This window comes from Sarcophilus harrisii, chromosome 1 (genome assembly GCF_902635505.1).
Source record: "Sarcophilus harrisii chromosome 1, mSarHar1.11, whole genome shotgun sequence".
NCBI classification, from domain to species: Eukaryota; Metazoa; Chordata; class Mammalia; order Dasyuromorphia; family Dasyuridae; genus Sarcophilus; species Sarcophilus harrisii.
The window spans coordinates 185,325,523-185,397,611 of NC_045426.1; the positions used below are offsets into that span (position 1 = coordinate 185,325,523).

Genomic DNA, 72,089 nt, shown 5'->3' on the forward strand with positions numbered 1-72,089 from the left:
CCACTTTTCATACCCAAAGAAATGTTTCGACACCTGCTCCCCAGAACCGTGTTACTGGAGAATTTAACTGCTTTTTGATAATTCTAAATTGATCGAAAGGGTTTGGTTCATTCGGAATAACCCTGTCAACAAATTTAATCAGACGGTTACCATTGGAACCAGAACAAGAAGCAACTTCGAGATCCCTATGCCCATCTCTCCTCCCATTAAAACTGAGGCCGAGAACCAGCAAATGACTTTCCCGAGATCACAAAGTTATTTAAATAGTCTAAATTCACTCAGCCTCTGGATCAACGCTCAGGGGCCTACTCGGTGACAAACAGCATGAAGAGACACTTACTCAGCGGGTGACATTGCAGCTCGTCCTTCCAAAAGCGTTTCTGACTTTTACTGTAAGTCACTCGTGCCAGTGCACGATGCCAAGTGCAAACCTCATTTGCGTCACTACAATCATCATTATATGCCAGGGTTCGTTATCAAACTCATTGCAGACAACCTCCTAAAATGCAGGACTAAAACAAGATGAGGGTTTTTAGTGCGGCAGGAAACCAAGTGTGCACTGGGGTTATGAACAAGTCCTTGTAAAAGAAGTCCGTGATTTATTAAAGCAGGCTTGTGATGAAGGAATTTTGATTAATGGGCTCATTTAGCTCCCTCGCTAAAGCAAGACTTTGCAAAGAAAAAAGCGCAGAGTCAATCCACTGCTTGTTTGGGGTGGAATGGCCGTGAAATCCACGAGCTGCTCTGTTGCTAAGGCAGAGATGACCAAGGGACAAGCCACCGAGCTCTGAGCTACAAAGCAACCGAGAAGTCTTTGTCTTTTTCCAGGATAGGCTGAGAGGGAGCAGCTGACTGCCGGGGGAAATCCATTGGCAGGGAATTCAGTGAGTCAGCGCTGAGTCACGGTCTTTGCTACGTGACCGGGGGAAGGCGCAGCAGCCGGTTCGCTGAACAAGACTAGCATCCAAACGCCCGAGATCGCGCACGTGCAACCAGCGAGACCCTCCCCGGGTCAGAAGCGCTACTTTGTCTTCTGTAGCCTTGCGCTCCCCAGCCCTGGAGCGAGTCTGCCCCATGCACGCGCGTGTGCTCCGGGGCGCCGGGAGAGCCGGAGCCGGGCCGCCAGGGGAAACCAGCTCAGCTATTTGCGGATTGCTGTCGTTCGAGTCCCCAGGGCTTGCTCTATACGGGCCTTAACGTGTGTGTGCGTGCGTGTGTGTGGATGTGTTTCTCCCCTCTTTTTGGCTTCTATGCAGGCAACGTGCTGATCTTTTGATATGCTCTCTCCTTTAAAAGGCAGCTCAGGAAGAATGAATTTATGAATGCGGGTGGGGAAAAGGATGCGTGGGGGAGAGTCGCGGCGTGCAAGCGCTTTACTGATTCTCAGGCTCTTGCACTGGCAGTGCTAGCTGCCAAAAAACTGCAAGATGCGTACATTTCCCTGGGGCTGCCGGGTAAGGAAGGATGTGCTACCGGAAAATAGGTTTTGCCTTGGACTAGGAAAACCAACCAGAAAGCAAAAATCAATTCCGTTCAATTCGACAAATGATTTATTGGCTAGGTAGCACCGTGGATGGAGTTCTGGATCTATCATCAGAAAGACCAGGGTTTAAATCCAGCCTCAGACGTTAGCTGTGTGATCCTGGGCAAGTCATAGTATAGCAATTACTATATATATATATAATTTCAATTTAGGTCTTCTCAGTTCCAACCTTAATATATATATGTGTGTGTGTGTGTGTGTGTGTGTAATATAACATCTTATGATAATAACACCTACTTGACACAGTTTGTAAAATTAGTTATTTGTTATTAGTTATTTGTAAAAGGCTCTGTAAAGCTTTGACTATTAATAAGTATAATAATAAGATTGTTGTTAAGCATCCACAATGTTCAAGGGAGGGGAGGAGGAGAGTTAAAATAAGCATTTACACAGGGCCTGCTATGCCAACAAGAGCTTGATTCTCATAACTCTAGGGAAAAGATGTGTATTATTCCCATTTTGCCGGTAGAGAAATTGAAACACATTAATAAAGCTAGGCAGAATTTCAATTTAGGTCTTCTCAGTTCCAACCTAAAATTCTTTACTACTGTGCCACTGAACTGACTCTATTGTTCAAGGCATTATATTAAATTTTTAAAAAAATGTCCTATCTTTGAGGGGCTTACATTTTATTTTGTGGGGATTTGTTAGGTTAAATATGGGCAATTTTTTAAAATTATAGTTTTTTATTTACAAGTTATATGCATGGATAATTTTACAGCATTGACAATTGCCAAACCTTTTGTTCCAATTTTTCCCCTCCTTCCCCCCATTCCCTTCCCCAGATGGCAGGTTGACCAATACATGTTAAATATGTTAAAGTATAAATTAAATACAATATAAGTATACATGTCTAAACAGTTATTTTGCTGTACAAAAAGAATCAGACTTTGAAATAATGTACTATTAGCCTGTGAAGGAAATCAAAAATGCAGGTGGGCAAAAATATAGGGATTAGAAATTCTATGTAATGGTTTATAGTCATCTCCCAGAGTTCTTTTCACTGGGTGAAGCTGGTTCAATGTATTACTGCTCTATTAGAGCTGATTTGGTTCATCTCATTGCTGGAGATGGCCATGTCCATCAGAATTGATCATCATATAGTATTGTTGTTAAAGTATATAATGATCTCCTGGTCTTGCTCATTTCACTCAGCATCAGTTCATGTAAGTCTCTTCAGGCCTTTCTGAAATCATCTTGCTGGTCATTTCTTACCGAACAATAATATTCCATAATATTCATATACCACAATTTATTCAGCCATTCTCCAATTGATGGGCATCCACTCAGTTTCCAATTTCTGGCCAAAGAGGGCTGACACAAGCATTCTTGCACATACAGGTCCCTTTCCCTTCTTTAAGATTTCTTTGGGATATAAGCTAAACATGGGCAATTTAAAAAATATTTCTATAGTCATCATGCAGTGTAAAGAAAAATTAGATTAAAAGGGGAAAAAACACTAGAAAGAAAAAACAACAACAAAAAAGGTGAAAATATTAACAACAACAAAATGATGAAAATACTATGCAATAATCCACCTTCAATCTCCTTAGTTCTCTCTGGATGCTGATGGCACTTTCTATCACAAGCCTATTGAAATTGTCTTGAATCACTTTGCTGAAAAGAGTCAAGTCCATCACAGTTGATCATCACATAATCTTGTTACTATATACAATATTTTCTTGTTTTTGCTCACTTCACTCAACATCAGTTCATGTAAGTCCAGTTTTTTCTGAAATTAGTCTGCTCATCATTTCTTATGGAACAACAATATTTCATTATATTCATATACTGTAACTTACTCAGTCATTCTCCAACTGATGACCATCCACTCAGTTTCCAGTTTCTTAGCACTACAAAAAGGGCTGCTACAAACCTTTTTGCACATGTGTATCCTTTTCTGTCTTTTATGATCTCTTTGCGATATAGACCCAGTAGAGACTCTACTGGATCAAAGGATATAGGACTTACATTTTAATAGGAAGAGCATAGGGACAGACTTGTTTCGTAGGAATGGGGAGGATTCCTAAGTCAGAAAACCCTCTCTATTAATAGATGTCAGGGCTTTCTCTTTCACTTGGAGCTCCCTTCCTTTCAATTTCGACAGTCAGGTAAAGATTATGGACTTTCTCTCAGAACATTGGACCTGTTGTCATCTCCCATTAGAGTCTGAGAATAACACTGTCCCTTATTCTTGTGTCTGTCAGACTCCAAAATATGATTAGGGAACAGGTATTATATTGATCCTTATATAGGGATTAGGTAAGATGATTGAAATGAATAGACATTGAAGTGATTCACTAGGATCATGAAAACAGTATTATTTAGTTCTTCAGTGATTTGATTTCGTTGATATGGATGCTCTCCCCTTCCTACTTTCCAATAAGGATGACAACCTACTATTTTTTTTTCCTCCTGTGTTACTCTTGTCCATATTCTCCCCTTCATTCTCTAGAGGGGGTCTACCCCCATGTAGCAGGGGGACTTCCCCTAGATTTTCTGCTACTGAATGAATGCCAGTGAAGCCCTTGGGAGGTCCATCAATTATCCACCCACCTCAATATATGACTAATCTACCTCCTTTCTTGTTATACAACTCTGTGATGACATCCTTAGTTCAGCTCTTCCCCTGTCTACTCATTCCCATTATTCAACTTTCCATTGCCTTTTTGGTGACTCAACTTTCATTCTTGGGAAACTATTATTCTGTGATTCGTAGCCACATAACCTCCCTCCCCCCACCCCCTCCCAGAAGATTGCTGTTACTAAAATGTGAACCTTTGTTTCAAGGAGAAGTTTGGTATCTTTCAGGCCATTTCCCAGTTTTCCCCCAACACCTACATGTGGGGGAAGGGCAACCTATAATACAAAAATAACAATGATGAACTAAAGACAACACCAACAATGTATACTCATACTGCAGTGATCTTCGAAGATCTTATACTCCTCAAACACATTTCTTGACCACTTTCAAGACTTCAGTTAACAGGTTTCTTGACTCACTATAGCCAGATCTGTATCAGTCACATCTTGCTAACAGTCTGTGGCTGGTCCTGAAATCAAAGCCTCATCAGTAAATTCTGCTTGGGCATCACTTCCAGGCTACAATGACCCATGATACATCAGAAAAGGACTTTGGTGGAGGAGTGTACAGAGACAAAAGCAACACTAAGTCTTGTTGACCAATAACTTCACCATTATAATACTAAATGGAGACCCAAAGAAGTTTTTGAGTACATAAGGACTTAAAATAATCATATAACTTGAAACTAGATTTTAAAAAAATCTAGCATCTATCAATTAAGAATGTATACACAATGTCTTTTATTGATTAAGAAAATTAAATTGTACATGTTGTTCAGTCATTTCAATTATATCTGACTTTTTGTGACCCCATTGAGGTTTTCTTGGCAAAGATATTAGAATTATTTGCCATTTCCTTTTCCAGCTTTACAAATATGGAAACTGAGGCACATAAATAGGGTTCAGTAATTTACCCAGGTATTAAGTGCCTGAGGCCAGATTAGTACTCGGGAACAGGAGTTTTCTTGACCCCAGGCCTGATACTCTATCTATTGTATCCCCTAGTTGCCTCTAGCTTGGTGTATAGCAGAGATTAAAACATATCTGCATATTGATCTGTGCAACTTCTTTCTGTGCCTCCCCTCCCCTCTTAAAAAAGTATCCTGTGACAAAGCTTCTTAAATTGTGGCTTGCAGTCACACGTGTGGAGGGAGGGGTTATGAAAAATTGGGCAAAGCTAAAAGGTATCAAGTATAAACAAGCACATATATCTTGTTAGTATGCAAATTTGCTTTCATCTTTAATAAATAGTAAAATGATATGTATACCAGAGAATTGTTTTAAAAGAAATGTCTTTGTGATTTATTATCAGTAAATGTTTGATATGTATACCTGTTTTATATACCTACATATATAGGTATGTCACATACCTATATCTAAGGTCACATAAAATTTCTTGGCAAAAAGGGGCCACAAGTGGAAAAAGTTTAAGAAGCTCTGGTCTATAAAACTGGAACCCGTTATCTTCTTCTATGATTGGAAAGATGAGGGAGAAGAGAAACTCCTAGGAACAATGGATATGTACACAACACTAGTCCATTGAACAGAAAAAAACATTTACCACATGTGATTAAAGACTTCCAGGCAAAACTACCCTCTCTTTAGAAAGGAAAGCATTGTCTGACTCTTCACATAATAGTCTTAGTCACATATACACACATGCATCCCATAAAGTCTTGAGAAATCCAGATTTACTACTGAGAGAGTGGTTTTGTCTACTTCTGCTTATCCCCTGTGTATAAAATGTTTTTCCCTACTCTCTCCTCTCTTCTTAGCTCACATACATTTAAACCCCAGCTCAAGCCCAGCTCCCTTCATGAGATGTTTCCTTGCCGTTCTAGGCCATGCTGTTCTCTTCCTCCTTAGGAATCTTCCAACACTTAACTTCCCGTAATCACTCAACTTGGTATTTAATCACATACTGTTATTTAAATGTTTCATGTGTTTATGTGTTTTCTCTCCAAGTAGATTGTAAACTGCCGGAAACTAGCTAATCCAATCTCAGGCTGTAGTAAAAGACACACAGTGTACAAAACTAGGGAGGTGATCATCCCTCTGTTCTGTCCTGGTCAGGCCACATCTGGAGAACTGTTTAGTTTCGGGAGCCACATTTTCAGAAGGCTATCTACAAGCCCTAAATCTTTCTGAGTACAGACAGAAATCCAAATGGTGAAGAGCCTTGAGATCATGCCATATGAAGTTCACTTGAAGGAACTAGGAATTTTTACCTGAACGAGATGACTCAGAGGAGACATAGTAGGTTTCTTTAAAGTATTTGAAGAGTATTCCTGGTAAAGAGAGATTACATCTGTTTGATGGTTAGATAGGAGAGAGCTAGAAATCATAGGAAGAAATCTGTGATAAACCAGATTCAGTTTGGTTCAAGGAAAACTCCTAGCAATAAGAGCTATTTAAAAGGCAGAAAAGCTTGCTTAAGAAAAATCACTTCAGCAGCTGAGAGACAGATAGACAGACAGAGACTGGGACAGAGAGAAAGAGAGAGAGATTTTCCTCTCTAAGGAGTTTCCTCTCTGAGTTTTGAGTAGCAACCTTGGGAAGTAGTGCTTTCCCCCTTGCTAAAGATCTTCCAGCAAAAATGGGAGAACCAAACACATTTCAAGTAGATACTGGCATAGCTTCTACTTGATACTCTTACAATACTAAAGTTTTGAGATCAATGATTTTGTCATTCAATGGCACAAGAAAACTTATATTTTTCTTGTTTTCTTCATAATATCAGGTACAATGAAGGGAACTCAAGAAATACGAATATAAGCAAAGAATATGGGAGCAAGAAAGGATCTGAGAGACAAGAGATAAGGAAACTATGGTTCATAGTATTGAAATGACTTGTTCAAAGTAAGAGATACTTAATTTGGGAGTGAATAAAAAATTCCATAAATGTGAGCATGAAATCTATAAAGCAAATTTTAGGTCTATCAAGGTACATCAAAATTATAGCCATAGAATCAGAGTAACAAGATTTTGAATTGGAAAAGTCCTTCTAAGTCATCTAATCCAATTCCAGCTACTTGATTTTATAGGCCCAAGGAAATTTGGGCCTCTCAGAAGTCACACCAAGTAAAAGGAGGCAGAGCTGGATTTTGAACCTATATCCTCTAGCAGAATTTTTTTTCCTAAAACAATATATTTCCCAGGCATTCAATAAATATTAATGGAATTAGATTGAATTATCTAGCTCAGAAAGTCTGCTTTTATAACAGACTTCTATGCCTCACCAATTCAGAGATGTCAATGAAAAGAATTGGATGGAATTTCACCTACATTAATATAGAAAAGTTACAACGACTTGGAGAAGAATTTGGTTTGCTCTATGATTAATTAGAGTGAAGCATCCTTATAGACTTTTTGCTAAAAGTGAAAGAAAATTAGTAAATTGTCTTCCCTCTTAATCAGATCCAAAAAAGGGATAATAAACACAGGATACATTATTGTCTAAATCTAAGTTATAATAAGCATAGCTTCCTTCCTTCAGATAAAGTCAAAGCTTCATCTGAAATAGCTGAAAGAAAATAGGAGGAAAACTCAATTTCACTATTCCCTGGGGGAAAGAGCTTTTTTAAAAGGGTATCTGTTGAAATAATTCCAAGACATGAGAGGGAAGTCAGCCAGCCCAGGCAGCCAATAGCTGAGCCCAGCTGTGGGGTGTGCAACACTGCGTTAAATCCCTATGGAACAAATAAAGAAATAGACATGACCCAGCCCACAGGAGCTAATAAAAATGAAGTTCCAAAAAGTAGTTAGGATAGGGAGGTAGTAAAATGGATAAAGGGCTGGGCCCAGAGTCAGCAAGACTTGAGTTAAAATCTGACCTTAGATATATATTAACTCGCTAGTGTAATCCTGGGAAAATGACTACTCTCTGCCTCAGTTTCCTCAACTGTCAAATGGAGATAATTCCAATTTGCAGGGTTATTGTAAAGATCAAATGAGATAATACTTGTGAAATGTTTAGTAACAGTGCTTGGCATATAAATATCAATCCTTTATACTTGCATAACTAAATAAATCCCTTATTTGGATTAATTCCAGATACTTGACCATTGTTTTATAAATTTGACCAGTGAATGAGTCAATAGTAATATGTAAATTCCCAGTTGACTTCTGGAGGGTATAGGGAAAATTTTTGGCCATAAGACTATAGCAACTCATCCATTAAGCCACTTGTCAAAGAATAGTCCACAGTATCTAATGAATGTTTGATTGTTGTTGTTTGCCTTCTCTAGGATCTGCAGTATCCCTCACACTAAAAAAAAAAAAAAAAAAAAAAAAAAAAAAAAACTATCTGTGATTTGATTAGTATAGAGAATTCTCAGTGAAGAAACTCTAATCTCCCTGCAAAAATTTTTCCAGCTTCAATACATTTTCCACTCAATTGCTAAGGTGATTTTCTTTTTTCTCTTTTTTTAAAATTAAAGCTTTTTAATTGATTCTAACATTATGCAAATTATTTGAAAAAAATAGGTAAAGAAGAAGTCCTACAAATTCCTTGATAAAAATATGGTCTTGCTACCTAAACCAGGTAGAGCCAAAATAGAGGGGAAAAAAAAAAAAAAAACTATAGTCAATTCTACTGAATGCTGATTCAAAAATTTTAAATAAAATATTAGCAAGGAGAATACAACAACATATGATGAAAATTATATTCTATTAATAGAATATTAATTAACCTATTAATAGGTTAGTTTTATATCAGAAATGTAGTACTGGCTCAATATTAGGAAAACTATAAGTACAATTGACCTCATAAATATAACAATAAGAACAACCAAAACCCATACTATATCAGGAGATGAAGAAAAAACTTTCAACAACATATAATTCCATTCCTATTAAAAACACTAGAAACCAAAAGATTAAATAAACATTTCTTTAATTTGATAAATAGTATTTATCTCAAACCAAGAGCCAGCAATAATCTGTAGTGGGGATAAGCTAGATACCATTCGAATAAGATCTGGGACAGAGTAAAGATGTCTATCATTACCACCATTATTTGGCATATTGCTAGAAATGTTAACTACATCAATAAGATAAGAAAGAAATTGAAGCAATAAATAAGGCACAAAAGAAACAATTATTTTTTTCTAGATGAGATGATTCACTTAAAGAAAATTATAGAGTTAAATAAAAAAAATTTGAAACAATGACTTTAACAAAGTTTCAGGGTATAAAATAAATAAATATAAATTATCAACGTTTCTGTGTATTACCAAAAACATCTAGCAGAAACAAGTATAAAGGCAAATTATATTTAAAACAACTTCAGAAAACTTAAAATACTTGGGAATCTACCTGCCAAGACATACACTGGAACAATATGAATACAAACTACATAACACTCTTTAACCAATTAAATACAAGTCTAAATAATGAGAAAATTATTAATTGTTCATGGATAGGCCAATTCAATATAATAAAAGTTGTAATACTGACATTTAATTTATTCAGTGATATAGTAATAAAAGACTAAAAGATTATTCTATTGAGCTAGAAAACTTATTAGAATTTGTCTGTAGGAATAAAACCTCAAGAATTTTGAGGAAATTAAGAGGTGGGGAAGTAGGAAAGAAGGGGACCAGATCTCAAAATATGCCACAAAGTAGTAATAATCAATGCTCATCAGTGGAAAAAATTAGTTCACAAAAAGCAGATACAAAAGCAGAGCCAAATGTTTGAAAAATCCAAAGATCCCAGCTATTGGGCCAAGAACAACAAAACTTTTGGGAAAATCCCAAAGCAGTCTGGCAAAAACTAGTTGTAGAATAACATCTTATACCAAACAAGTTAAGTTCCCAAAGGGTAAATTCTTAGACATCATAGAGGAATCAGAGGCTCAAGGAAGAAATTATCTCTCAGATGTGTAGATACAGGAAGAGTTCATTACCAAACAAGAAATAGCAAGTGTGGCAATAAAATGAACTATTTAAATTACACACAATTAAAAATTTTTGTACAAACAAAACCAGTGTAGCTAAAATTAGAAGACAAGCAGATCAGTGGTGGTGGTGAGCATAAATATAATGCAGCAAATTTCACTAATAAAAGTTTCATTTCTAAAACATTTATTTATGAACTAATTCAAAGTATAAGGATCATTCTCCAATTGATAAATAAAGGATATTATTAAGCAGTTTTCAGAGTAAGAAATCTAAGTGATTAAAATGTAAATTAAAATAATTCTGAGATTTTATCTTTTACTTATAAGACTAGGAAAAATTGGCCAAAAAATAAAGTACAAATGTTGGAGAGACTGTTTGAAAACAGGTACATTAATGCACTATTGGTGGAGATGTGAATTGGTCCAGCCATTTTGGCGAACAATTTGGAACTACTCCACAAAAATTAATAATTAATGCATACCCTTTGACCTAACAATACCACTACTAGAACAATACTAACAGAAATAAAGTAGAAAAGTATCCAAAAACCAAAAAAATTATAACAGCTCTATTTGTAGTGACAAAGAATTGGCAATTAAATGAGTTTTCATCAACTGGGAACAAGTATGTGATGAATACCATTATGCTGTTAAAAAAAAAAGATGAAGGGAATAGTTTCTGAAAAAAAAATTGGGTTGATTTATGTGAACTGAGCAGAACTAGAACAATTTATACAACAGTATTTTAGATAATCATCTTTGAAAAATTTAGAGCATCTCATTATTACAATGTCTAACCATCCATCCAGAGAAGTCGTGATGAAACAGGTTGTCCACTCCTAAATGAGAGATAATTAACCTAAAGTGTTAATTGAGACATTTTCTGGACATGGTTAATTCAGGAATTTGTTTTGCTTATTATATGTTTATAACAGAGGATTTTGTTTTTCCTATAGTTTCATTTTCTTAGTAGGATCAGAGAAGAGAGGTGATACTGAGAAAGTAGATCTTTGAAAAATATTCAAGAGAAAGAAAGAAGAAAATAAAGGGAGAAGGGGAGGAAGGAAGGAAGGAAGGAAGGAAGTTATTTACTTAGCACAGTGCCTGGCATAGTGTTGTCATTTAATAAATTCTTATTGACTGACAGGTCAAGGATTATTAAATTAGAGGCCAGGTTCAAACAGAAATCTAAATTGAAAACTGATTCCCACAGTTTTTTTTTTTTTTTTTAAAGGATTAATTCCTATTCTATTATTATTTTATAATACTTAGGGAAAAATCTATTTTCAAACAAATAACACTATTTTCATGAATGAGAAAAGCAAGACTAACAACAATTGCATGATTAGTTTTACACATTTTCCTAATGTAGTCTTTAGATTTTATACAATAACTTGGTGAGGTAAGTCTGCCCAGAATTATTTTCCCTTTTTATAGGTGAGGTAACTGAGTCAAGAAGGAATTAGGTGACTGGTTGAGACCACACAGCAATTATAACCTAGACTTTCTGGCTCCTAGGCTAAGCATGATGCACAGACCACTAAAGGACACTGCTGAGGACAAGTGTTCCTGCAGGGTCTTTATTTTAGTGGCAGTGTGTGTGTATGTGTGTACATAGAAGAGTTAGAATTGCCCTACAAATAATAGTTAGGCTGCAAGTACACATCATTGAGTTTCCCAAGCCTTGATGGAGGCCTAGGGCTATATTGTATATCATCTCTAGGTCACTTTCCTAATTTAGAAGTGTTAAAATTCACTAAATTGTTTTTTTTTTCTTTTGTCCTAAATTTGAGAAGTTTGAATGTATTACCATCTATTCTGCATTGCTCCTGCTATGCACATTAACTTTGATATCTTCCCATTCACCTTCTAAATGCATGTGGTTTAGCTAGGAACAGGATGGGGACAGCAAGGTGCTTTCAGGTCCTCTAAATCAAAGTTTCTTAAATTGTGGGTTGGTGACCCTATGTGGGGTTGCAAAACTGAATGTGGGAGTTTTGAAATTATGATTTATTATTATCTATAAATGTATGATTTTTATACCTATTTTATTAAAATAGAACCATTTCCCTCTTAGTTCAATAAAACAGCTTTTCTCAGATTTCCAGAGATCTATTGCTATGTTTCACATCTTTCAGACATCTTCACATTATTATCTGCTAACTTTCACTTGTGCTTCCCATAACAGGGAGGCCTTTCTCCTAAGCCAACACCTCTGCATTTACCCTTGATACCATCCTCTCCTAATTTCTCCAGCAAATGCTGTCATTATACTCACACACTCCAGTTTTCAGAGTTTTTTTTTCTTTTGATTTCTTCCCTATAATCTATAAACTTGCTCATTCTCTCTCATCCTTAAAAATCCCTCACTTGATCTTATCATTCCCATATAATATGAAGTTATATGATTTATGGTTACCTATGCTATAGGAATGCTATAGGAAATACTAATTAGATTTACATTACTTTCTAATCAAAGTGTGCAAGCAATAGCTTTTAAAAAGTGATCCCCACCAATCTGATGCTACAGAGTTTCTGATAATCTTTTTTTTTTTTTTTTTTTTTAACCTGGCTTGACAAGGTTCCCTCACTACCCAGACCAAGACCATATGTCACCTTTGGGGGTGGTAGTGTAGTGAATTGCTAACATTTCCTTCAACCAATTAGCACTAACCTTCAATTATACAGATTTGCTCAAGTCTCAAATGTGGAAACAGGAATGAGCTCTACTTTTGATTTATGAACAAACTGATGATTGGGATCTCAGGTAGACTTTTTTATACTTTTAGCTAAAGTTTACCATATAATTTGATACTTCAAAATAATTATAAAGTTGTTTAAAATATTTTTTCATGGGTGGTCTATTTTATTACAGGGTTTACATATGTTTATCAGTTGTTTTTAAAAATACACACAAACTGATTATAACATCATACATATAAATGCCTATCTTGTTGAAAAGGAATTTATACAAAAATAGCTTATTTAAGATAGATCAAAACAAAATGGAGATTTAAAACAAAATGGAATCAGTTATTCTAAATTGGCAAATAGTCTCATCAAGGTAATAGAATTTATATTTATCCCATTGTCAGTATTCTAAATTGATAAGCTTATTCTGATTATTTTACTGAGGCAATGAAACTTATTCTCATTATACCCCCTTAACTATTATCCCTTTTCTCTCCCTGTGTGGCCAAATTCCTTGAGAAAGTCTTTTGTATTAGATTCTCTACTTCCCTTTTCATTTTCTAAAGCCTCTGAAGATCTGTTTCCAACTGAACCCCAAAGTTATCAATGATCTCTTAATTGACAAATTTAATGGCTTTTTCTCAGGCCTCATCCTTTTAGAAGTGGTTATAGTTTTTGATACCATTGAGCAATTTCTCCTACTGGATACTCTCTTTTCTCTAGGTTTTAATACAAGATTCTATTTTATCTATATGACTGTTGCTTTTCAGTCTCTTCCACAAATTTTTCATCCATGTCATACACCCAAATGAAGGGAATTCCCCCATGGCTTTGTCCTGGACCTTCTTCTTTGTTCTCTATATACTTGCTTATTTGATGATCTCATCAACTCCCATGGGTTCCGTTATCTCTGTAAAGATGATTCATAGAACTGTACAAATATCCACTGATATGTTAGAACCAGCTCCTGAGCTGATTATCAATTGATATGCTAGACTTTGCTCCTGAAAGTCAATTGTTAAATTTTTAGAGTGACTTCTCACATTGACTAAGATGACAGGAAATAATGAATGTTAGAGGGGATGTGGGGAAACTAGGACACTAATATGTTGTTGCTAGAGTTGTGAATGACTCCAACCATTCTGAAGAACAATAGGGAACTATGTTCAAAGGGCTATCAAACTGTGCATATCTTTTTATCCAGTAATGTCTCTACTGGGCCTATATTCCAAAGGGATCATAAAAAAGGGGAAAGGATCCACATGTGCAAAAATGTTTATAGCAGCCTTTTTTGTAGTGGCAAGAAACTAGAAACTGAGTGGTTTCTCATTTGGAGAATGGCTGAATAAGTTATGATATATGATTGTTATGAAATAGTATTGTTCTATAAGAAATGATCAGTGGGATGGTTTCAGAGAGGTCTGGAGAGACTTATATGAACTGATGCTGAGTGAAATGAGTAGAATCAAGAGAACATTGTACATAGTAGCAACAAGATTATGAGATGATCAATTCTGTCAGATGTAACTCTTTTCAACAATAAGGTGATTCAGGCCAATTCCATTAGACTCTCCAATAGATGGAGAGATCCATCTGCATCCAGAAAAAGGATTATAGGCACTGAATGTGGATCACAACATAGTATTTTCACTTTTTTTGTTGTAGTTTGCTTGCTTTTTGTTTTCTTTCTCATTTTTTTTTCCTTTTTGATCTGATTTTTCTTGTGCAGCATGATAATTGTAGAAGTAGGTATAGAAGAATTGCACATGTTTAACATATATTGGATTACTTGCTGTCTAAGAGGGGATAAGGGGAAGGGAAGGAGAAAAAATTTGGAACACAAGGTTTTACAAGGGTGAATGTTGAAAACTATGCAAATATTTTGAGAAGCTAAAAGAATATAAAAAAGAAAAAGAAAATACTTTTGAAAAAAAAAGAATGACTGAGTGAATAAGCTATTTTTATTATTATAAATGCCCAAATTAACTATAAGGACATGTGAAGGTAGATGCTATTTGCATCCAGAGAAAAAACTGATAAATAGAAGTATGTATGGAATAATTTCACATATGTGTCTATGTACACATTTGTTATATATTTAAAAGGAATAGTATGTTATACCTAGTAGATTTGCCATTTATATGCAATCATCTTTTTATTATGCTATATTATAGCATAATATAGTATATTATACTAAATATTGTTTTATTCTATAAATTAAAAATAAAAATAAAAAAACAGCAAGGGAGGAGGACAATGTCATTGGCTGATAGTATGTATACGAAGATATATGAGATGTAAGGAGGCTGAAAGTGGCAAAGAGAAGTTTTAAAGGGCTATAAATTTCAAACAGTGGGGTTTATATTTGAAGATGTGCTGGAAAGGGAAGGGTGTTTTAAAGTCAGACCAAAGCTTTAAGAAGATCACTTTGACAGCTGAGTGCAAGATGGACTGAAATGGGAAGAGACTTATGGTAGGGATATCAACCAGCAGGCTATTGCAATAATGCAGGTATAAGATGAATAGGGCCTGCACCTAGGTGGTGGCAATGTCAAAGCAGAGAAAGGGATCTGTTGAAAGAAGTTAAGATTGTAAGAATGATAGAGTGGCCCCCACATGTGTAGTAGGGATTGTTGTTGCATGATTCTAAGGGAGAAAGAACCAGACATTTCTAACTTCTATTTTTCTCCAAGGCAGACTAATTTCTGCCAATAGGTATAGTGCCTGGCATTTAACAGGTACTCATTAAATGTTTATTGACTGACTGAATGAATCTAAGAGGAGGCTATTTGATCAGAATAAATGTATCAAAAAATCAATTTCCTAAGTGAAATATGAGAGGAGAGCTTATCTAGGTAACAGTTCATTGAAAAACTCTAGGTGTTTTAATGTATTGAAAGCTCAGTGCAAATCAACATAGTACCTACAAAATAGTGCAGTCTTAGGCTACACCAAGAAGAAAAAAAGGAAAGTAACTGAGGCCTTTGTTTCTTTATCTTTTGTGTTCAAACTAGTCTTAGGAAAAGAGTAATTAGAATATGTGGCAAATACATATTCGTGTGCAAGCTCTCTGGTTGGACCTTAAGGATAAGAGCGTAAAACTACCTTCAAATGTAAGTTATGAAGGTCAGACCTAAGTATACACGTTCAAGTCTCAGCATGCTATAACATTCAACACAAATCAAGCTACTCTTCTTTTTTCCACATATAGATTTTAACTGCTCTTATGCAAAAAGTGTGAGTGTAAACTATGAAGATCTGAGCTTTGGTTTTCACTATATTTAATTAGTTTAAAATTTTCCGAAGCTAAGTTTAGCTGTCTCCTCATATTACAAATTAGTATGTAAACATCTCTTTGATTGGTCAAAATAAATCTAATCTTTTCATGTATTTAGTGAGACCTGAGCATATATATCTGGGCCTATGCCAAATGACTCAGTTAGAAAAATTATATGTTCTGCATAAAAGTAGCCAGGTTTATGGTTCACGGTCCAAGTCCAAGATGATTAACAAGAGAGCTTGTTCCTTGCGTGAGGGCCAAAATCAGTTCATCTAGTGGCAACTTTAAGTACCATATACATCTCTCTCTCTCTCTCTCTCTCTCTCTCTCTCTGTCTCTCTCCACATACATACACATATATATATATATGTATATGCACATGAGTATATATATATACATATATATATATATATACCCATCTATATTTATTTATATATACATATACACACATACTCTGTGTGTGTGTGTGTGTGTGTGTGTGCAGACCTAGCTATCTTTAGGAGGAGGAACCAAGGCCTTGGTGACTTAGGAGGAACTTTCCTCCTAAGTGACTTAGGAGGAAAAGGGAGGACAGATAGATTTCCCTCTCCAAAATCTTAATACAGGAAAAATCCTATTTAAAAGGAACATTTACCTTGGTAACTAAATGGGAGGGGTGGTGGTGGTATATAACATACAATGGTAGATTGCTTTTGTTGTTTTTTAATCATTTTTCAGTCATGTCCAGCTCTTTGTGACCCCATTTGGAGTTTTCTTGGCAAAGTCATAGGGTTTGCCATTTACTTCCTCAGTCCATTTTACAAATGAGGGAATTGAGGCAAGGAGAATTAAATGCCTCACTCAGGGTCACATAGCCAATAAAAGTCCAAGGCCATATTTGAACTTTGTGAAATGTCTTATTAAATCCAAGTTCCAGGTCTTATCCACTGTAAGGCCTAACTACCCAGTTGATCATTAACATTATAATAAGTTACATGCAATGAAGGCAAAAGAGTATTAAATCTGGAGTCAGTGAGTTGAGATTCAAATCCCAGCTTTGTTCCTACCTACCTAGGTGACCCTGGGAAGTCCCTTCAGTTTTCTGTGATTTAGCACCTTCCTGGAAGTGGAAGTTGATGAGTTGATGATGAGTGGGTTGGTCTGTTCCCTTTCAGCTCTAAATTTACAAAAGAAAAGATATATCAAAGGAAATACTGAAAGTGAGCTTTGGCAGAAACAAAAAGAGCATCAGAAAAAGCCAAGTTCTAGAGAAAAAAATGAAAGAAAGGTGAATAAAAACAAAACAATTCTTACTGCCTAAATGTTGGATTCAGGGCACTTAGAAATAGTACAGGGTAGAGTTCTGTGACCTACCTAGTCTGAACCTCACCCAAGCATTGCTTCTAGAAGCTCAAAGGATACATTCAGTTTGGTGTGGTTACCTCCTTGTGTTCCTGTCCACTCCTTTAAAATGAACTCAGAGATGAAGGCAATAGCCAACTCTGTTTCAGAACTAGGATGCTGTTATTTGGATGCCTTGGTGTTGATGAGTGCCAATCCTGGAATGCTGGGCTGCCCCACCCTCTACCACATTTCTGGCTGAATTAGGGACATCTCGGTTCCAATGTGCAGAGAGGACATAGCCCAGGTTTTACTTTTGGTTCAGGGGTAAAAGCCAAAAAAGCAACCTATCCCTAGGCAACAGCCAGAATTCAGATACAGCCGGCAAATTCCTGGCTCACTGGGCCATTCATCCAATCTACTGAATCCAGATGGCTCTGGAGGAGAAAGTGAGATTGGTGACTTTAAACAGCCTTCCTTCAGTTAAATCTAACTCACTTGCATGTCATGGCATCTCCTCTCTGGTCCTCTAAGAAAAAAAAGACAAATAACAACAACCTTCTAATCCAGGAAACAATCAAGAAAAATGACTTGCCTGCAGGCAAGTGAACCAGATTTCTTATTTTGCCAAAGGTCATTATTACTTGCTTGTAGCCACTTTGAAAAGTATAGTATCAGTTTTAGGTTATCAGGGAACAAATTGACCAAATTCAGCATAGAACATTCACTTAATATATGCTGAAGTAGGGCCTAGCAAAGATATGGGGTAGTGTGGGATAGTGGTAGTTACATTTTATATTTAGTTTAATATGTTAACATGTCATCTGTTCTAACAGGCACACAACGAAACATATTATGTATTTAGTAGAAGTAATATTTATTTAAATTACAGGGAAAATATTAACACATTGTTCATGATCAATTAAAGATGTATTTCATTTCTACAGTCCATATATAAGTGAGCTTTTTCTCTCACTTTTAGACCAACACTGAGTCTTTCTTATCCTCTTTCCCTTCCCCTTCTGTCCCTTCTTCTTTTTGAACTGAGGTAAATTATTTGCATGATCCTTCAAAGAGTTACAGACAGGAAGCAAATGAAGAGTCAGATATTCACATCCTAAAAATCTAGAATGAGACCATAAATGTATGAACCATTTCTAATGCATTTACAAAAACCTGGGAGTCAGATATGTCATACATATTCAATGATAACTATTAATAAGATGTGGGACAAAAAGCTCAAAAATTAGAAACATTAATTTGAGAGCAATTTAAAGTTGCAGATACCACCCTTGTAAAAGCCAGCAATGGAAGGATTGGAATTGGGATTTGATGGTGGTGAGGATGATTTAAGAAAGCAATGCATATCTTTGCATTTGATTTGTATATAATTTTATATGTCATCTTTCATTTAAATTAAACATTTTAACTTTTCAAAGTAAATTCATATATATTATCTTCTCTTACAGATATGGAAATTTAGGCATAGAAATATTAAATAATTTATCAAAGTTCCATAGCAAATTAGGAATGACTAGAACATGTTATCTTGTCACCGTTGATTCTTGTAATTGAACCATACTACCTCCTTGGTCCATTTTGACTGATAGCTTTTTTTTGCTCAAGATCTGTAAATTTCTTAGGTATAAGGAACTCTTAGTCAGAAAAACTTGCCAAACAAATTACAATATATGATTGTGATCGAATATTATGGCACTATTAGAAACAATGAGAATAACTTATACGATGAAAACAATGTTACAAAAATAAAATAAAAGACTTAGAATCTCTGAGCAACACAATAACTACCCACCACATACTATCAACCTCCAGATAGAGAACTGATGCACTGAGGGTAGATTGAAACATTTCCTTCCCGCTCTCCCTTTTTCCTTCCCGCTCTCCCTTTTTCTTTCCCTACCTTCTTTCCTTCCTTTCTTCCCTACTCCCTACCTCTTTCCCTCACTTCCTTCCTTCCTTCCATCCTTCCTTTCTTCCTTCTTCTTTCATTCCTTCCTTCCTTCCATCCTTCCTTTCTTCCTTCTTCTTTCATTCCTTCCTTCTTCCCTTCCTTCCTTCCTTCCCTCCCTCCTTTCTTCCTTTTTTCCTTCCTCCCTTCTTTCTTTCTTTTTTCCTTTCATCCTTCTTTCCTTCTTCCCTTATTTCTTTCCTTTTGCCTCCTCCTTTTCCCCTCTTCTCCCTCTTCCTCTTCCTTCTCCCCTTCCTCTTCCTTTTTTTCCCCCTGAATATTACTAATATGAAAATCTATTTTGCTCAACTATACTTGTCTGTGATGGTTTTATTTATTTATTTTTTGCCTTATCATTGGGTGAGGAAGGGGAAAGCAGAAGGGAGAAAATTAAGAACTGAATAAAAATCAAGTTGATTTTTTAAAAGGAGGTTAAGAATACCAGAAATTCTTCATGGCTATAGCAGAGAGCATGTGAAGGAATAAAATGAGGTTTTTTTTGTTGAGTGTATCAGTAATAGAATTGAATTTGGAGTCAAAAAATCTTAGTTCAAATTCTGGTTCTGCTATTTACTACTTGTATAAATGACAAGTCACTCCCTGCAAGTCAGTTTATCTTCATGAAAATCAGTTTACTTATTTGTTCAAATTAAGAAGTAGACTAGGTGAGCTTAAAGGTTTCTTCCAATCCCATTTCTGCAAACATTAAGTTTATATTCATAAAAGATCAAAATAATGAATTTAGAAGGCAGAGACACAAATAGGTCAATATCTACATTTTTAGGTCATACTACTCTTATTGATTTATCTTTTAGAAAGATAACTTTTCCTTGGAAAGATTTACATGAACTAATGTGAATGAAGTGAGAAGATCCAAGAAAACATTGTACACAGCAACATAAGGAATGTACAATGATCAACTATGATGGATGTGATTAATCTTAGAGATTCAGTGATCCAAGGCAATCCCAACAAATTACAGATTTAAAACACCATCTGCATCCAGAGAAAGAACTATGGAGACTGAATATAATTCAACATATACCATTTTCACCTTTTTTTCTTCATGGTTTTGTACTGATTTTTCTCTTCCAACATGGTTCATATGGAAATGTTTTAAAAAAGTTGTGCATAAAAAAATATACATGTAACTGGGGAAAATACAATTTTAAAAAATTAAAATAAAAAAGATAGGTTTTGCATAGTTCATTTATTTTTGGAAGTTCATTTTCTTCATAAGAAAACAGTGCCCAGAAATAAATTTAGTGCATTATGAGGCACTGACTTTCATGTAACTATTTGGAAACACAGGAAATGTTCTTATTGTTTATTGTTTATATGTTAAGATAAAACAAGCTAGAAAGCCTATCAAAGAAAAATTTACAACTGTAAGAAGGCAAAAGAGAACTAATGACAGCAAAACAGTAAATCTCTTCATCCTATCAGAGACTACATAAACATAAATATTTAAAATGTTTAAGGTTTGTTCCTAGTATTCTGTTCATATGCATATTAACACGCAAGCTCCTTAAAAAAAAAAAATCCTAACATTGAAAAACAAATTGTGAAATCATATTTCACCCCAAAGAAAGATTGCTTCATTCTATTTTTTCCTTTCTATCTTGAGAGATTTCCTAATATCTAAAGACATTGCCAGTGTGAGTAAGCTGACATTCAAAAAGAGTCTAAGAACTTTAAAAATTGAAAACATTTAAGCTTTCAACAAAATGTGTTAAATTACTTTATCTGGGATGCTTGCAGGAAATGTGCTTCTAACACTAGTTTCCATCTACATTAATCCAGAGTAAAACACTATCTCATGATAAGATGACATTCCCTTTGATTTTATACCCTTGTACAAATTTTTGTGAAAACTGCAAGGAAAAGAATAAAACCCAAAGTTGTTGGCTCAAGAGACATTAAAACTATATGGGTTAAAAAAAAAAAAAAAAAAAAAGCATTCAGCTTTTTATAGTTTTAGAATCACATTGGAAAAAAAAAAGTTGGTCCTAACTTATCAGAAAAACCAAGAACCAGCCAGGAATGAAAGGTGGTTTCAACACTCTTTAAGTTTACAGTTTAATTAAATGATGGGAGACCAAATGAGGCATTGGAAAGACATCAACAAAAAGGAAGTTACTTTGGTCTGACACAGTGAAGATATGCAACAAGGATTCAATGGCCTGGTTTCCTTGTCTTCATTTGGAAACATATATGATCATCGGAGCAGGATATGGTGAAGGACATGGTGACCCTTTGGAAATCCATCAAGTCAGAGCCCCCACTGCATATGGGTAAGATTTTTTGCACTCTTAGGTGATCAGGAAATCTAGAAATCAATCAGATCCCAGTAGACTTTGTCTCTCTTGAAGGGAAGCTAATTTCTGTAGCAGGAGAAGAAGAGGAGTGAGTCAATCTTGTTGTGGAGAAAAGATGGTAAATAATGGCAGATATTGATCCTATCACACCAGGCAAATGCAAATAGCAGTTTTTTCTATAGTACAGTCAATGATGGCCTGAGATTGTTCACAGGATCAATTAATGTAGCAAATTACATTTGCTGTAGTTTTTAAGGTATCAGCCCAAAGATTCAGTTTTTATATTTGTTTATGTTTAGTTTAGACGAACTAGGTGTCCTATGAATGAGTAAATTTTAAATCCAGATATTTTATTCAAGGGCCATATTATGCATATATGAGCACATATAATGTATGCACTCATATATGTATGCATATATATGTACATGTATATACATTACATATATATTAGCATATATACACACATATATATCTATATAACTGAATTCATTTATATGAACACACCCATATGTGTATATATTATTTAAGTTCTTATTGAGCCAAGGAGAGGAATAATATAAGCAATACATAACATATATGTGTGTATAAATATATATTTGTGTATGTGTTATTTTTGTGTGTATACACACACATATATACATATGGGACCAAGGAGAAGGAACAGTATAACCAGTGTCATTACCAAAGTGATGTGCTACAATGGTGATGCTGGGAACAGTGGCCAAAAAAGCATAAAGTTTAATAGTACTAATATCCAGAATGTAGAGTGTAATATATTTCAGTATTTTGTAAAATTAAATGGGTGCAAACCTAGATGAGATCTTAGCGGTCATTTATCCTCAAGACCCTAAGAGTTTAAATCATTTGTTGAAGGGAATATAGATTGTGATAAAGGCAGGATTCAAACTCAAAACTTGTGACATTCACCAAACCCAACCCAACACACATACACACACACACACACACACACACACACACCTACACACACATTTCAGCATTCTTTCTGCTACAAAACAAGATGAAGGCTTGCCCTTAATTTCTTAACATATTATCTTTAAATAGTTTTCTATTTTGGAAATGGCTGTCAATTTTGGGAAAGGAAATGAATACTGCCCAAAAAGTAAAGACTACTTTTGAAAAGAAGTGCAGTCTTTATGAGTATTTTGTACCTCTGAGAAGGGATTTCCTGCTCCTGGTTCTTCCAGTTAAGACTGGTTTCTTTCTTCCCGAAAGCTATCAGAAGCTGGCAACTTCCCTGTGTTATTTTAAAAGCTGTTACTGTAATTTGTTCAGTGTGGACAACACCTGGCTTCTACCAAATCATACCCCAATCCCATTAAGACTAAAGGAGAACTGTGCTTCAGGACATTAGAGCAATGGTTTTCCTGAGGGTCATACAGCCCATGTCAGAGATGGAATCTGAACTCAAATCTATCTAAATCCAAATATATCAATTTATTTGCTCTCAACCAAGTAAGCACAGAACAAATATTAAAGTGCCTTGTTGTTCTGTCCTTTCAGTCATGTCTGATCATTTGGGGTTGTCTTGGCAAAAATACTGGATTGGTTTGCTATTTCCTTCTCCATCTCATTTTAGAGATGAGGAAATTGAGGCAAATAGTTTAAGTGACTTTTTTGCTTGGTTCCAAAACATTGTTGAAAATGTCTTTCAAGTATGACTGACACTTCAAAGGAAGGAAGTGAGGGAAAGAGGTAGGGAGTAGGGAAGAAATCTTAACATGTAAAGGACATGATATCCATCTAACCAAAGCTTCTTGTTTGCTAATTGAACTCTGGATCTTTTGACTTATGCAGGAGACCAGAAGACTCATTCTGTTGTGACTCCATTAATTGACCAAAAAGTATGATTAAGAGCAAGGCATTTGTCCTCTCTTTGCCTCCCCTTCACTGTTACCCAAATCCAGAAATGAATAATAACAATATTCACCTGTCCAGTATGAAATGTTTGCCAAGAACTTTGTAATCCTCAGTGGGAAGATAGCATTTGGTTATTCTGTAGCAATATATTCTTTCTTTCAATTAATTTTATTTTGCTTGCTTCAGAGACAGGCTCCAAAGTTTTGTTGCTATTTTTTTTTTTAAATAAGACAATGAAAACACAAGATTAATAATAAATAACACAGAATTTGTTGTCATAATGACATTTTTTTGATATTTAGTTTTAGATTTGATTCTGACTCAAGCTGTTCATTTATCTAAATTAGTGTGTGTGTGTCTTTGTGTCTGTGTGTTTAAGAAGCTATCCAAAAAACAAAACAATACAAAACTTCTAATACTACATCTTACTGTGGCAGGCCCTAAGAGTTCAGGAAAATTCCTTTTAGTGCTATGAAGTTTTCTTTGCATTAACTTTATCCCTTTGAATTTTAATTAGTTACTTTTGTTTTCCATTTTACATAAAGAAATTTCCCCTTTGGTAAGTGGTTAAGCAGCACCTCATTTAAGTTATTACCTTTTTGGCCATTTTTCTTTTTTTTTCCTTTTTTTAAAAAGTGTTTTTAAATTTTAAAAACTTTATTAAAACTTTTTATTTTTAAGACATATGCATGGATAATTTTTCAACATTGATCCTTGCAAAACCTTGTGTTCCAAATTTCCGCCCCTTCCTCCCACCCCCTTCCATAGATGTTTGTCATTTTTCTGACTGGTGAGCTGTTAGGCCAGGATCAAATGATGCTTTCTCCATGAAGCTAGAGGAATGGAATTTATTATCATGCTTATTTTAACTTGTTTTATTTATATGCTTCTTTCATTTGAATTCAAGGTCTTTTATACTAATTACCAAGTTGGATTGTATACTTCACAACTTCAGATATTATGTATTCTCCCTCTCCAGTCCTGATATATATATCTTACTACTGGATCTAGATGGCTCTGAAGGGGAAAGTGAGGCAGGTGACCTTGCATAGCCCTGTCTCATTTAAATCCAATTTACTTGCATGTCAGGCATCACCTCCCTGATGTCATGATCTTTTAGAGAAGGAAGGACAAACAACAACCTAAATGTCACCTCTGGCACTTCAAATAGTATATTGTATTTAGAATATAATAAATAGTTCTTGACTGTATAAATGAATGAACAAATAAATAAATGAATGATTAAATAATGGACACATAAATAAGTATAAGTTGCAAGAACAAAAGGAGCTATCCTTTATTGTTGAAACCTTATGCTAATTTAAAAATGTACATGGACCCAGAAACTATCAGGAAGCGTTTGAAGCAATTTATGAAGTTAAATGTAAGTTTCTAATCTAAAAATTTGGAATCACAGTATTTTAGTACTAAAAAGTACTTGGGAGTAATTTAGATTTAAAGCTAGAAGGATCTGGGGAGGTGGGGGTCTTCTACTCCAATATCCTCTTACTCCAATTTTCCCCATATTTCCCCAATTTCCCCCTAAAAATCTAGGGCTGGAACCTATGTCTTTTTTAGTAAATAAGTGTTCAGTATTACAGAAGGTACACATCCAGACATAGAAGAGATGATAAATGAATGCTTATTGGCTTAATTTTTTAAAAAACAAAATCAAACTCATTTTTCAATGGCCTTGAATTGGTGTGTGTGATCAATGTATCCTATAATATCTCAAGATGAAGATTATTCTTTTTCTGAATGGAATCATCAAACAGGAAAGATAATTCATCATTTTACTCTGAATAGGAAATTTTCTTTGTTAACAGATCAGTCAAAATTAGTCTTGACCAGGAAGTGCAACACTAATAATGTACAAAATTAAGTCATCCATAGTAAAACAGGCAACTAGAGGAAATGCCACTAATTCTGACCTTGGACCTAAAAGAGCACAAATAGCCAGTTTGTGGGCTATTCAATAACTCATTGAATAATGAGAAACCTCTGAAGGGCATATAGTGTTGTTGCAGGATTTTTGCTTTACTTCATGACACTGAATGACACTATCCACTTGAGCCTGGCTTAAAGTCTGGCTTGAAGAAAGGTGATGGATTGAATTGTAAGCATTTAGGGAAAAAGGTGAGATAGGGTAATCAAAATGGGATCATTGAGTCTAGAGCTGGAGTTTTCAGAAGTTTTCTACTCCAAACTCTCAGTTACAGATTAAAAAAAACAAAAACAAAAACAAAGAAAAAAAAAAACCTAAAGCTTATGGAGGTCAAAAGATTAGGCTGAGATCATGCAAATCTAGAGAGAATGCTATGGGTATAATACAATATAATACCATAAACATTTATTGAGCATCTATTATGTGTCAAGTGCTGTGCTAAGAGCTGAGGACACTTACAATTAAGGGAAAAAAATTATATACCTTAACCTCAGGGAGTTTAGAGTCTAATGGGGAAAGATAGCTTAGAAAAAGAAAGTGAAAGGGGGACTGAGAAAGAGGGGCCTAGTATAAGTACATGATGATAATGGAGTCCAATCAGGCTTTTTCTTCATCTTTAATATTGAGATGATAATAATGGCTACCTCATAGGGTTATTGTCAAGATGGCTAGATTGCTAGATAATTAGATACATAGACACACACAGAGCTAGACATAGAGATGTATGTATATGTATACATATATGCATATACATACATACATTTCTATATATAGCTTTCAAATATTGAAGTATTTTATAAATGTCAGTTATTATTATTATTACACTTTTGCCCTTTACCTCAGGTAAGTCTGGCCACCATTTCTATAGTCCATACAGAATTACATGATCTCTACTACATGGCTTCATGTGGTAGAGAATGACTTTCTCTTTCTTCCTAAAGGGAAACATAAGGTTTTGAATGAGAGGAAGGGAATAAACATTTATATAGTACCTATTATATACCAGCTACACAGATAGATGACAATGGATAGAGTGCACTTTCTGAGTTTAGATGTGATCCTGGGCAAGTCATTTAACCCTATTTGCCTCACTTTCTCATATGTAAAAAAAAAGAAAACTGAGCTTGAGAAGAAATTGGCCAGTGACTCTAGTATCTTTGCCCAGAAAACTCCAAATGGGATCACAGAGAGTATACCCAACTGAAAATGACTGAACAACAACAACAACACGGGTTAAGTGTTTTACAAAAAGTATCTCATCTTATTCTCATTACAATCCTAGGAGAAAAGTGCTATTATTAGTTCATTTTACATTTATTATTATCTTCATTATAGGGAATTGTATAATAAGGGGAAACTGAGGCAAACAGAGGTCACACAGCCAGTATCTGGGATTAGATCCAAAATTTAGACTCCAAGATTAGCACTCTATTCACTGTACCACCTGTGGCAACATTATAGACCTACACCTAAATCCTGATGTCACATGCAGTTTGGATTGGACCATTTAGCAGAAAATCATAGTGTTCAGAGTCAGCAAAGTGGGACTGGTCCTGGAATCAGGAAATCCCCAATTCAAATCTGCCCTCAGATACTCACTAGCTGTGTGACCCTAGGTAAGTCACTTAGCCTTAAGTCTAAAATGAGAATAATAACATCTCTCTCCCAAGGTGGTGGTAAAGATCAAATGAGATATTTGATAGACACATAGTAAGCTCTTAATAAATACTATTTTCCTTTCTTAGCATATTACCTAGCATATAATAAGTATTTAATAAATATTTGTTGACTGACCAATTCACATAAATATGTGAAATACTTTGGAGAATCCTGTTGCCTTTGGTAGAATTTGCTCTGAAACAGCCCAAATTCTGTCACATATCTTGTGAGTAGAAATTATTCCACTGTTGTACTTGTGTCCCAAGTACCTAGGACAGTGCCTGACACATAATACTTAATGTTTATTTTTTGGATTGCCTGAGAGAATCAAATCTCATCATTATTGAGGACAGAAAAAGCTAAGATTGTTATGAGTTCAAATCTGGCTATATATATATATAAATAATATATATATACACACATATACATACACACACACACACACACATACACACACACACACACACACACACACATATACATATATATATATATATATATATATATATATATATATATATATATAAAATATAAACTGTATGTCCCAGGGCATGTCACTTAACACTATTTGCCTCAGTTGCTCATATGAAAAAAATATAAAAAATAAGATACAGCCTTAATTGTAGGTTGTGCAATACAGCCTACAATATTTTAAAAAATATTTTTAAAATGATTAAACCCACATACATTGCATTGTTACCAATTACACTTATCTGTTGCTTTTTTTCCCCTTCTGAATTCCTTACTTAACGCTAAGAAAACAAAATCCTCTTTCTGCATTAGTTACTATATATTCATAGTTATCTACCCCTTGTCTAGCCCTAAAAAAAAAAAAAAAAAAAAAAAAAAAAAAAGCCAATTGGAATTTTAAAAGGAGAACTAGGAGATATTGTATTGCTTTTAGGTTACTCCTTGATCCCATTAGGCTCAACATGATATCTTTTGCACCCTAGGTCCAAGGTCCATTGTTTATTTTCATTTCAACCCAATAGTTTGCTTTAAAAAATATGAAGAGATAGCAGGAATTGAAATTTAAAGGGAAAAAAGTACAATTTTGGATACAAAATAAAATTTTTAAGTTCCTAAAATTGCTGCTTACTGTGTGTGTGTGTGTGTGTGTGTGTGTGTGTGTGTGTGTGAGAGAGAGAGAGAGAGAGAGAGACAGACAGACAGACAGACAGAGACAGATACAGAGACAGAGACACACAGAGTAACAGAGACACACAAAAAGATATGGAGGGAGGAAAGGAAAAGGAAGTGAGGAGAGAGGAAAGGAAAAGGAAGTAAGGAGAGAAGAAAAAGGAAAATCAAGAAAGACAAAAGATAATATGTGCGCTCGCACACACACACACACACACACACAAAATATGTTTTCTTGTGTCATTGCCTCACTCTTGGCATGGAATCAGTACTCAGAAAAAGCAGATTTTAAAATTTGGAGCCTTAACTTTAGTGGGTTGAAGCTGACCTCCAGTCACCAAGGAAAATCAAAACAAAACACACAAGAATTTAGAGAAGACATTTTTCTGCCAAAGAAATAAATTTTCCTTGTTGCTATTTCGACTTTAGCCAATATTCCAATGGGGGGAAAAACCAGACAGATTGGTCAAGAGTTCAATGCAATTTTCTGTGACATTTGACTTGAAGTGATATTGCAAAAAGTTAAAATGAGTTTAAATGTTACCCTTTCCAATATGTTGGCACACATCGCTAAAGAAATAGAGGGGGTAGATAGGAAAGTGGTTGCTCTACATGGTAGTTAAGTCTAAATTCTAGTTCTCCTTAACTAATTTGTCGAAACAGTTAAGAAAAGTGTGTCCAGGGATGTGATTTTTGTAGCTATTGCTGGGCTTCTGAAACAAGGATTTTGTTTCAAAGAAGTCATTTGCTTTCATTACTGCTAATAACCCCCCAGTTGTAGCTATTTACAATGTAGTTAAAGTTGTTTGCTTTTGTTAAGAAAACAGCAACAATCACAGTGTGGCATACTGAAGAGAGCACCCTGAATTTAGAATCAGAAGATGTGGCATTGAAGGCCAACTCTGTTGTTTATGACCTGTGTAATCTTGGGCAATGCATAATTTTTTCTGCCTCAGTTCCCTCCTCTGTAAAATGGAGTAGACTTTGATGATCTGCAGTATCTTAATTTTAAATCTGAATATTTAGATTTTTATCTTGACCTTTGATTTAATTAGTATTGTCAGAGATAGGATTTATACATCTCTGAATCATTATATCAATCTACCTCTCCCCAAGTTCCCCCAGTTTTCATCCCCTACAAACAAAACAAAAACAAAACCAAAGTCCTCAGGTCAAATGTTTTATTTTTGACTCAAAGAGAAGTACCATAATATAGCAGAATGATTTTTGTACCTGGAGTTAGGTGACCTGGATTTAAATCTTGCTTCAAAAGCCTACTAGCTATGTGATCATTTAAACCATTACTGTAAAATAAGAAAAAATATACTTACAGCTCTCATAAGCAATTGTAAGGGAAGTGCTTTGGAAACCTCAAAAATATAGAAATGTGACTTATTAATTATCCTTGTTAGCAAAGAATGGTGGTCTTTTCGATTTTTGATGAATCTGTACTCTTTTTTATTTTGATAATAGCTTTTTATTTTCAAAATACGTGCAAAATAGTTTTCAATATTCACCCTTGCAAAACCTTGTAAAAAATTGTGTTCCAAATTTTTCTCCCTTCCTTCCCTGCTCCCCTAGACAGTAAATAATCCAAAATAGGTTAAAATGTGCAATTCTTCTAAACATATTTCCACATTTATCATGCTGCATAAGAAAAATCAGATCCAAAAGGAAAAGAGAAAGAAATAAAGCGAGTAAACAACAAAAAAAGGTAAAAATACTATGTTGTAATCCACTTTCAGTCCCCACAGCCCTCTTTCTGGATGCAGAGGATTCTCTCCATCACAAGTCTATTGGAAATAGTCTGAATCACCGCATTGTTGAAAAGAGCCAAGTGCATCACAATTGATCATCACATAATCTTGTTGATGGGTGTACAATAATCTTTTGGTTCTGCTCATTTCACTCAGCATCAGTTCATGTAAGTCTCTCCAGACCGTTCTGAAATCATCCTGCTGGTCATTTCTTATAGAACAATACTATTCCATTACATTCATATACCATAATTTATTCAACCATTCCCCAACTGATGGGCATCCACTCAGTTTCCAGTTCCTTGCCACTACAAAGAAAAAAAAAAAAGCGGCTACAAACATTTTTGCACATGTGGGTCCTTTTCCCTTTTTTTTTTTTTTTTTATGATTTCTTTGATTTATTATACAGAATCAGCAGAGACATTACTGATCAAAGGGTATGCAAAATGATGAATCTGTGATCCTATAATTGTGGTTACTGTCTCCAACAATGCCCATTACAACCTATCTTTGTTTGCCCATCCTGATGCTCTTGTCCATCTTCTCCCACAAATGCACTAGAAGGAGTCTGTCCAACATGTTAAGGATTTTCCCTCTAGATTTCTTGACTTTAGCCATGGAGATCATGCATGGAGATCAATGAAGAATATGGGCTGTTCATCAGTTATCTCTTGCTCTCCTTTTGTTACCATTTTTTCCCCTTGATTGCACATAGACTTATTTGAAGATAGTCTTCCCAATATTTTTGTGCAATTCCTTGCTAAGTCTGTGTCATAGTATCTCTAGGCCTCTTTGGGTGACTTACAACTTCAATCCTTTACAAAAGGTAATATTCCATGCCTCATTAGAATTCCTAGGAGATAAAAATTAGATGGAAAATATTCTAGGTATGAGAGAGTTCATACAAAGTCATGAAAGATAGAAAGTCATGTTATGAGTTCTAAGACCTGTAAAGCATCTAGCCTATTTTCAAGAGATCTCAGAAATCCCAAATGAATCTTCAAATTTGCCAACCCATAGTTACAATTTCTAATATTCCTTTTAGCTCTAAAATTTGTCATTTTTTACATCTCTGATTCTTTGAATTTAAATTCCTCTGAACATCTAGTGTTCCCAAAGCAGACTTCCTAAGCAGCTTTATAGAACCCTTAAATACTTTCTTAACCAGATTGACACCCTCAAAGACTCCAGGACCAAGACAAAATTGGGATATATAGGTTCTAGTGCCCCAGAAGCCTAGATGGGCTCGTTAGAAGTGATTTTATGGAGGGCACATTATGATTTTATATAGCATGGCATCAGTGGAGACAGTGCTTCATTTGGAGTGAATAAAACCTATACACCTCCTCACACTATTGTCTTATATTATTCCTATTTTTTTTTCTCAACCAAACTCCTATAAGGTGTTATCTAATTTACCTTCCCTCGCTTTTTAGCCCTTTGCAATTTGATTCCAACCTCATTACTCAATGGTTTTTTCCAAACTTACCAATGATCTTTTCATTGCTAAATCTAATAACCTCTTCTCAATAGGCAGCCAGACAGTACAGTGGATAGTGTGCAAGGGCTAGAGTCAAGAAGAGTCATCTCCCTGAGTTCACATCTGTCCTCAGACACTTCCTAGTCATGTGATCTTGCCAAATCACTTAATACTGTTTGCCTCAGTTTTCTCATCTGTAAAATGAACTAGAGAAAGAAATGGCAAACCACTTTGCCAAGAACACCCCATATAGGATCAACAAGAGAAATGAAATCAACAACTAAAATGACTAAAATGGAGTGGATAGAGCCAAATAGAGGTCAACTTTCTGGAATTAGAAAGACTTCAATTCAAATCTGGTCTCTAATACTTCATGGTTGTGTGACCCTGAGCAAGTCTCTTAATCTCTCCTCCATTTTCTAGTCTGTAAAGTAGGGATAATAAATTGATTTTCCCAGGATTTTCATAATGATATAATGAGCTATAAGTAAAATGTTTTGAAAACCTTTAAGTACTATATAAATGCTACCTATAATTCTTATCTTTCTTTGGTCTTGGCAGCATTTGTCTCCCCTGAGGACCCTTTCCTCCTGGATACTCTTTCTGCATAAGAGTTTCATAAAACTGCTGCTTTATCTTAGTTCTCCCCCATCTCTCTATTTACTTTTTTTCAGTCTCATTTACTAAAACATCTTCCATTTCATACTCCCTAATTGTGAATGTACTCATACCTCTGCTCTGGGCTATCTTCTATTTTCTTTCTAGGTTCTTTCTGTTTTAGTAATCCCATCTGCTCACATGGGATAAATTATCATGTCTGTGATTACCAGATGTATATTTACAGTCTAGTTCTTTGTCCTGAGTTCCAGTCTAGGTGCTGGAGAATTCTTTTGGCATCCTGAATATGTTACAAACTCAATCTATCCTAAACAGAACTCACTCTTTTCTCTCTCCAATCCAACTCTCTTTCAAACTTCCCTATTTTTGTTGAGGTGACCACTCTAGGTTTGTAACCTTGTCATCCCTCACTCCTCACTCTCATCTCATATTTAATCAATTGCGGAATCCTATCAATTCTATCTCCATCCAGTTTTTTGGATCCAATTTTCCCTTTTCTTTACTCCCATAGCCTAATAGGTCCCCTTTCTTCAAGTTCCTCTCCACTTCAACTCATTCTCTACACAGTTAACAAAATGATTCCTCTACATCTCCCAAACTCTGAAAGATCAGTCCCAACTATAACACTTCTCTTCTCAATAAACTCCAGTGACTCCCTAGTACCTTTAGGATCAAATGTAGATTCCTTGGTATGACTTTTAAAACTTTTTACAACTTAACACTAATCTACCTTTTTGTTTCTGTTTTTTTTTTTTTTTTTTTTTAATAGAAGTCTAGCTGGTTCTGATTCAACTAACTAGACTTCTTACTATTTTTCATACTTGGCACTTACATACATCTACTATCTCCATACCTTTACAATGGCTGTCCCATATGCTTAGAATGTACAATTCTCTCACTATATCTTAGAATCCATAATTTTCTTCAAGGATAGGTCCCAATACTACCAGTTCTATGAAACCTTTCCTGGTCCTCTCAAATGCTAGAACCTCCCGCTCTTGCCCTCAAATTATCTTGGGTTTAGATTTTGTATTAACCTATATAAAAATGTATTGTCTCTCTTGGTCAAAATCCCTCCAAGAAAAGACCTACTTCACACCAGGAGGCACAATGGATGGATCACTGGTTCTGGATTAAGGAAGACCTGAGTTCAAAGGTAAGATTACTTGTGATATGATGTGTATTAGCTATATGACTCTGAGCAGGTCATTTAACCTCTGGCTGCCTCAGTGTCCTCAACTGTAAAGAGATAATAGTAGGACCTGCCTCCCAAAATCAGAGTAAGGATTAAATGAGTTAATACTTGCAAAAATACTTAACATAGGCTGGCATATATTTGTTTATCTTCCTTTATTTCTTTGCATTCTCAGAGTATAGAACAGTATCTGGAACATTGTTGTTCAGTCATTCAGTCACATCCAACTCTTTGGGTCTTCATATGGGGTTTTCTTAGCAATGATGCTAGAATTTTTTTTTCTCCAGTGGGTTTAGACAATGGTTAAATAAATTGCCCAAAGTCACAAAGCTATTGAATATCTGAGTTCATATTTGAACCCAATTCTTCCTGATTCCAGACCCAGTGCTCTGTACACAGAATCATCTAGCTGCTTCACCTGGGAATATACTGGTACTTAGGTTTAAATCCCACCTCTGACTCTTACTAGTAGCATAAAGGCACATAGCAAGTATTATATAAATAGTAGCTATTATTATTATTGTTAAGTTATCAGTTAACTTCATCTTTCTGGGTCTCAGTTTCAACATCTATAAAATGGGGGGGGGGAATAACACACATAATAGAAGTTGTCATAAGCACCAATGAGAAAATGCACCCAAAGGGCTTTGTGAAATCCAAATTGATATATGATTGTCAGTTATTATTATTCCTTTATCTTTATAAAATATATCTCTGGAGGGAAAAAAAGCAACCCATTTGCAGTCAATCCTTGAAAAGAGCCAAAAGAAATAGATCTTACCTATCATTAGAAAAATTAATAGTGTCCAGGTTGAGGAATGAACCTGTCTTGTTTTCAAACACATGTTCATTTCCATGTTGCTTGACCCCTTGCTAAGAAACTAAATACTTACGACTGAATATATTCTCTTCTTGGGAAATCTGTGGCCAAACCACCTTAGGCTGGGATCTTTTTTGGCTCCAACAAACCCACCAGGGTCAGGGCAGGCCAGCCCTTGGCCTGATGCCCTCCCAGAATAAACTAAACAGCCACAGGAAGTGGTTTTGGTGATTCAGTCAGTGGCACACTTCCTTTTGAGTCAGAATTGAATCATAGACATTAGGGATGAAAAAAGGCCATGCCTTTTCCCAGCTTCCAAAAGAATATTCATCACTGCCAACCATACAAAACAAAACTTGCTGTTTAGTGGGACTCTCAGAATGCACTGCAACAATTAAGAATCTGACTAGAAACCTTGTGATCACTATTTAGCTTGGATGGGTGGGAGAACCAAGTGTTCCAAAGGCACCCCCTCCCTTTTTTTGATTGTAGACTGCAGATTTTTTGAAGGGAAGCTGAGGTCATATGTCACCGTGGCCATTAAGTTTCCTGTGCTTCTTCTCTCTTCCTAAGCATAGAATCTGACCCATTTCCATTAGATGTGCTGGCGTCTGCGCTTACATGAACCCTGTTGCTTTAAATGGCCCAGATATTCTTCGTCACTTACTGACCCGGAACATTCATTGGCATGTCTGTTGGAATGGCTTCTATGTGCTGCTCCAGCCATGGCAGTGTTTCAGCTGTGGGTGAAATGATACTGTTCTGAATGTACTGAATGCAGCTGGCAATTCTGTAAATTGTTTTGAGGCTTAAGAAAAACCCCATAGATATCAACAAGTCATAAAAAACATGCATATTTTCCCTGCTCTTTTTTCCCCCAGTGCCACTTTTTATTTTTAATATTCTATATCGTGGCGATTTAAATATAGTTAACCCTGTTCTATCCTAAATATCTAGAGCACGATATATGCCTAATACTTTTCTCTAATTCATTTGATTGTAATTCAATTAACTTAATAAATTGGCAGCATGTTTCAATTGGATAAACTATTAATAAAGATTCATGGACTCCGGAGGGAAAGCCTAGTTTCATGTCATTCCAAGAAGGCTAATGGATTAGGCTGGAATCGGGCAAGGTTCAGAATTAAATCATAAGGCCAGCTGAACATGTCATGACTATAGCAATAAAGAGAGAGGAAGATCTTGCACTATGATCATTGATTGAGAATCACAAAGGATCTTAGAGGTCATTGAGCCCAATCCCTTACTTCTATTTTACAGATTAGGAAACTGAGTCTAAGAGGAATTAAATGATTTGCCTGGGGTCATATAGCTAGTAGACTTGAACTCAGGTGTTGTTCAGTATCTGAGGAAGTAAGTGACCAAAAGTTAAATGGGATCTTTGTTCCATTGCTCAGGAATTCCCCCTAAATCTTGGACTTCTCAGACTCATCACGTCCAGCTCCTTCAGCAATTTCATCAACGTCACCTACACTGATATCAAATGGCAAACCCATCTCATCATTAAGAAAGTCTAGGAGCAAAGCCAGTTTACCAGCAACAAACCCAGCAGCCAGCTCTTCTGGGCAGGATGTGTAGAAAATGGATGTCTGCCAAACAGCCAAAGAGTCCTCATCTGACATGCTAAGGGGTGGCAGCCAAGAAGAGAACGTCAAGAAACACTGACTACAAGGTGCAGGCAGGGATGGGCGGGAAGACCCAGGGTGGGGGTGGGGAGGACAGTGCCCTTTGGGCAAAGGTATTTATTCTTTAACCACAGAAGACCTTTTTCTATTGTTAGTTAAGAATCACTAGCATCTCTATAGCTGTTTAAAGTTGACAAAATATGTTAAGTCATTTGTTAATAGCCTACTATGTGTCTGGCACTGTGCTAAAGAGAGGGGGAGGGACATAGAAAGAGACAGATAATCTCTGTTCTCAAGGAGCACAGTCATTTTTATGGGGTAGACAACATGTGTACAAACAAGATACCCAAGATAAATAGGACATAATTATAGAGTGGGATTAGGAATAGTTTCTCATGAAAGAGGAGATTTTAGTTGGTAATTGAAGGAAGTCAGGAGGCAGCAATGAGGAGGTAGAGAATTACAGATTATTTCATCTGATTCTCACAATAGCCTTGTGAGGTAGATGCTATTATTATCCCCATTTTATACATGAGGAAATTAAAGCAGATAGAAATTGTGATTTACAGGATCACAAAGACTGGAATCAAACCCAAATTTTCCTGCTGTTATGTCTAGCACTCTTATCTCCCTCACCATCTAGCTTCCATGATTGGCCTCCTTCCAAAAGGACATACAGGAAGTAGTATGACCCTTTACCCTAGCCCCATCATCAATCACCATTCCACCCACTCCCCTCCTTCTATAATTTAAAGGGCATTGAAAATAGAACTGCCCAAATTTCAAGAAAGTAGCTAAGAAAGGAGAGGCCTCAGACAAAAATACAAGCCATCTACCTAGGAAGTCTACTGCAGCTGAAAAGAGAACTGGAATAAGCAGCTGCAGCCCAGGATAAAGAAAGGCAGGGTGGGAACACTGTGTGAGCCATGCCAAATTGTGACTGGTGCTCAGCCTCATGGGGTTTGTGCTTAAATAAGCTAACAGAACAGAATGAGTCAGCAGCTAGGATGACCAGACACTTCAAGGTTGCTGCTTTCTTTCCATGGCAAGAAATGACCCTTCAAAGGGTGTCTGCAAGTTGTCTGCTCGCTGCTGACAAGCCCCTGGGGACACCTATCAGATGGTGTCCTAAGTCACTCCCTGATGGGGAAGGACCCTATTGAATACTTCAAAAGAAAGGACCTGATCTTCCAAACCTGGACCCCTGAAACAATTCATCTTTGGCACAGAATGTTATTAATAGATTCCAAGCGGGATATCACCTGTTCCTGACCTCTCTAGATAGGTCAATAATGTCTCCTTAGTAATTGGAAGCCTTTTCAGGCTTGGCTGGCCCTATCTGAGGCCAGGTTAGAGGCTGAGCCTGTAGCAGACACAATCCGATCCAGAGGTCCTCAAACTACTGCCCGGGGGACAGATGCGGCAGCTGAGGACATTTATCCCCCTCACCCAGGGCTATGAACTTTCTTTATTTAAAGGCCCACAAAACAAAGGCCCTCCAACAGTCTGAGGGACAGTGAACTGGCCCTCTATTTAAAAAATGTGAGGACCCCTGAGTCCTTCAGGCTTAATTTTGTCTTTCTGCCCCTTCCCCTACCCCCTTTCTCATTTTGCCCCCTCCCACTCATCCACATGACTGAGCAGAATTTATCTACAGGAAGATGACTCCTACATCTATATTCTCAGCCCTATTCTTCTGAATGCCATTCTCACAGCACCAACCAAATTAATTAAAACCAAATTAATCATTTCAAATTAGATGTTCCATAGACATCCTAAACTCAACATGTTCAAAACAGAACTAGTTCTCTTTCCTCTCAAGCCCACCTTTCATATGTCTTTTCCTATCTGTTGTCCTGTCATTCTTCTGGTCATTCAGGTTTGTTTGTTTGTTGTCACTCTTGGTTCCTCAACCTCACTGATCCTACATATTTAATTTGTTGACAAACCTTGTTTTTTTCTTTCGCATCTTTTACATTTGTCCCCTTTCAGTCACTCACAGGGCTGATGTCCTAGTCCGGGTCAGCCAGCCTTTACGAGGCAGGCAAGTCAGCATATTTGAATCAGCAAGGAACCCAAGGGAAAACTAGGAGGGCAGCATGTGCCAAATAAGTCAAAATACCACACTGTCACCTTAACCATCATCTTTTCTCAGATACTGTTGGAGTTCACCCCCGAACCAGAACCCCAAAGCCTTGGAATAGCAAATTTCCAGCACGCTGCCCATAGGTATCATCCTGGGAAGCAACCACTGTGGAGATGCTGCCTGGTAACTACTCCTTTAAATACAACAACCACTATTATATATATTCATGAAAGAAGTTTCTTGCTACTGAAATCTTTGACCCTATCAAGTGCTTCAACATCAGAAACTGATATGATTTTGTCAGTGGAAGGGATATTAAAGAAGAGGCATTGCCATACACTTTGCACCTTCAGGATCATGGGAATTTTCCATCTGACTGAAACTTTCTAGATGTGTTGTCACCCCCTTTAGAATGTAAGCTCCTTGAGAACAGGCACTGTTGTAAATTTCCAATTTGTATCCCCAGTAGTTAAAATGCTTTGTCATAGTCTGTGTTTAACAAATGTTTATTCAATCATTCATTCTTTATTACTTCTTGCCTGTACTGGTAGAATAGCCTTCTAATTGGTCTCTGCCTCTAGACTCTTCTTAATTCAATTCACTTTCTATATAGTTGCCACATGATTTTTCCCCCCTGAAGCCCAGAACTGCTCATTACTCTATGCAATAAACTCTATTGGCTCCTTTATTAATTATGGAATCAAATATAAATTCCACTGGCATTTAAAGTCTTTTGCAACCTGGTTCTGAACTGCTTTCTATTATAATTACTTGTTAATCTCATTGATGCAAACAATAGCTCAACCAAATTGACTTTCTTGTTTCTCCTAGACAGTACTCTTGGACTTGGGAGTCTTGCGAATCTAATCAAAATGACTTTAAATTGTATGTTATAGAAGTTCACATATATTTATGCTATGTATGCAGTGTCCCAAAACACTGGTTTAAAACTAGACTATTCTTTTAAAGACAACCTGTATTTTTATATGTGCTCCTCTTCTATTAGAATGCTAATTTTGAAGGTAGTGATTATTTTATTCTTTGTATTTATATTTCCCAACAGAGTCTGGCATAAAGTAGGTGCTTAATAAATACTTATTTGATTGATTGATGATTGATAATATCTGATAAGGTCAAGGTGCAATGGAAGAAGTATCAGCTCCTTATTCTTGGAAGTTATATTTGAATTAGTGCAGTCCAAGAATACATTAGCTTTTTTTTGGCTGCCACATTACTGTTGTCTCACATGGAGCTTGTAGTCTATTAAAATGCCCAGCTCTTTTTCAGAGGAGATCCAGACTGACCATATTTCCTTCATCTTGTACTCATGAATGCATATTTAAGACTTTAAATTTTTCTCTCTTATATTTCTTGTTATGAAATTTGTTCCAATGTTCTGTCAAGCCTGTCAAAATCTGTCTGAATCTTGACTCTGCCATCCAGAGTGATAACTAGCCTCCCAACTTTGTATCATCTGCACATTTGATAAAGATATAATACATTCCTTTATACAAGTTATTGATCAAATTTTAAACAGCACATGGCTAAGTCCAGATCCCTGGAGAAGTAATATGACTATATTACTTTTGCAGTCAAACTGACTTCTTCATGGTAGCATCTCTAATTTATATTTGTAGATTTATAAATAGACATTTGAAACAGTGGAATCATATGTTTATTTTCTTGGAATATGTCTCTTGTGAACTTCTATAACATACAATTTAAAGTCCTTTTGATTAGATTTGCAAGACTTTCAAGTCTAAGAGTCTATTATTTATTTTACATGGTGGTCCAGAAGTCCCATTCTGAAGTTCCAGATTTCCTCTTCCCTTTCCTCTTTCCTCTTCCTCCTCCTCCTCTTCCTTCTGCTTTTTTCTTCTCTTTCTATTTGTACTCTTCCTCCTCTTTTGCCTCCTTCTCCTCTTCCTTCTGTTTTTTCCTCACCTACCCATTGAGAAGCAAGAAATGCTATGCCCATTACACATATGAAGTCATACAAAACATAATTCTGCATTAGCTATTTTTTAAATGTCAGAAAAATAAAGAAAGGAAAATATGTTTTAAACTGCATTTTAAGTCCATCATTTTCCTATCTAGAGGTAGAGCACAATTTGCATAATGAGACCTTTGGAGTTGTGATGGATTGATATATTGATCAGAGTAACTTAAGAACTTAAGTTTTTCACAGTCAATTATCTTTACAATATTGCTGGTAGTATGTAGATTTCTCTTCTGGTTCTGCTCATTTCCCTTTGTATCGGTTCATATAAGTCTTTGTAGGTTTTGTCTGAAATCACCTTTCATCATTTCTTATAGCACAATAGTATTCGATCACATTCATATGCCATATACCATGACTTGTTCAGTCATTCCACAACTGATGAATACCCTCTCCTTTTTCAATTCTTTGCCACTACAAACAGAGCTGCTATAAAGATTTTTGTATATATGGGTCCTTTTCCTTTTGATCTCCTTGGTGTATAGATCTCATTACTGGGTTAAAGAGTATACGTAGTCTTATAACTCTTGGGTCATAGTTCTAAATTGTTCCCCACATTGATTGGACTAAATCACATCTCCATCAGGTGCCCTATTTTAAACAAGCTGTTCATTTCCCAAATTTGCTTTGATGAAACATTTACATTAATATCACCCATACCTCTAAGATCTTCAGTTCTCTTTACAAGACTTCCTAAACTTTAGTGATGCTATCTAGATTCCTTTTGACAGTATGATTTGTATTACCATTCTTTAAATCACTACAAGTTACTATTGGTGTGTATTAATAATCCATAGGTTAATACTCCCAGTAAGACAAGAAACTTATTATTATTATCAGACTGACAAATGGCTGACAAGTAGCTTTCGATAAGAACTCACCAACCACGTCTCTTCTTCTCTTTTCTTTCTTACCCTTACTGAATATGCCTCCACAAGACAGCATCTGTGAGTCCACTTTATTATTCATTGGAGGATAAATAGCTGCTTCCTCAATAGAATATCGAGATTCCTATTCTTCAGAAAAAATTAAATTTATTTTTCAGTTCTAAAAGTTTTATGTTCCTTTTTCTTTCCTTCTTCTTTGATGTGTCATTCTCCCATCCTCCAGGTTCTTGACATAGGTTAGAAAGTGGCTTTAAAAGATAATTAGGAATATAAGTGAAGAATGTTTAGTAAGAGACTGCAATATGAAGACCACAAGGAACAAAGACAAGGAAACCAAAGATATATAATGTGAAAGGGGAGAGAGGAGAGCAGAAGACAATAATCCAGTTTGCCTGGGGTGCAGAGTGTGTAGAGGGAGATTATGATGATAAAACTACAAAGAGAATTGGTGGAATCAGATTGGAGAGCCTTGAATGCAAGACAAGGAGTCTTAACTTTATTTGGTAGGCAATTTGGAGCTACTGAGCTGAAGGTAACATAACCAAATCAGGTTAGAAATATTTTTCTGGAGATGGTATAAAAAATAAACTGAAGAGGAGAAAAAAATGAAGATGGGGAAACATGTCAGAAGATTATTGTGACAACTTTGAAACTCTTAAGAACTATGATCAATGCAGTCACTGACCACTATTCTTGAGGACCTATAAAGAAGTATGCTATCCACCTTCTAAAAGGAGAGGTGATCATCTCTAGATGAAGAATGACACACAAATTTTTGGATATAGTCAGTGTACAGATTTTGCTTTAACTATGCATATTTGTTATAAAAGTTTGGTCCTTCCTTTCTTCCTTCCTTCTTTCCTTCCTTCCTGCCTGCCTTCCTTCCTTCCTTCCTTTCTTCCTCTTTTCATTTGGAGGGAAGATAGGAAAGAGTAAAAAAATGTATGCTCATTAATTTAAAAGAAAAGCTTTAAAAATCCTTGGGCTGGGAGGTGGGGGAGCAGCTAGATGGCTCAGTGGATAGAATGCCAAACCTGAAGAAAGGAAGACCTGAATTCAAATTCAGTCTCAGATATTTATCAGCTCTGTGATCCAGGCAAGTCACCTAACATTGTCTGTCTCAGTTTCCTCATCTATAAAATGAGCTGAAGAAAGAAATGGCAAACCACTCCAGCATATTTGCAAGAAAACCTCAAATGGAGTCACAAAGAGTTAATGAAACTGAAAAAAACAAATGTGTATGTGTGTGTGTGAGTGTATGTGTGTGTGTGCGTGTGCCCGCCATAAAAGGAGTCCATTGTAAATAACCAGGCACATATGAAACACACCACTGTAAAACCACATGACAGTGGAAATAATATTACCTCTACAGTCAGAAACCTGCGTTTCCATCTCATCTGTAGGACTTCCTAACTGTGTTGCCTCATTTCTTTTAAAAGTGAAAATCCCTAGAGACTACCAAAAAAGGAAGGCTTACTAATTACCTTGGGGTGTGAAAAATGTGAAAATAACATGTCACTTGCTGAAGAATCTAATGACCCTTATTTGGAAAAGAAACTGAATCCAGCAACCCCATTAATGGGCACTGGCAATGGAAATTCTCACTTCAATGGGACATTACCAAAGCTTGAAAATCTTACACCCTTTCAAAAACATCTGCAGAATAACTACCACTCAAGTTAATCACAATGGTGCTGCCCAGATCTCCTTTTTAGACAGTCAGGTCCACAATTTTTCTCTTCACTATAATGCCTCTCACCCTCTCAGTCAACTAAAATATGTTAAAATTTTAAAATGCTTAAAGCACTCACTTGATATAAATTAAAATATCTGAACTCTCAGTAGTAAATTATATTAGTAAAAAAAAGAAAATATCTCATTCACTGGAATAGAAAATTCCTAGGAATGAAAATCAAGATAGGGTGGCTCAACAGAGCTAAGAAGGTTTGGGTGCAAGACATGCCCTGGACACGTATGTGTAACTTTACTAGATGTAAATCACTTAAATTGTCTCAGTTTCAGTTTTCTCATCTCTAAAATGGGGATAATAATGACACATGTCACAAATTTATTGTGAGGACCAAATTTTATAGAACCTAAAAGTATAATATATGTGAACTATTTTAAATATGTTTGCATAAATGTAATAACTCCTTCTTTGTGCACAGAGAACTAGCAGATCCTGAATCAATAAAAAGCTGATAAAAATATTTCCCCAGAGAAGGCACAAAATCATTTTTGAAATACAAACCTACCTCTTACTAGTGTTCTCCTTTTCTTCAGTTTGGGTGTTTTGATCCCTTTATCTCTGTCTTTCACCTTTGCAAGTTTCCCTAGCTTCTCACCATATTAGGAGAGTTCTCTCTACATGTATGTGTGTGGATATTTGCAAAGAAAGCTGGGCCAGGAGTCTGGAAGACTTGTCTTCCTGAGCATAAATTTGGCTTCAGACACTTAACTAACTGCAAGACTCTGGGCCACACACTTAAACCTGTTTGCCTCAGTTTATTTGTAAAATGAGCTGAAGAAGGAAATAGCAAAACATTCTAGCATCTTTGCCAAGAAAACCCTAAATGGAGTCATAGTGATTCATGACTGAAATAATTCAACACATACATATACACACATCATACATATTTGTATATTTATATTTAATATTTCTGAAGTAGCCTCCCCAACACAAACCAACCAGCAGCCAGACTACTTTGTTCCTTCAGCAGAATGATGCTTATCTGTTCTTTGAGTCAGAAAGACTCTTGTCGGCATTTGCTTGGCAAAGATCGAAAGATCTAGGTTCTAAAGAGTACATTATGTTCTGTGAACTATTGCAATCATATCTCCATGCAATTTATTTTCCCATGTTTAAAAAAAAAAAGTGATGTGCTCATCACCTAGTCAGAATATGCCTGAGTAAGGGAAATATGTGGAGAATATTACCCAGAAGGTTGAGAAAATGATGGTTAAAAGGAGCATTGCTATTCAGAAACTGTGAGAAATCCAGTCTTCTGAGCTATCAAAATGATTACTAGAAACAGCTGTTCTATACTCCTGGCACTGTGGGGGAATGTGAATACTGTATTCAGATGACTCAGAAAATATGAAACAGAAAGCACTGCATGTAGATGTGACTCAGCTTCTCGGGAGTATATTGTCTGTATCAAACACATCTGGTTATAGCTTTTCATGGCATATTTAGTGATTATTTTACATTTGGTGCCACCCTACTATATTTTTGCATTTTCGTGGTATAGAGGGATAGCCAAGTCAATATAGGCTGCAAACAAGTTGCAAACTATCTAAATAGCTACTACTTCAGATTTTATTTCGCTACATCTTTCCAAGGCTAGTTGCAAAATTTACAGTCAGATTCTGTATGAAAAGCCTCAGTGTTTCTATAGGGAGCGGAAAAGAGTGAAGTGTTACTATGATTTCTTAAAACAAGGTTTGTAATGTCTTGTCTGCAAGGTAATTAAGAAAGCCAGAAATTATTGTTGGTAGTTGGGAAATTGCATTTGCAACTTGTAATTAGCATTGACGATGAAATGAGAAATTTATAAAATTCTATCTCTACTTCAGAACACAGACCACATTTAATAGCCACTTGTGCTGACTTCCAGAGACCCTGGTATCAAATTTCATATTCTACAGTTATACTCACTGACACTCAGAGACAGAAGTAATTACATTTAAATGTAAACTCACAAACACTGATTTTTATACAAGAAATAATTGTGGTCAGTATTGACCTATCTATTCTACTTTTGCTTTTCTTTTTAGTCTCACTTTTAATATAGAATCAAAGCCTAGATAAGCGTTAGATAGCAATTATTTGGTGCATTTTAGACCTCATCAAAATGAATACTATTTGTTTGAGAAATCCAAAGACCCAGATTTTGGGATAAGAACTCACTGTTTGACAAAAATTGCTGGAAAAATTGGAAATTAGTATGGAAGAAACTAGGCATTGACCCACACTTAACACCGTATACTAAGATAAGGTCAAAATGGTTTCATGACCTAGGCAAAAAGAATGAGATTATAAATAAATTGGAAGAGCATAGGATAGTTTACCTCTCAGACCTGTGGAAGAGGAAGGAATTTATGACCAAAGAAGAATTAGAGATCACTATTGACTACAAAATAGAAAAACTTGATTATATCAAATTGAAAAGTTTTTTGTACAAACAAAACTAATGCAGATAAGATTAGAAGGGAACCAATAAACTGGGAAAACATTTTTACAGTCAAAGGTTCTGATAAAGGCCTCATTTCCAAAATATATAGAGAATTGACTCTAATTTATAAGAAATCAAGCCATTCTCCAATTCGTAAATAGTCAAAGGATATGAAAAGACAATTCTCAGATGAAGAAATTGAAACTATTTCTAGCCATATGAAAAGATGCTACAAGTCATTATTAATCAGAGAAATGCAAATTAAGACAACTCTGAGGTACCACTACATACCTCTCAGATTGGCTAGAATGTCAGGGAAAGATAATGCAGAATGCTGGAGGGGATGTGGGAAAACTGAGATACTGATACATTGTTGGTAGAATTGTGAATACATCCAGCCATTCTGGAGAGCAATTTGGAACTAGACTCAAAAAAGTTATCAAACTGTGCATACCCTTTCACCCAGCAGTGTTACTACTGGCCTCCCAAAGAGATCTTAAAGAAGGGAAAGGGACCTGTATGTGCAAGAATGTTTGTGGCAGCCCTCTCTTTAGTGGTCAGAAACTGGAAACTGAGTGTATGCCCATCAATTGGAGAATGGCTGAATAAATTGTGGTTTATGAATATTATGGAATATTATTGTTCTGTAAGAAATGACCAGCAGGATGATTTCAGAAAGACCTGGGGAGACTTATATGAACTGATGCTGAGTGAAATGAGCAGGACAAGGAGATCATTATATTCTTCAACAACAATACTCTATGATGATCAATTCTGATGGATGTGGCCATCTTCAACAATGAAGGTGAACCACATCAATTCCAATAGAGAAGTAATGAACTGAACCAGCTACAACCAAGAAAAGAACTCAGGGAGATAACTATGAACCACTACATAGAATTCCCAATCCCTCTATTTTTGTCCGCCTGCATTTTTTATTTCCTTCACAGACTAATTGTACACTATTTCAAAGTTTGACTCTTTTTATACAGCAAATTAACTGTTTGGACATGTATTCATATATTGTATATGACTTATACTTTAACATATTTAACATGTATTAGTCAACCTGCCATCTGGGGGAGAGGGTGGGGGGAAGCAGGGGAAAAGTTGGAACAAAAGGATTGCATCTGTCAATGCTGAAAAATTACCTATGCCTATATCTTGTAAATAAAAAGCTATTAAAAAATGAATACTATTTTCACCAGTGATGGTTGGAACCTACCCTTCTTTTCCAATTCTTCTCTATGATCTCCCATTTTTCCTATAAGTCAACAAGATTAGATGTCTTTCTTTATTTTTTACATTTCAATATAGCACTGAGACAGTTCATGTGATGTCTTCCTCACACTGTATGATGAGACCATTTACTTTTATGAACATACATTTCTTTGTCAACTTGTTTTATAATATATATTATATATGTCATTTTGGTAATATATTGCAGCTTACTTACCCCCCACCATGCAGGTCTTTTGGTTACCTACATTTTAGATTCTATAGAGATCAAAGTTTCATGAGTTGCAGCTATGTAGCATCCCGAATGTTACACATATATACTTTTAATTCAGTAATTTAGTGATCAGTGATAGTTCAGTGAATTTAATGATTTTTTGGCAATCATTGAAGGATCTGTGCCATTTTCATTCTAGCCTACTCTCTTTTTCCCTGAGGAAGGGGAAATGACTTTTTAGCTAATAGATTTTCATTCCTGCCTCCCTTCTGATCCATCTTTGTGACATTGGGCAAGTTATTTAACACTCATGAAACTTAGTTTCCACATCTAAAAAATGAGGGTTTTGGATGAGATGGCCTCATAGATCTCTTCCAGTTTTCCTGTTCAAATCTGAGACTATTTTGTAGGGTTTCTTAAACTGGTGTCTGTGAACTTTAAAAAAGTATTTTGATAACTGTCTTTCATTATAATCAATTGTCTTTGTAATCTTAAGTATCTTGTTTTATGCATTTAAAAAAATTATTCTGAGGAGGCCTAAGTATATTGCCAACAATGATTTGTGTGCAAGATTTGGTGTAAATCAACTCAGTAAAAAAAAACAAAAACAAAAAAAAAACCAAGTATGATGATAAAGAGAGGAGGAGCAATCATGCAATATGAGGGAGAGACAGCATGGACTTTACCATATCTGCCATGATACATAAAACGGTGACAAATCCCTGATTTAAATTATCTAACCACAATATTGAATAACTAACTCAGCCATGTCACAAAATGGTAAATATACTTTCTTTATTCACTTATTCTTTCCTGTGTGGACTTATAAAGCGCGAATTTATTATTACTTATTAAAACTGACTTATAAAGTCAGTGGAGTAGCCACAAAGCTAATTAAAGAAGCTCATGGACTCCAATTATCTTTAGGATGTCAAGTCAAGAAGCATTTATTAAGCATCTACCATATGCCAGAAGCAGCTATATGTTAAAGTAGGTAAACTGCCAAGCCTGAAGTTGGAAAGACTCATCTTCAAGAATTCAAATCTGGCTTCAGACATTTATTAGATCTTTGAACTTGGGCAAGTCACTGTTTTTCTTTCAGCTCCTCAACTATAAAATAAGCTGGAGAATGAAAGGGTAAACAGTATCTTTGCTAAGAAAACCCCAAATAGAGTTAAAGAAGATTGGATAAAACTGAAACAACTGAACAACGACATGTGTCAGGCATTAGATACGTGAAGAAAGGCAAAAAGACATCCCCTTCTCTTAAGAAACTCACAATCTAATTGGGAGATCACAAGCAAATGACTATGTACAAACTAGTTATATGCAAGATAAACTGGAGATGTCATGGAGGAAAGATACTACTATCATTAATGGGGAAATTCTTTGGAAGATAGGATTTTAGCTGAGATTTGAAACCAAGGAATTTAGGAAATAAGAGGTAAGGAGAGTGAGGATTCTGGGTTTGGGGATAGCCTGAGTAAATGCCTGCACCTGAAGGAAGGCAAAAAAGCTGCAAATCATCTCTAAACAAGAGTAGCTTCAGGATCTCAATCTAAGAGGAATCTAACTTTTATTTTGACTGTGCTCAGGACATCCTTTGTAACCACACTTCACCTTATGTTTATATTCAGAAAATTGTTGAATAAACTTATTTCTATAGTTTTCTCTGTCAAGGTATATTATGTGATCATATGCATGGAATGTATGCATAGAAGATAGCTTGTTGAAAAATAATCATTAAAATGGATACATTTTTGTCCTGTTAAGTCAAAAGTTTTTTGTTTTTTTTTTTTGTTTTTTTTGGGTTTGTTTTTTTTTTGCTATCAACAGAAAATAAAATGCACTAAAACTTATTTTTCCCCTACTGTGAAGATGACATCTATTGGAGAAAATTATCCACAAAAGGATAACTGTCCCTTTCTTATATTTTCATCAAGGATACTCTTGATATGTATATAGACGGTTTTCATGAAAGTTTTTTTTTGGGGGGGGGTATGTTTTACTGTTTCCTTTTTGTTTCATGTCAAAGCTATTTACAAGAGTGGGGAAGTTCTTTATCAACTTCATGATTGACTCTTCTCTCTAGTAATCACAACAAAGTTCAATTAAGCAAAAAGTCCAATTTAGTAAATCTCTCTATGTGTATTACATGTCCTAGTCACCCCTATGTTCTTTTCCATGAAGATGGAAGTATGATTCCTTATTTGTTACCTGTACCATTATTTTTTTCTCCTAGTTAATTAAAATGAGTAGTCATTTAAATCTTTCCATTTACAAAAATGTGAGACTCATTGTATATATTTTTTTATTCCTGCTGGTTCAATTCTACTTCATATACACATCCCATGTTTCTCTGAATTATCTATATTCATCATTTCTTACTATACAATATCGTCTTATATTATCTATATATGTATAATATACTGCCCCATGTCCCACAAATAGCCAGTCTCCAGTTGATAGACACCTATCTTTCCATTTCTTTGCTACTTCCAATGAGTGCTGTTATATAGCTCTTTTTCTAGGGAAAAAAAAGAATTAGAAAGTAAGTGAGTGTTACATTTCTGGAGAATGGTTAAGTAAATCTTGGTATATAGTTGAAATGGAATATAATTATACTATGAAAAATGATGAAATGCAAAAGAAACCTGGGGAGACTTGTAAGAATTAGAGGAAATTGAAATAAATAGAATGATGAGAACAATTTGTTTAATACCATCAACATTATAAAGAGACAACTTTGAAAGACTTCTGTTCAAGAAAATGAACCAATCACAATTTCAGAGAACTAATGATGAAGAATGCTAGCCATCTCCTGACAGAGAGAGATAGAATAGAAACATAACATTTTAAAATATGGGCAATGTAGGAATTTGGGGTTGTTGGTTTATTTTTTGGTGTTTTTTATTATATATATTTGTTACAAAAATTATATTTTCCTTTTCCTTTTCTGCATTTGCAGAATCATCTTTAATAATACAGTGCCCACTTATTTTAAAAACTTAAAAAGCATTTTTTTTAATATGATTAAAAGCCCAAAGCTAGCATTGTTTGTAATGGGAGAACACTAGTTAATCTATATGAATGATAGTAAGCAAGAATATCCATTATTATTTCAGATCATTCTGAAAATACTAGTTATAGCAATAAGATAAGAAAACAAAATTAAAGGCATAAATTTTGTCCAAAAGTAGAGAAAACTATCTCCATTTGCAGGTGATATATGGTGTTCTTACAAAACCTCAGAGTCAAAGAGATTAAGACTATTAGTAGCAAACTGGACCTCTTAGCTTAATATATCTAACAGATTCCATATCATTTTTCTACTTTTTTCTAGTCGTTTACATAGGATATTTTGCCATCTGCCTGCCTATGAATGCAACCTTTGCCCCACCACATCAACCGACTCTGTCAATCAGGAACTAGAGAGAATCTCATGCTTCCTGGGAGGAGAGGGAAGTGACTCCACCCATATGAGAGTGAGAGATACCAAGAGGAAGTTAATGTTCAGTAAACACTACTAACTGTGGTATTCATGTGTGTGTGTATGTGTGTGTGTATCTTTATACATAGAAGTCTTTATGAGAAAAATCTTTAACAAATTTAATCATATTATGTATATATATATATATACATATACATATACATATATGTATATATAAATAGTTTAAAGGTTTTTTGGTTTTGGGAAATTGTTTTTTATTAAAAATCATTTACTTTCTTTCCCTCTCCCCCATCTCCCTTTCATTGAGAAAGTAAAATAAAGCAATTATGACAGATATGCATTCTCAAACAAAACAAATTCCCTTATTAGCCATGTCCAAAAATATATGTCTCATTGTACATCTTTTCTTCACCATCTCTTTGTCAGATGGGTAGTATTTTCCATCAAATAACATGTTCTCTGACAATTATGAAAATATTTCTGCATGAATACACATGTATAACCTATATTAAATTGTTTACCTTCTCAGTAAGGACAAGGGGAAGGGAAGAAGAGAATTTTGAACTAAAAATTTTATTTTTTAAATAGTAATAGCCTTTTACTTTTCAAAATACATACAGAGATAGTTTTCAACATTCATCCTTACAAAACCTTTTGTCCAAATTTTTCTCCCTGCCTCTGCTTCTTCCCTCCCCTAGACAGCAAGTAATCCAATATAAGTTAAACCCTAAATGCTGCACAAGAAAAATCAGATCAAAGAGGGGAAAATGAGAAAGAAAAAAACGAGCAAGCAAAACAATAACAGAAAAGGTGAAAATACTATATTGTGCTCCACATTCAGTCCACATAGTTCTCTCTCTGAATGCAGACAGTTCTCTCCATCACAAGTCTATTGGAATTTCCCTGAATCACCTCATTGTTGAAAAGAATCAAGTCCATCACAGTTGATCAGCATATAATCTTTTTGTTGCTGAGTACAATGTTCTTTTGGTTCTACTCTTCATAGCATCACCTCATATAAGTCTCTCCAGGCCTTTCTGAAATCATCTTGCTAATTGTTTCTTATAGAACAATACTATTCCATTATATTCATATAGCATAATTTATTCAGCATTTCCCCATCTGATGGACATCCACTCAGTTTCCACTTCTTTGCCACTATAAAAAGGGCTAGTACAAACATTTTTGGACATGTGGGTTTCTTTCCCTGCTTTATGATCTCTTTGAGATACAGATCCAGTAAAGACACTGCTGGAAAAAAGGATATGCACAGTTTTATAGCTCTTTGAGCAAGGAACTCAGAAATTTAAAAATGAACATTAAAATTTGTTTTTACATGTGATTGGAAAAAAAATAACGTACTAAATAAAGAAAAAGAGGAAATGATGGTCTTTGTACAATAGAAATCAGAATCAGGGATAGATTACAATTTACACATAACACATACATATATATGTACAGAGAGTTGTACATATATGTGTATGCATGTATTTATACATACAAAAAACCTATAGAGGACTGAAACTCTGAATAGCTGTACTTAAATCTGAGAATTCAGAGCATTTAAGGTTAATTACCTATTCAATGTAAGACAATGGCTCTCCTCACTAACAGGTGTAGGTTCTTATGCAGACACTTCAGTACACATTAATTACCCCATAGCAGCATATGAGCAAATTTCTTCTGTTGCTATCAAGCATGGGGTTTTATCCCAGGTGAAGAGGACAGAGGAGAAGCCTTCACGAAAATAGCACAAGAGTCAAATGAACCCTTTGCTGATGTGGGGGGGACGTCTGCAGACAGCTGTCATATGAACTATTGGTGAAAATGCAGCAACATGGTTATAAAATAAACCCACATAAGTCATCAGCATTCTTATATATCACTAACAAAATCCAACAGTCAGAGTTACAAAGAGAAATTCCATTTAAAGTAACTACTGATAATATAAAATATTTAGGAATCTATCTGCCAAGGGAAAATCAGAAACTTTATGAGCAAAATTACAGACCACTTTTCACACAAATTAAGTCTGATCTAACCAATTGGAAAAATATTAAATGCTCTTGGATAGGGCGAGCAAATATAATAAAGATGACAATATTACCTAAACTAACCTATTTATTTAGCGCTATACCAATCAGACTCCCAAAAAACTATTTTAATGACCTAGAAAAAATAACAACAAAGTTCATATGGAAAAACAAAAGGTCAAGAATTTCAAGGGAATTAATGAAAAAAAAAATCAAATGAAGGTGGCTTAGCTGTACCAGATCTAAAATTATATTATAGAGCAGCAGTTACCAAAACCATTTGGTATTGGCTAAGGAATAGATTAGTTGATCAGTGGAATAGATTAGGTTCAAGGGATAAAACAGTCAACAAATATAGCAACCTAGTCTTTGACAAACCCAAAGATCCCAGCTTTTGGGATAAGAACTTACTGTTTGATAAAAATTGCTGGGAAAATTGGAAACTAATATGGCAGAAACTAGGCATTGATCCATACTTAACGCCGTACACCAAGATAAGGTCAAAATGGGTTCATGACCTAGGCATAAAGAATGAAATTATTAATAAATTAGAGGAACATAGGATAGTTTACCTCTCAGACCTGTGGAAGGGGAAGGTCTTTATGACCAAAGCAGAACTAGAGATCATTACTGATCACAAAATAGAAAATTTCGATTATACCAAACTGAAAAGTTTTTGTACAAACAAAACTAATGCAGACAAGATTAGAAGGGAAGCAATAAACTGGGAAAATATTTTTACAGTCAAAGGTTCTGATAAAGGCCTCATTTCCAAAATATATAGAGAATTAACTCTAATTTATAAAAAATCAAGCCATTCTCCAATTGAAAAATGGTCAAAGGATATGAACAGACAATTCTCAGATGAAGAAATTGAAACTATTTCTAGTCATATGAAAAGATGCTCCAAGTCATTATTAATCAGAGAAATGCAAATTAAGACAACTCTAAGATACCACTACACACCTGTCAGATTGGCTAAGATGACAGGAAAAAATAATGATGATTGTTGGAGGGGATGCGGGAAAACTGGGACATTGATGCATTGTTGGTGGAGTTGTGAACGAATCCAACCATTTTGGAGAGTAGTTTGGAACTATGCTCAAAAAGTTATCAAACTGTGCATACCCTTTGATCCAGCAGTGTTACTACTGGGATTATATCCCAAAGAGATTATAAAGAAGGGAAAGGGACCTGTATGTGCACGAATGTTTGTGGCAGCCCTTTTTGTAGTGGCTAGAAACTGGAAACTGAATGGATGTCCATCAGTTGGAGAATGGCTGAATAAATTGTGGTATATAAAAATTATGGAATATTACTGTTCTGTAAGAAATGACCAACAGGATGATTTCAGAAAGGCCTGGAGAGACTTACACGAACTGATGCTGAGTGAGATGAGCAGGACCAGGAGATCATTATATACTTCAACAACAGTGCTGGATGATGACCAGTTCTGATGGATCAGGCCATCCTCAGCAACAAGATCAGCCAGGTCATTTCTAATGGAGCAGTGATGAACTGAACTAGCTATACCCAGAAAAAGAACTCTGGGAGATGACTAAAAACCATTGCATTGAATTCCCAATCCCTATATTTATGCACACCTGCATTTTTGACTTCCTTCACAAGCTAATTGTGCAATGATTCAGAGTCTGATTCTTTTTGTATAGCAAAATAATGTTTTGGTCATGTATACTTATTGTGTATCTAAGTTATATTTTAATATATTTAACATCTACTGGTCATCCTGCCATTTAAGGGAGGGGGTGGGGGGGGGGGTAAGAGGTGAAAAATTGGAACAAGAGGTTTGGCAATTGTTAATGCTGTAAAGTTACCCATGTATATATCTTGTAAATAAAAGGCTATTAAATAAAAAAAAAAAAAAAAGAAAATGCAGCAACAAAAATTATGATAAGGCAACTTGCTAAAGAAAATGCTAATGAGGTTTGTAAAAGAATTATACTAGTACTACACAAGGATGCTCCTTTAGAGGAGATCATAAGACGCTGTGTCACAGTGGGCACAAATACCTTTTATAGCCAGGCTATGATGCAGACTTCCCAAGATCCACACATGGGAAGACAGGGTCCCTTTTGGCAAGGGACTTCCAGAGAGACTCGTCAGTGCTTTCAGTATGATAAAGTAGGGCATCTGAAAGCTCAGTGTTGGCATAGAGACAGAGTGAGAAAATAGGGTGGAAGAACAAGGCCCAAAACCCCATATCCAAAATGCAACAGAGGTTTCCATTGGGCATCAAAATGCAGACTGATTCAGGGAAACAGGATGGGGGCCCAGTCCCAGGGCACAGAACAAAAAAATACTTGGGGCATGATGGCAGCCAATGCTACACCCAGACAGTCTTTAGAAGTTCAATATTCATACATGATCAATCATCCAGGAAGCAATCTGATGGGAGAAAGGGATTACAATTGGGTAGAATAGAATTATATGTAGCTGAGACTACTGAGATACCTCCTGGGAAGGTGAAATCTGTTCCTCTCCAGCCCATGGATCCCTTGCTTTTTTACCTCCTGAGAGCACTTACAAAACAGTGTCCATCCATATACTGATGTGGGAAACTGGGGAATGTGTAGACAATATCTCAGTCTCTAATACAGGTAAACAATGTGTGACTTATCAACCAGGAGAAATAGTAGCATCAGGTTTACTGATACAGACTCCTAACAGGCAATCTGGTGATAGTTGCCCAGATTCTGACTCCAAGCAATAAAATCCAGGAATACTCTGTACTGCAGCAGTTGCAGCTGACCAACCTATGCTCACTACCTGTATAAATGGAATACCATTGAAAGGGTTGGTAGACACAGGTACAGATTGTACAGTCATTAGAGATGCCAACTGGCCCAGTCACTGGCCAAAGATTAAGGCAGACACCTATATGTCTGGCATAGTAAGATCAATAGCAGCTGAAGCTAGTACTACCCCTTTGAGATGGACTTTTAAAGGCAAAGCAGGAGTTTTTACTCCTTTTATAGTTGGAAAAATTCCCATCAATCTGTGGAGAAGAAACATTTTACAACAATTAGGATTACAAATGAACACTTCGTTTTTTTAGGCAGAACTGCTGTTGAAGGCCTGTCAAAATGCTCACCTGTTCCTATTCAATGGAAAATTGATACACCAGTATGGATAGAACAGTGGCCCTTAGCTAGCGATAAAATTCAAGACTTTTTAGATTTAGTAGAGGAGCAACTTGACCATGGACACTTACAACCTTCTCGAAGTCCTTGGAATTCCCCTATATTTGTTGTAAGAAAGAAATCTGGAAAAGGGAGGATGTTGAATGATTTAAGAAAAGTAAAATCAAGTAAAAGTAAACAGATGGAAACTATGGGAACTCTTCATCCTGGACTTCCATCTCCTAATCAATTATCTAGAGAATGGCCTGTTTGGGTTATAGACATTAAGGATTGTTTCTATTCTATCTTTCTAGATAAGGAGGATATGAAAAGATTTGCCTTTTCAGTGCCCATCATTAACTTAGCTGAGCCTTATAAAAGACCTGAATGGACAGTTTTGCCACGGGGAATGAAAAATATCCCTACTATGTGCCAAATGTATGTTGCTGCTGCTCCTACTCCAGTAAGAAAAGCATTTCCAAAAGTAATGTTATTACATTACATGGATGATATATTGGGATGTGCACCTGAGGAGCAAATGTTAGAAGCATGTAGATCATAGAAACACTAAGGAACTACAAATTGTACATAGCTCCAGAAAAAATTCAAAGACATGCTCCTTTTTAATATTTAGGAATGAAGTATACCCTATGGTGCTTACAGTACAAAAACTTTCCTTAAGAACAGATAGGCTAAACACCTTAGATGACTTTCAAAAACAGATAGGAGATATCCAATGAATGTGTCCAGTGTTAGGCTTGACTTCCTATCAATTGCAACCATTATATGATATTTTGAGGGGAGACAGTGCTTTAAACTCATCAGGCCAGCTTACAAAAGAAGCTTATAAGAGAAGCTCAAGAGACTTTAAGAGAAGTTGAACTGGCTTTATCCAATGTGGTTGAAAGAGTCACTCAAAAACCCTTGGAGTTATCAGTTTTTGCTACACAAGAGGCACCCACAGCAGTCCTTCATCAAGGAGACAGTGTGATAGAGTGGGTGAACCTCCCAGCACAACCAGAACAAAGCCTTGCTCCTTACCCAGTGCTTGTGGCTAGAATTTTATTAAAAGCCATTAAGTGAGCAGTACAATTATCTGGGATAAGACCTGACAAGATATACACCTTTTATACCAATGCACAAGTTAATGTGTGCTGTGAAACCATCCCAGGGTGGCAAATTTTATTAGCCATGGCTCCAATTTTACACATGGGTTTCCATTAAAGATAACCTGATTATTACATAATTGGTGATGGATTCTTGAAGAAAAAGTTTCTAAAATTCCTCTTAAAGGACCAACTATCTTTACAGATGCATCCAAACATAACATTTGTGCTGTATACTCTTATGACTTAACTATAAAGAGAGTAGTCAGAACTCCTTTTCAGTCCACTCAGCAGAATGAATTGTGTGCAATCATTCTGGAGCTTAATTATTATCCAGGAGATATAAATATAATATCTGATTTGGTCTATTGTGTAGGTGTACAAAGAATTGCCCTAGCCCAAATAAAAATTGTAGTTTCCAATATATATCAGCTCTTTAAGGAACTTAAAGAGCAAGTAAGAAAGCATCCAGGTAAAATTTATATCTTGCATGTCCACTCTCATTGTGGACTTTCAGGTCCTATTTTTGATGGTAATTCAAAGGCAGATAGCCCTCTAACTATGTTGGCCAATAAGCCATTATTTCAGGAAACTCAAGAATCTCATTCTAAATATCCTCAGTCTGCTCAAGCTTTACATTTGCAATTTGGGATAACAAAAGAGGAAGCTAGACACATAGTAAAAGGCTGTGCAGCTTGCCTTCCTTTCCACGCTCCTACACTGCTTCCAGGGAAGAACCCTCGTGGTTTGAGACTCAATGAAATCTGGCAAATGGATGTGACCCATTATGAATCTTTTGGTCGTCTGTCTTTTATCCATGTTGTGGTAGACACCTTTTCAGGATTCACTTTTGCAATACCAGCAGCAAAAGAGACAGCTCAAGTGGTCACTGAATTCCTCATACAAGCATTTGCCATTATGGGTATGCCACAAGCAATAAAAACAGACAATGGACCTGCATATACTTCTAAACATTTTGCACACTTTTGTGCCCAGTATAAGATTTTAAACACCACTGACATCCCCTTTAATCCTCAAGGAGAGGCAATAGTAGAGAGGAGAAAGAGATACATCAAGACACTCCTCCAAAAATAAAAGAAAGGGGGAGCCACAGGTAACCCTAGAGAACTTCTAAATTTAGCTTTTCATACTATTAACTTCTTGATTTTTGACAAAGATGCACTGGCTCTGGCAGACAGGTTTTATAACTCATTGGAAGGGCAGTGTCCAGTGCGAGCAGCTCCACTGTGTTTAGACAATCACCAGGTGATGTGGAGAGACCCAGAAAGTGGTAATGGAAGGGACTAGATAAGTTAATTGCTTGGAGGAGAGGGTTTGCTTGTATCTCTACAGATGGAGAAGGAATCAGATGGGTGCCAATGAGCCATATTCACCCTGTCCATTGGAGAGAGATGGAGCAGACCCTTGAAACGAAGGAGAAGACCCAAGAAACATTGGGTGGTTCCATTGCTGATTGTGCCCACCACTGAGTTATGGCAATTGACTCATGGACATCAAAAATTGTTAATGAGACTGATGCAGGACTTGAAATCCTCAGGAATCATTGGACTCCCTGAGACATGATAAGACTGTTGCAAGACTTCAAAATCTGCAGGAATCATTGGATTCCCTAACACATAAAAAGACTGTTGCAGGACTTCAAAAACTTGCAGGGGTCATTGCATTCCCTGACATGTGAAGTAATGGATAATAAATTGGTTTCGGACTATCTCTTGGCTGCTAAAGGAGGTGTATGTGTGACTGTTGTTTACATACCCTTCTTCTAGGACTTCTGAAATCTTTTACACCACCATGTTGATTCATATTGTTTTGTTATATCATTATTTGCATGTACAATTCATGTTTGTTACACCACATTGAGCCTGCACCGGCTGTAGGGAGAGCCATCACTAATAGCCTGTGTGTTATTGCTGTGTGCTTGTGTAATACCTCCTATGCTGATGGGTTTTTGCATACCTGTTTCTAGTAAAACCCTTCAGTTCAGAAACCTACTAACCATATCTGTCTTGACTCCCCACTTTCCTTTGGTGTTTTTTATCTCCCTTCCTGAGAAGTCAGGGAGGGTGTGATCAACTCCTTTTTTGGAGTTTTTATTTCTCTGAGAGTCAGGGAGGGCAAGCAAGACGACAGGCCTTGAGGGCCTGCCAATCCCCTGCCAGCCTTGAACATCGCTTGAGGGTAGCCATGTAAAGGTGAACAAGATGGTGTTGGGAGGAAGGGGTTCCCTCCCCCATGGCTCTCCCCACTCATTGCTCACAGTCTTAGCCATTTCAGGTAGATAGGCAGTGTTGGTCACTTAAAGCCTGTTCCACTTGGGAGTTGGGACTGTGATCCTTAACAGTTTTCACCTCCCTTCCTGAAAAGTCAGGGAGGGTATGATCACCTCTCTTTTTGGGGTTGTCACCTCTCTGAGAGTCAGGGAGGGCGAAACCACCTTTTTTCTAAAACAAAAGAAAGTGGGAAAAACCAATTCCAAATTCCCATTTTACTTATTTTATATGTCTCATTCTGCATCATGATCTCATCACCTCTCTCTAATATATGTTCGTATCATGACATATACATACATTAGAGAGAAGTGATGGGATCAAGATATCACATATACATGTGTGTATATGTACACACATGCACATAGAAATATACATACATGTATATAGTTAGGTAGCATAGTGGATAGAATACCAGGCTTTGGGTCTGGAAGACTCGCCTTTCTGAGTTCAAAACTGGACTCAGACACTTACCAACTGTGATTCTGGGCAAGAACTTATCCTTATTCACCTTAGTTTCCTCATCTGTAAAAATGAATTGGAAAAGAAAATGGCAAACCACTACAGTAGTTTTACCAAGAAAAACTAAGAGTCACAAAGAATCAGACATGACAAAAAATTGACTGAACAACAACAAATACATAGAATATATATATATATATATGTGATTTATATATACACATATATGAGTATATGCATATATATACTCTCCTCTGTATGTGTAATCATCCTGCTGATCCTTTCTTATAGAACAATGATATTCCATTCCATTCATATTCATAACTTATTCTGTAATGCCTGAGAAACTGAGCAAGATAGAGATTAGAGAGTATTTAATAATCTATTAAATGGTAGAGATTTACTGGGACCAAATGGATCCATGGTTTGATCTCAGGGTTGAATGAGACTACAATCTCCAAGAATCCAGGTGTGAATGGCAGATATTTTTTTATTTTATTTTTTTTTTATTTAATAGCCTTTTATTTACAGGATATATACATGGGTAACTTTACAGCATTAACAATTGCCAAACCTCTTGTTCCAATTTTTCACCTCTTACCCCCCACCCCTCCCTAGATGGCAGGATGACCAGTAGATGTTAAATATATTAAAATATAAATTAGATACACAATAAGTATACCTGACCAAAATGTTATTTTGCTGTAGAAAAAGAATCAGACTCTGAAATATTGTACAATTAGCTTGTGAAGGAAATCAAAAATGCAGGTGTGCATAAATATAGGGATTGGGAATTCAATGTAATGGTTTTAGTCATCTCCCAGAGTTCTTTTTCTGGGCATAGCTAGTTCAGTTCATTACTGCTCCATTAGAAATGATTTGGTTGATCTCGTTGCTGAGGATGGCCTGGTCCATCAGAACTGGTCATCATCTAGTATTGTTGTTGAAGTATATAATGATCTCCTGGTCCTGCTCATTTCACTCAGCATCAGTTCATGTAAGTCTCTCCAGGCCTTTCTGAAATTATCCTGTTGGTCATTTCTTACAGAACAGTAATATTCCATAATTTTCATATACCACAATTTATTCAACCATTCTCCAACTGATGGACATCCATTCAGTTTCCAGTTTTAGCCACTACAAAAGGGCTGCCACAAACATTCGTGCACATACAGGTCCCTTTCCTTCTTTATAATCTCTTTGGGATATAATCCCAGTAGTAACACTGCTGGATCAAAGGGTATGCACAGTTTGATAACTTTTTGAGCATAGTTCCAAACTACTCTCCAAAATGGTTGGATTCGTTCACAACTCCACCAACAATGAATCAATGTCCCAGTTTTCCGCATCCCTCCAACAATCATCATTATTTTTCCTGTCATCTTAGCCAATCTGATAGGTGTGTAGTGGTATCTTAGAGTTGTCTTAATTTGCATTTCTCTGATTAATAATGACTTGGAGCATCTTTTCATATGACTAGAAATAGTTTCAATTTCTTCATCTGAGAATTGCCTGTTCATATCCTTTGACCATTTTTCAATTGGAGAATGGCTTGATTTTTTATAAATTAGAGTTAATTCTCTATATATTTTGGAAATGAGGCCTTTATCAGAACCTTTGACTGTAAAAATATTTTCCCAGTTTATTGCTTCCCTTCTAATCTTGTCTGCATTAGTTTTGTTTGTACAAAAACTTTTCAGTTTGGTATAATCGAAATTTTCTATTTTGTGATCAGTAATGACCTCTAGTTCTGCTTTGGTCATAAAGACCTTCCCCTTCCACAGGTCTGAGAGGTAAACTATCCTATGTTCCTCTAATTTATTAATAATTTCATTCTTTATGCCTAAGTCATGAACCCATTTTGACCTTATCTTGGTGTACGGTGTTAAGTATGGATCAATGCCTAGTTTCTGCCATATTAGTTTCCAATTTTCCCAGCAATTTTTATCAAACAGTAAGTTCTTATCCCAAAAGCTGGGATCTTTGGGTTTGTCAAAGACTAGGTTGCTATATTTGTTGACTGTTTTATCCCTTGAACCTAATCTATTCCACTGATCAACTAATCTATTCCTTAGCCAATACCAAATAGTTTTGGTAACTGCTGCTCTATAATATAATTTTAGATCTGGTACAGCTAAGCCACCTTCATTTGATTTTTTTTTCATTAATTCCCTTGAAATTCTTGACCTTTTGTTTTTCCATATGAACTTTGTGGTTATTTTTTCTAGGTCATTAAAATAGTTTTTTGGGAGTCTGATTGGTATAGCGCTAAATAAATAGATTAGTTTAGGTAACATTGTCATCTTTATTATATTTGCTCGCCCTATCCAAGAGCATTTGAATGGCAGATATAAGATTCTTTTATAGGGTTACAAGAACGATGACATAATGGGGGAGGTACCTAGATGGGGATGACCTAATGGGGGGGAGACACTTGGGATGACATAATGGAGATAGGTATGGGAGAGGCTCCTGATATTCTAATGATATCTAAAATGGATAAAGACCTTTATCCCATTAAACATTAAGAGGGAATGATTATAGCCAGAGACCTAAGATATAAGACCTTTATCCTATCAAACATTAAGAGGGAATGGTTATAACCTGAGGCAGAGTAACTCAATAGGACAATTAGGGAAACTGGGTCAAGACATTAAAAGAGAACTGTGGCACAACATTTCAGCCATTCCCCAACTGATTGGGCATCTACTCAGTTTCCAATTCCTTGCCAGTACAATATAACAATATTCACTATAGAAGGGGACAAATCTGCTTTGGGCTTGATGTCAATGTTTTTATTATTGAAAACATCTGCATGTAAACTATTAACACTTTGACCTATATATATATATACATCTCTAGACATTCTCCATGGAAAACTGGAGCATGCATCTCCATAAGATGTAATGAAACAACTTAATCAGTTCTGAATGTGCACTATGTATTTCCCCTTATTATCCTCTTCTCTAGGGTGGACCTTATCATGGGTGGAATATTCAACTCCCTAAGTGAAAGAAAAACTGTTTTCAAGTCATTTGTCATTGAGTAGCCCCAACAATCCTCTTCTTTACTGCTCTTGTATATCATCTTTAAAAACAAAACATACAAAACAAAACTTCTTACAAAAACTTATTTGTAATGATTTAAACATAATGAATGTATCATTTTTTAAAAAATAGACTCTTGGAGAGATCAAATGGATACACATATGCCACCTCAACTTATTGTTTCTTCTCTTAGATTTGTTGTAATGTCTCTAATATGCTAATGACATTCTTTCTTTATTATTATAACCATTCCAATTTTGCTTTGTTCCCTACGTGCCTGGCCATCTCTCCAATAGGATTTAAATTCCTCTATGACAGGGACTGTTTCTTGTCTGTTTCTGAAACCTCAACACAGTACCTGGCACATAGTAGGCACTTAGTAAAAGTCTGTTGATCACTCAAAGTCATTCTTAAAGCAACATTGCTTTTGCTATATACAGTGTTGTCTTGGTTCTGCTCATTTTGCTCTTCATTATTTCATACAAGTCTTTCTATGATTTTCTAAGATCATTGAGCTAAATTTCTTATAGCATAGTAATATTCATCACAATCATATACTACATGCTCTGCCATTCTGTAATTGATGGGCATCCCCTCAGTTTCCAATATTTTGCCACAATGAAAAGGATAGCTATATTATTTTTGCTATATTTTTAGAATATATAGGTTCTTTCCCTATGCCCAGAGTTGTTTAACTACCCCTTCCCTGTACAAACCTTCGTAAAGCCATGGTTTTATTCAAGTTCCTTTAATATAATATTATAGTATATACCAAGAGCAAAGTCTCCTCTGGTGTTTGGTTCATTAGTCATCTCCAGCCAGGAATGATGATTTCAGTCACTGCTGTATCTCAGTAGCACTCCACTGTCCCCATAGCCTGTCTGGCCATTATCAGGTGTGGCTTTCTTGACTTTCTCTTAGCTTCCAGATTTATTTGGAGTCTTTAGCTGAAATGGTGGCTTTTTCTAATAGATTTCACTTTGTTTGTATTCTCCCAGCTTAAAATTCACACATTTTAGAGCTAGTTCTTTCAGAAAATGGCAAAAATCCTAACACTTCCAGAAAATTGAATATGAGAAGAGGGAGAGAAGAAAAATCTTTACTGACTTTTTTTTTCTAGTGTAAATTCTTTTAAAACAATTTCTAAAAGAGGGTCCAGTCTCTTAAAGGAGTCTTTATCTCAGGCATGAAATTGTTAGGAACACTAGATAGGGCCATTCTCAGCTAGCTGCTGGATTTGAGGTTAATTCTAATTTTTAAAATTCTATTTCCTTGTCCTTGGGACTGTTAGACAGTTTAATTCCTAAATGAAGATCCTGTCCCTAAAGATGCAGCATGGTCCAGTAGAAAGGGCACTACCCCCGGAGTCAAAGGAGTTTGATTCAACCTCTCTCTTTAGATGCTTAAACCTGCGTGTATGTATGTAGGTCAACACCATAGTGAAGTGGTTAGTGTTGGACCTGAATTCAGGCAGTCCTGAATTCAAATTCAGCTTCAGATACTTAATAGCTGTGTAACCTGGGCAAGGGTTTGTCAGTTTTCTCATCTGTAAAAAAGAAAACTTCAAATAAGGTCACAGAGTTGGACACAATTGAAACAGCTGAGTTCCACCACAAAATCCTGCAGAGCTGAGTGTGTTTCTTAGGGTTTGTGTGAGATCTGAAACCTTATTATGCAAATGAATCTAAACTAAAACAAAAACTAAGTCTTCAGGGTGGGACAGGGTCATAGTCTATCTTCTACCCTGTCTGATTCCTAGTCTTTCACTGAAATTTGTTCCAGCAAAGCCTTTAAGCCCACTCTACACAAGTTTTATATATTTCACAGTTTTGCACAGGGATATATCCATCTCCACCCTTAATCTTTTCTCTGAGAGAAGTTGGTGGGGGAGGGGAAAGAAGATTCTGAAAGTATAATTGAAAAAAGCATTGGTAAATCCTGGAAGATTTTTAATCTTCCCTATTCTTGCACCAAAACAAAAATAGAATGGGTGTGAGCATGTGCATGTTTATCTATTTGAAAAGACTGCTTGAAAAGACAACCATTCCCATATCCCACCAGAGTTAGTTTCTTTTTCTTTTTCCCTTCCTAATAACTCAATTGGGACACTTGAGGATAGTTCTGTAACAACATTTTGGGGATCTTCAGAATAAGAGAAAATATTTTCTCTTTGCTGATTTTCCTGTTCAACAGGAAAGTGTTAAGGAGTGTGCCAGAATCCTGCTCAGAACTCAGAACCAACTGGTAAATTTTAGTGTGAGCATTTAAACCTAAAAAATGGTCAATCTCTCCAAATTAGGGATTGATTTATTGTTGTTGTTTTTAAATCTAGATTTAAGAAGGTGGTGGAGAAAGTATTAATTCAGATTAAATTTAAAATTATATACACATATATATTTATACATATACACACATATATGCATATATACTATATATTTGTATGTAAACATACCTATATACATACTCAGATATATAGATATGAAACTACCTCACCACTGGTTATAGAAATGATAAAATAGCACCAGAAAACTCTGGATTCAGATTCAGAAGACTAATGTTTAAATACCAGCTCTGTGATTTTCTGCCTATGTGCCTTTTGATAAGTTATCAGCTTCCTCATCTGTATAATCCACTTAATTTTGAACAAACTGATCTTGGTCTCATCCAGCTCTACTTTTGCTTATAGCTCTATATATACACACAAACACACAGATGTATATACACACATATATAGATGTGTGTGAGTATGTATGTAAACACTGGGTCTTCTTCTCTCATCTGTTTAGACTGGAAGTCCAATTACAAATGGCCTAGTCTGTTCTTGCTAGGCAACCTGGCATGCTATACATTTTATATGCACAAAACTATATCCATGCACAAAACCATATCCAGCAATGTTTTTGCAGTTTTGTTACCAGAAGAAAAGACCTTTGGTTAAACCTTCAAAGGAAGAAGGCACTTCTAAAGCTTCCGTCTTTTGACTCTCTGACGCAATCTCTCAGAAAAACTGATGTGTTACTTATTTACAGAAACTGCAAACTTTTTTTTTTTCTTAAGAGGAAGCAAGCGCATCAAAAATCATAATACAGGAAGTCATTCTCAGAGTTCTTTGGCATATAATCTCTCTTGCTTCTTACTGTAGGGTTTGTACACCTCACAAATTTATTCACATGAACAATCATGCAGTTTCAAAACTATGAGAGGCTTTACTTGATGCTTTAGAATATGACAGATAGAAAATTGAATGAATAGAATAGTATGATGGAATGGGCATTCTTTGGACTTCATCTGAAAATTCAATTCAGTTTCCAACTATGCTACTTATAAATTGTATATGTCTGGTTTTCTTTCCTGAACTTCAATTTCCTCATTTATAGAACAAAAATAATATCTGAATTATCCTTCCATATTATCTGTTACAATCCCTGTTTTGCTGCTAACAAACTGTCCTTCAAATTGAACCTGTGTTCTCTCCCAGAAAGTTTTACACATACACACACACACTTTACTTTCTCTCGCTTTCTCATATATGCATATATTTGTATATGTTTGTGTCTATATATACACACATACATACATATACACAATGCACACACATATATGTGTGTGTGTGTGTGTGTGTGTGTGTGTATTGTATTTAATTTTTGATGTGTATGTTCCCCTCAATAAAAAGTAAGCTCTTTAAGGATAGGGCCTGTTTTTTTTTAAAATATATTTATTTAAAACTTAAATATACAATAAAAAAAGAGAAAAGAAACATTGGCATATGTACAGCAGAACATAAATATTCTAAATAGAAGATAATACATTTCCATTTCAAGAAATCCTATATAATAAATACTACATATTGTATTCAGAGCTATTCATCTTGGTTTTGCTTCCTTGTATGTTTTCTTTTGTTCTCTGTTGAGTACTTTATTTTTCCCCTCCCCCACCACATACACATACAGATATAGATCTATACACACATACATAAATACATAGATATAAATTCCTTTAGTCATACATACATATATACATATATTGATGTACATCTATGTAAGGCCATACTATGCTTCATTGTCTGTTGGGATTGGTTTTGTCAAATCAATAAGCATTTATTAAGAATTTACTATATGGTCAGTAATGTGTAAAGCATTACTCGAAATGTAACAAGGGAAACTATTCAAATGTATATATGTATTTCTATGTATGAATAAAATATACACAAAACAAATAGAGGAAATTTTATAGGAATGGCGCCAGCATTGAGGGGAACTAAGGAAGAGTTCTTGCATAAGAAGGAATTTTAGTTAAGATTTGAAGGAATTCAGGAAATTCTTGAGTTGAAGATCAGAAGACAGAACACTCAAGACACTGGAATTCACAATTTTCCTCAACTATAAAATGGGCATAATAATAGCATCTGTTTTGCATAATTGTGAGGATCAAATGAAACAATATTTATAGTGATTAATATAGTATCTGGTGTAAAGGGTCACAGACAGTGGGGGAACTCTGGGTGAGATATAAGACCCTTCAGCCCAGAGGGAACCTGCTGATTGTGTCTGGTTCAGTTCCCCATCTCCCCTAAGGGCTTCCGACCTTCCTGAGAAGTCAGGAGGCAGTGACAACCTGTGTTGTGATTGAAGCAGATACCAGGTGGAAAAGTAATACCAGATGGCAAATTACATACAATAGCAAATGTTTATGTACTTAGCACATGCCCAGTGTTGTTTTTGTTACATAAGGGTATGAGGGTATACAAAGGGGAAAGTCCTTAGAATAAATGGACTCCATTTTCCCACCATCCTCAGGAGTCCTGCCTCATCACTTCTTCACTATATTTTAATCACCCTGGCAAAGGGGCTCTAGAAAACAATGGTACATTTTGCCACCCCAACTTGGGTGCTCTAGAAAGCAGGACACAACATTTGGTGCCCAAACATGGGGCTTTAGGTGAGGTCCTATACACATCAGATTGACTGATGCAATCAGCTGAGTTTTCAGTAGAGAAGTCCCAGTATACCAGTATACCCAGTATACCCAGTATAGGGTAATCAGTAAGGGCTAATCTAGTCACTTTCATTTTTCCTCCAAAATGGGGCAAATATTAAGAAATGAGCCTCCTTCCCCAGGTAAGTATGAAGCATGCTTAGTTAAGTTAACAAAGAAGCAAGGTTTGTTGGTAACTCAGAAGTGTATCATTGAGTGCTCAGATGCTGTGGAGTGCATGTCTCTGTGGCTTTGTAAGAAGGAGAATTTGGAGCCAGAGATGTGGAAGGTAGTGGGAGAACTAACTGAATACAATAGATTAAGGAATCCCACAAATTTTTTAAAAAGGAAAGATTTTAACATGAGCAGTCAGACAAGGAAGTATGAGGAGAAAAACAAGCAGAGAGTTGGTACCCGTAGCCCCAGAGAGCATAGCACCTGGGGCAGAGCTAAGGAAGTTTTTTTTTTTTTTGGGGGGGGGGATGTGTTTTTTTTAAAGCATTTTACTGATTTATTTTGCTAGTTATTGCTCTAGGAGATTTGCAGGGCATGGCCAGTTGGGTGAGAAGAGAGTTAAGTATCTTAAGTACCATGGCCAGTTGGGCAGAAAAGGAATTAAGTACCTTAAATACCTTGCAGATGAGCTTGCTTTTCACCTTCAAAGCTCAGTTCAAATTCTGCCTGCACCTGAGGATGAACCCTTGGAATATTCCCCATCTCCTAACCCTTCTCCCTCAACTCTGCCTTCATAGGTGGGAAGAGGGGGAGTGGGAGGGGCAATGACAGCATTAGCACTGCCCATGCAGCAGTTTTGCCCTCCCACTATGTCCTCATTACCAGAGGTAGGGTTCAGCTCTAGGGCCCCAGGCAAAAAACACTTGGGGCATGATGGCAATTGCTATTACACCTAGAGAGTCTTTATGTAAGCTGATGGGGGAAGGAGATTGCAGTTAGAGAGAATAGAGCTGTATGCAGCTGGGACTACTGAGATATCCTCTGGAGAGTGGAAACTTGACCCTGTCTGGCCTATAGATCCCTTGCCTCCACACACAGTAGCCTTGACCGTTTCACTTCCTAAGAGTACTTACAAAACAGTCCATACACTGCCAAAGATTGTGGCAAGTGCCCATATGTCTGGCATGAGAGGATCAATAGTGGCTGGACTTGGTGCTACCCCTTTGGGGGTGGAAGTTTGGGGATGGAGCAAGGTTTTTTGCTCCTTTTGTACTAAAAAAAAAAGGGGGAAAGAGACATCAAGACGTTCCTCCAAAAAAAAAAAAAAAAGAGAGAGAGAGAGAGGGGGAGCCATAGGTAACCCTAGAGAACTTTTAAACTTAACTATAGATTTTTTGATTTTTGATAGAGATGCACTGGCTCTGACAGACAGGTTTCATAACCCATTGGAAGGGCAGTGTCCAGTGTGAGCAGCTCTAATAGCTTTAGATAATCACCAGGTGATGTGGAAAGATCCAGAAAGTGGTAAATGGAAGGGACCAGATAGATTAACTGGTTGGGGAAGAGGGTTTGCTTGTATCTCAACAGATGAAAAAAGAACCCAACGGGTGCCAATGAGCCATATCTGCCTTCTCCCTCAGAAAGAGGGAAAAAGAAAAAAACTTTGAAATGAAGAAGACCCAAGAAATGTCGGATGATTCCATCGCTGACTGTGCTCACCAATTAAAGAGCTTGGCAGTACAGCAATTGACTCAAGGACATCAAAAATAATTCGGAAACAGCAAGAACAGGTTCACCCCCCTAGAGGTTATTATGAGAAGTTTTCAGTGACTTTATCTAAACATTCTTCTCCCTCTCCCCACCTTTCAAGAAGCAGCAGATGTTGACTCTGCTCAATCACAAGTAAAACAGAAGGAAAAATCCAGAGTCCTGAAGATGAGCCTGGAAAACCATTTGGAGCTAGTCCTGCATCAAGAAAGAGAACTTTAAATTCTTTGTCTAGAGAGACTGGGGTAGTATAGCAGTTGCACCTTTGGAGGTCAGATGAACCAGTTAATATAGAAGGTTCAAAAAGTGAGCATGGATGAGGGGGTAGGATAGATGGAAAGAGCAAGAGGTTGGAGAGAAAAGACTGAAACAACAAAGACACCAAGAAAAAAAATACTCAATCAAATCTCAGGCAAACCAACAAAAAGGATCATAAAATTCAGAAGGAAAAAAATGGACAAAACTTCAAATGAGCAATGAAATACAAAGAACAAATTTTACAGTTAGAAGAAAAATGAAACAAAAATGAATGATGAAATACAGAATCTTAAAGATCATGAAACAGCAAAACAAACAAAAAACACATCAGAATAGCCTAAAAGAGAAACAGGACTCAAAAAAAAAAAATTAGAGATAAATTTAGATCAGAAATTATAGCTCTCAAAACAGAAAATGGAATATTTACATATTTTTAAAAAACTGAATAAGGAAAAAATTAATTAAACAGAATCTAAAGAAATGAGACTTGAACAGGTTTTAAAAAATAATACTGAAATGGAGGAAAATTTACTAGAGAAGAAACAAAAGGCATCAAAGTTAAAAAGATATATGAATTCTATACACATCAAAGCTACTTTTATGACAGAATGCATAAAAATAATTTCAGTATAATGGCATTCAGAAGAACATGACAAATAAAATGTCACAATGCAGAAAATTATAAGACCAGGGAACCAGGATAGGGCCACAGAGCAGCTGTATTCATTCTTTAACTACTCCTTAGACAGCAGTAAAATATTTCTACTGGAGTGAAAGTGATGAAAGGACTATTCTTTCTCCCATTCCTCAGAGGATATATTCAAATAGACCAGATATAATTTGCATTCAGGAGGAGAATAGATAGATTTAAGTGTATGTGTGTGTGTGTGTGTGTGTGTGTGTGTGTGTGTGTGTGTCTAGGGATGGGAGGGAGAAGAGAAAGGAGAATAGAGGCATTCCCCTTTAAAAAAAAATCTTTAAGTATGTATGATTGTGATGGAATTCTTTTGTACCATAAGAAATGACAAAATAAAAAGTTTCAGAAAAACTTAGGAAGATTTATGTGAACTGATGCAAAGTGAAGTACACAGAATCAAGAGAATACTGTACACAGCAATAGCAATATTGTAATGAAAATCAACTGTAAAAGACTTTGCTACTCTGATCAATACAATAATACTCAATAATTCAAAGGAGTAATAATGAAAAATACAACTATCTTCAGAGAGAGAACAGATGAATTCTGAATATAGATCGAAGCATATTTTTTTCACTTTATTTTTCTTGCTTTTTAAGGAAGGATAAGGGATTGAGACAAGTAATATGGACATTTAAAAAAATATATAGCTTTTTATTGACAGAACATATGCATGGGTGATTTTTACAATATTGTCCCTTGCACTCACTTCTGTCCCAACTTTTCTCTTCCCTCCCTCTACCCCCTCCCATGGAAAATATGTTAAAGTATATCCTAGATACAATATATGTGTGCAGATCTGTACAGTTCTCTTGTTGCACAAGAAAAATTAGATTCAGAAGGTAAAAATAACCTGGGAAGAAAAAAAAAATGCAAGTAGTTCACATTCATTTCCCAGTGTTCCTTCTCTGGGTGTAGCTGATTCTGTCCATCATTGATCAATTGGAACTGAATTAGATCTTCTCTTTAATACATCCTCATACAGTATTGTTGCTGAAGTGTATAATGATCTCCTGTTTTTGTTCATTTCACTTAGCATCAGTTCATGTAAGTCTCTCCAAGCTTCTCTGTATTCATCCTGCTGCTCATTACTTACAGAACAATAATATTCCATGACATTCATATACCACAATTTACCCAACCATTCTCCAATTGATGGGCATCCATTCATTTTCCAGCTTCTAGCCAATACAAAGGGCTGCCACAAACATTTTGGCACATACAGGTCCTTTTCCCTTCTTTAATATCTCTTTGGGATATAAGCCCAGTAGTAACACTGCTGGATCAAAGAGTATGTACAGTTTGATAACTTTTTGAGCATAATTCCAAATTGCTCTCCAGAATGGCTAGATGTGTTCACAACACCCCCAACAGTGCATCAGTGTCTCAGTTTTCCCACATCCCCTCTAACATTCAGCATTATCTTTTCCTGTTTTCTTAGGCAATCTGAGAGTTGTATAGTGGATTTCAGAGTTGTCTTAATTTGCATTTCTCTGATCAATAGTGATTTGGAATACCCTTTCATATAAGTAGAAATAATTTCAATTTCATCATCTGAAAATTGTTTGGTCATATCCTTTGACCATTTATCAATTGGAGAATGGCTTGATTTCTTAAAAATTAGAGTCAATTCTCTATATATTTTGGAAATGAGGCCTTTATCAGAACCATTAACTGTAAAAATTTTTTCCTAGCTTATTGTTTAATATGGACATGTTTTGCTTGATCCTATATATAGGGTATCATATTTGTCTTTTTAATTGGTGTGGGAGGTGCTGGAGGCAGAGAATTTGGAACCAAAATTAAAAAAAAAAAAAAAAAACATGAATGTTAACAATAAATTAACAGAAAAAAAAAATCTGCTAAGTCATCAACTTATGGGCTAGTAAGGGATGGCTTTGTCATCTCAAAGTACAAGCTCTTTGGTGCTATCATAGGTATCTCTAAAGTCCCCATCAGTTTCTAAAAGGGCTCTGATCCATGTCCCGAAATGTTCCCAAGGTCCATTCCTACACATGCTTCCTAAGGTGTAACTTGTAATTCATCTGAACTATATGTATAATTAGTTTGGAGTATGTGGAGAGGGTTAAGGTGAGAGTAATCTATTCCAATTTTATTTTTTTTTGAAGTTATTTAGTCCTGTAGTAAAATACTGTATCCATGTGAATAGGAAGGCAGGCAATGATTCCAGTTGATTCCAGTTGTACTGTGGTAGAATTGGTTAAGCCTCTAAGCTGAATTTTTCAAATGCAAAGAATGTAGGAGATTGTAATCACTACCTTATCTTCAGAGCACTTTTTCTCTGTTTCTAAAAGAACTTGAGAAAACAATGAGTCTAAGTCACTTCTCCCCTACTCTAATTTTAATGATGAGGAAACTGGGGTTCCAAGAATAAATTGTTGAATATCACAATGGAAATTAGTGGCAGAGATGTTACTCTTTGGGACATCCTGTAAAACTGAATGGAACATTTTGTACTGTGTGTCTTACATGTTAGTCTAGTGAAAAGCACATGATTTTCTCCAGGGGTTAATTTATTCTAATCGAATCAACTAGCTACAAAAGGATAT

The 72,089-nt window shown here is 35.9% G+C and overlaps 2 long non-coding RNA genes across 3 annotated transcripts; one reads left to right on the forward strand and one right to left on the reverse strand.

Moving 5' to 3' along the window:
- Positions 1-30,352: 30,352 nt before the first annotated feature.
- Positions 30,353-34,829, reverse strand: LOC105749314. The gene is made up of 2 exons (XR_001120475.3): positions 34,060-34,829; positions 30,353-30,838 (listed from the first exon to the last, which is right to left on the reverse strand). It is a non-coding gene; the product is annotated as an uncharacterized LOC105749314 (long non-coding RNA).
- On the forward strand, positions 31,636-49,946 carry LOC105749313. 2 transcript variants are annotated; one of them, XR_001120474.1, is made up of 4 exons: positions 31,636-33,239; positions 35,517-35,791; positions 37,900-38,013; positions 49,688-49,946. It is a non-coding gene; the product is annotated as an uncharacterized LOC105749313 (long non-coding RNA). The 2 variants fall into 2 exon arrangements; XR_001120473.1 differs by lacking the exon at positions 49,688-49,946 and having other exon boundaries at positions 37,900-38,558.
- The last annotated feature ends 22,143 nt before the right edge of the window (positions 49,947-72,089 follow it).